At 35.1% G+C, this 53215-nt stretch overlaps 5 protein-coding genes across 7 annotated transcripts; 2 read left to right on the forward strand and 3 right to left on the reverse strand.

Annotated features, from left to right (window-relative positions):
* Nucleotides 1-3162: 3162 nt before the first annotated feature.
* LOC133859814 (uncharacterized) lies at nt 3163-7402 on the reverse strand. The gene is made up of 7 exons (XM_062295354.1): nt 6857-7402; nt 6693-6773; nt 6360-6536; nt 5358-5528; nt 4986-5198; nt 4808-4896; nt 3163-4186 (listed from the first exon to the last, which is right to left on the reverse strand). The coding sequence occupies exons 1-7, from the start codon at nt 6939-6941 to the stop codon at nt 3401-3403; spliced, it is 1602 nt and encodes a 533-aa protein (XP_062151338.1). The 5' UTR covers nt 6942-7402; the 3' UTR covers nt 3163-3400.
* A 2639-nt stretch (nt 7403-10041) lies between these two features.
* Nucleotides 10042-19061, reverse strand: LOC133859816 (potassium transporter 8-like). 3 transcript variants are annotated; one of them, XM_062295359.1, is made up of 9 exons: nt 19046-19061; nt 17998-18139; nt 17413-17899; nt 17265-17318; nt 13453-13713; nt 13310-13362; nt 12354-12477; nt 12004-12258; nt 10042-11223 (listed from the first exon to the last, which is right to left on the reverse strand). In XM_062295359.1, the coding sequence occupies exons 2-9, from the start codon at nt 18034-18036 to the stop codon at nt 10172-10174; spliced, it is 2325 nt and encodes a 774-aa protein (XP_062151343.1). In that variant the 5' UTR covers nt 18037-18139; nt 19046-19061; the 3' UTR covers nt 10042-10171. The 3 variants fall into 3 exon arrangements, with proteins under 3 accessions (XP_062151343.1, XP_062151342.1, XP_062151341.1); XM_062295358.1 differs by lacking the exon at nt 19046-19061 and adding an exon at nt 18309-18766; XM_062295357.1 differs by lacking the exon at nt 19046-19061 and adding an exon at nt 18298-18766.
* Nucleotides 19062-27290: 8229 nt separating this feature from the next.
* On the forward strand, nt 27291-30864 carry LOC133859817 (cyclic nucleotide-gated ion channel 18-like). Its single transcript, XM_062295360.1, has 6 exons — nt 27291-27833; nt 28349-28561; nt 28702-29012; nt 29240-29351; nt 29476-29712; nt 29943-30864. Exons 1-6 carry the CDS (start codon nt 27366-27368, stop codon nt 30720-30722), a joined length of 2121 nt encoding a protein of 706 aa, XP_062151344.1. The 5' UTR covers nt 27291-27365; the 3' UTR covers nt 30723-30864.
* A 3856-nt stretch (nt 30865-34720) lies between these two features.
* Nucleotides 34721-39764, forward strand: LOC133859818 (benzaldehyde dehydrogenase, mitochondrial-like). The gene is made up of 11 exons (XM_062295361.1): nt 34721-34918; nt 35811-35945; nt 36072-36214; nt 36304-36457; nt 36718-36947; nt 37353-37442; nt 37658-37831; nt 38018-38155; nt 38999-39136; nt 39219-39280; nt 39381-39764. The coding sequence occupies exons 1-11, from the start codon at nt 34855-34857 to the stop codon at nt 39652-39654; spliced, it is 1602 nt and encodes a 533-aa protein (XP_062151345.1). The 5' UTR covers nt 34721-34854; the 3' UTR covers nt 39655-39764.
* A 2191-nt stretch (nt 39765-41955) lies between these two features.
* On the reverse strand, nt 41956-43663 carry LOC133861466 (UDP-glycosyltransferase 90A1-like). Its single transcript, XM_062297261.1, has one exon. The coding sequence runs from the start codon at nt 43614-43616 to the stop codon at nt 42213-42215; it is 1404 nt and encodes a 467-aa protein (XP_062153245.1). The 5' UTR covers nt 43617-43663; the 3' UTR covers nt 41956-42212.
* Between the last annotated feature and the right edge of the window lie 9552 nt (nt 43664-53215).

Raw genomic sequence — 53215 nt, forward strand, 5'->3', positions numbered from 1 at the left:
AATGGCCAAACGGAAGTGGTAAACTGCACACTTGAGATGTACCTGAGGTGTTTTACAAGTAATCAACCAAAAGAATGGGGTAAGTGGCTAGCATGGGCAGAGTACGTTATAACACAAGCTGGCACTCAACCATTAAAACCACTCCATTTGTTCCGGTTTATGGAAGGGATCCACCCTCCATTCTTACTTACATTCCTGGAACAGCAAAGGTCGAATCAGTGGAGAGGGCGTTAGTGGCAAGAGACCAAGTGCTCAAGAAATTGAAGGACAACATTAAGTTGGCTCAAGGAAGAATGAAAAAGCTGTATGATAATAAGCATAAGGAGGAGGAGTTAGATGAAGGAGAATGGGTATTTTTGAAGCTTCAACCTTATCGACAGATTTCGGTGTATATGTGTAAGAATGCTAAGCTGTCAGCAAGGTATTTTGGGCCTTTTAAAATAATTCAGAAGGTTAGTCCAATGGCCTACAAACTGGACCTGCCTCAAGAGTCAAGGATTCATCCTGTGTTTCATATTAGCCTACTAAAGAGAAAGTTAGGAGGTGATAAAATTGTGCTACCCCAGCTGCCAACAATGAATGAAGAGGCCCGTATGACTCCTAAACCACACCACTTGCTAGGTACACGGCAAAGAAATAAAAGAACTGAGCTACTCATTCAGTGGGAAGGCCTACAAGCAACACATGCAACATGGGAGGATGAAGAAGCGTTGAAGGCACAGTTTCTTTGTTTTTCCCTTGAGGACAAGGGAAATGTTAATATGGGGGAATGACATAATCCTAACCTATCGGGATTATATCTATCTATTTTATCTAAGTAAGTCTATTTATAAGTGGTAGAGTTAAATAAGAGTCTTATCTCTATAGTGGGAGAAGATGAGTAGTAGTCTTTATTTATTGTTATCTTGTATTGCTATAGGTTTCTATTTAAATAGCGACAGGTTATCTAGCTTAATTTATGAGATAACTCTATCTAGAATAGAGTTATACTCCTATGGGGAGTCTGCTATCTGTTTTGTTATTTAAATGAAAGATTATGGAATAAAGAGTATGTTGAATTTTGTTAAGTAAAATACAGTCTCACTGTGTTTTTGGGAGTTCCTGGCTCACTCGAAACAGCCAACATATCCATTCATGTGTTTTGTATTAATTGGTTTACATCAGAACGACCCACAAACAGAGCATAAATCTGTCTCAAAACACCTTAGTTGAAATAATTGTTTATTTAAGAGGAAATTTGAATTACTTGTAAAGGGTGAATTAATAGACCTGAAATAAATTATTATGTAATGGAGTGGATCATTGTAATGTAATCCAATATCTCTTGAATAAAGTCTTTAATTGTAACTGCATCTACTAAATAGAATTTTATTTTTGAAAGGTACTAAATATAAATTTTTTTTTTTTTTAACAGAAACTTCAAACTTTTATTCATCAAAAAACAATCCCAAACAAAATTAGGATCTGAGGATTAATTCCCTAGTTACAATATGAGTGATACTCCGTGGAGTATCCTATAACCAAGTCTCATTTACATTACCAAAAGCTGCCTCACATGCAAGTGCATGGATAGCTCCATTTTTACTTCTATGGACATAAACAAAGCTGGACTTTCTGCACTGTAGCCTTACTAAGGCAATGCTCTCTATAAAATGTCCAATTCTGAAAAGGTGTGGGGGCGGTGAGTCTATCTCCTTAATTACCGCCCGTGCATCATCCTCAAAAATCACATCAAAAAAGCCTGCTTCTAAGCTAAATTGCACCGCATACAACGCTGCCATTGAATGAAGTAATGTGCACGTGCCATGGGAATCTTTGATTTTCTTTTTTTTAAGTAAATAGTTTTCAAATTTTCATATAATTTTTTTTTTATCAAGAAGGAAAAGAAACATCACACAACTAATTCTAACGATAATAGATTTCTTTTTTCTTTTCCTGATGGATATGTATGTCTATATAAAACTGATTTTGCATATTTTCTAGAAAAAAAAAAAAAAAAAGTGTGAATTTTTCAATCCAAAAAAGAGAAATATATTATCATATAAGATATAAATGAATAAAGTAAGATTTTATTCCATTTCACTTCAAATAGAGATGATTCTATTCCGCTTTGATGTCAATTACTTAGTTATTAGTTAGAGGCCGGAAATAGATGTAGAAAATATATATAAGCTTAGCATGCAATTCATTTGTAATTGGGGTCAATCGATCAATTGTAGATGTCTATGTTGTTTTGTCTTTTATCAAATCAGGTTTAAAATACATCAAATCATTCCTCAGTGATTTTCACCGTTAGAAAATATTCTCTCGGTAGATTTTTTTTTTTTTTTTTTTTTTTTTTTTTTTTTAAGAAATGTTGATAAATTGTTTAACGGTTAACAATGACACATAGGTTGATGGCGAGGTCAAATCCAATAAAATTTGACACGTGTATATGTCGTCATGTCAACACCAATTAACTTTGTCATATTATTTAAAAAATATCACATTAGAAAAAAAAAAATGAAAAAATGAAAAGAAAATATTAAGAGAGAGAAAGGTAGTTGGGGGTGGCCAATTTTTTTCTTCTTTTTTCTCTCCTCTCATTTTTTTTCCTTGGTTTTCTTTTTATGGTTTTTATTTTTTATGTGGCATTTTTGAAATGATATGGCAAAGTTAATTGGTGCTAACTCATGAACGACATGTATATGTGTCAAACTTTTATTAGATATGAAATGACCATTAGCTTACGTACCATTACTAATCGTTAAAAAATATAATATACACCTCTGATCAGCAATCCATGAAGTCGTTGGGAAATTACAACCTCAAAATTCTTCTTTCTGATTTGGTAACAAGAAGACTTTAAGAAGCTACTCCATGAGTCCCATGTTGGTGCAAAATTTTCTGAAAATTGAAAAATGCTCCGAGGTGCAATTGATGTGCACTAGGTTACAGCAAATTCACCTCCAAGATACAATAGGGCCCAAAATTATTCTAATGTTTGACCACGTTATGCATAAACAGAGTCAAACCAAAACACCCTTAAAACTTTTCTATTCTAGCAAGATAGTGTAATATTTCTGCAAAATCAAAACTTAATGATCATTAACAATATTATTCCTAAGGACATAATCTTGAGAAAAAAAAAAAAAACCCATTTTTTTAGATAAAAACTATATATATAATTTTGAAAACTTTCTAACACTTCATAAAACTAGCTCGATATTCTTGATTTTTAGTAAAACAAAAATACAGATGAATATTACATTCTTGTACTTCCTTTTACCGAGATGAAACCTTGGAGAACTAACATTACCCCTAAGAGAGTAAATATGAAAAACGAGCACGCCTCCCCTTACATGGATTTTTAACCATTCCACCTTCATACCTCTCACACATTAAGTTCACAATCCCTTTGCTAATATGTAGGAGTAGATGATGGATAGCCCTGAGAATAACCCATGTAATTGAGTCGGGATCGAATATTATGGTTATTATAGATAGAATCTCCATAGTCAACAGCCTTTATTACCACTGCTTCTCGCCGTCCGTCGTGTTCTTGAACAGCCCCAAAGACTATCTCATTTGTTTCGCAGTTTTTCTCATAGTAAGTTTGCGGGCCGGATGAAAAATGCCTGTGATGATGCTGCTGTTGCTGCTGCTGCTGCATATGTTGCTGTTGTTGCTGATGCTTCATATGTTGCTGTTGTAGCTGATGCTGCATATGTTGCTGTTGTAGCTGATGCTGCATATGCTGCTGCTGCTGATGCTGCTGGCGATAATCACCATCCCATCCATTTTGGTAAACCTGACTTTGCTTGATATGGTGGCTCTTTTCCAGGTCCTTGGCCATAAAAGGGTAGGTTTTCTTTGGTGTAGATGTTCTAGTTTCTATTGTTGGTGGCTCATCTTCATCTGGTATCACAAAGCTCTCTTGCATGGGCCACAGATTTGACTGCGTGGTCAGTTGTTCGTATTGCTGATGATAGAGGAGGGGCTTTCTTCTAGAGCCTGAAAATAATCCCCCAAATATTTCAGCTACCGAAGTGCTGGTGTTGAGGACCAGCTTTCCAAGTGAACCAAAGAATCCCTCTTCTGCTCTCTCAGGTTCATCTTCAGTTGGAATCAAGGGGGGCCTGACTGATTTAGGAGGCTTCTGATATGGTGCCACTGGTGAACCTTTCTTTATAGGAGTTCTTGAATCCTGCAATAAAAAAAATATGAAAATTGTCCTGGTCATATCATGAAGGGAATCAGTGTAGGAGAAATTCCAGCTTGATACCACCATAGTGAATAATTTAAGTTTTAGTTGTCATGTTCAACAAGAATATTTTCGTTTTTTAGGTTTTTACAAGAACTATATTAAATTAACTAGGGAAATTTAAAATAATTTTCGCTTTTTTTGGCATGGGGAGTAGCAGATTTAAAAACAGAGGCACATGTTGACATTTAAAATGTTCAGAAAACACTTCAGAATATGACAAAAAGAGAAAGTATTCTATTTGCAACATCCAAGATGCATGGATGAATCGTGAATGAAGGTTTATTTATATATAATATATCTTGGACACATGCTCCATTTGGTGATCGAGAAGACAGTAAAAGAAAAGAAAAATGTGAATTCATACAACGACCATTCTAAGCCATTTAGTAGTAGATTGTAAATTGGTTGTTCTTTCTTTATTCTTTTGGGGACCAGACCAGAGCCTGATTAAAAACTTGTAATTTGAAATTCAGACGTGATAAAGATGCCTATGGAGACAACTCTCCAGTCGCAAACAAATTGAATTACTAGAGATATAAATACATATCCGGGATAACTTACATCTTTGGATGACAACATTGCTCGCACCCTTCGCTGCAGCAATGCCAGCATGTAACCGAAAAATCCAGCTGCAACAAGCACTGCCATCCCTGCAATGTTTAAAAAAATAAAAATATATAAATCTCCACGATCTTGAAAGAAAAAGGACAGATGAAAGTTCTGAGTCTTTCCTTATTACCTAAATTGAAACTACCATCATACTGGGAAGAACAGTCATCATCATTGAGTTGGATCTCTCGAATTGCCTGGTTTCCTCTGTCTATAACCAAAAGAGAGCAGCTAGCTCCAACATAAACCACATCAAAATCGTCTGAAAATTTTGCTTCTTCACTTGGACCATCAACATGACCTCCTCCTCGGCCCCATTTTCCACCTGCAATTGTTGTAACCCCTGCAAAAAGAGAAAGTTAAATCATATTAATGCAGGTCCTACTCTAAATTAGTAAGTCCCTTGGATGCCAAAATTTCATGCACCTTGTCCGAGGAGAGGGGTTGTAGAAACAAATTTCATTCTTTAACCACCGAAATCCCTTAAATATCCGTACATTACCTGAATCAGAGATCTTCCTGATAGCCATGTTCAACGTGTCTGCAATGTAAATGTTTCCTCGGTCATCCACTGTAAGCCCTTTTGGGTGGTTCACTCTTGCCTCTCTTGGCTTCCCATCTACATACCCAGAATAACCTTCAGGTGATCCAGCAACCAGCTTGGGCCGGCTATCTGCAATTCATTCATTCATTTTGAGCATGTAAAAGAACAATGGGTTCGGCTAAAAGAATCCGTTGAGCACCCAGAAGACAGAAGAAACTTGATGAGATTTGAAAACTGTAGTAGTATTTTGAGATCAATTTTCCACAAGGAAAGGGAAATGGATAAGTCTTAGTGTAGCTTGTTTGCGTATTTAAATGAAAAAAGGAACCCAAACGAACTGAAACTACCATTTCATTTGCATCTGATCAAATTTTGAGTAACATCTCATGAAACAACTTGAAAAGCAAAAGTGCAATTGGTCATAACCAAACAAAAAATTGAGTTAATCGTCCTCAAGAAGCTCAAAGGTAACTCGTCAACATAAATGGAGTTGGTTAAAAAGATAAAGGACAACTAGATAAGTAAACAAGAAGCTTAAGTGCTCCTTAAAGAATGTTGCTCTCAAAAGAAAAGATAACATATCTCCAAAAAGATGGAGTTGGTTTGACAGAAACTAAACTAAAAGGCCTATTGTACTTTCAAAAGTGGAGGCTTCAGCTAAACAAAAGCACATCCAGCACTTTAATAACATTTTTCAATAATGTATTTGGATTCTACCAAGACTTGGCAAGGAAACGAATCAGAAAAAGATGTCCTAAGATTGAAGCCAAGTCGGCTTACCAAACAGCAAGCCTATGACTTAGAGACTTGAGATAGGTGTTCGAAGACACATTATGAAAAGCAATATCAAGACCATAATATTCAAGGAAAATAAAAATTTGATCGAACTAAAAGCACAGATCAAAAACAATATGATTTCAGATCATATTTCCTAAACTGTAAGAGCAAAAAATAACTTACAACGAGACAATGGGGTTGAGATCTTGTAGATATTGCTGTTTTCAGAGTCCAAAACCAGAAGCTCCCCACTTGGAGAAACGTCGACAGAGTATGGTTCAATCCCAAGCTTACTTCCATCGAACACCGTCTCCACCGTATATCCTCCCTCAAATTTCATCATCGAACGGCTAGAAACCGCTGAAAAATCAAACCCCACAAATCCCATCAACATAAAAAAAATTCCATTTTCCTTTCATGAACCTTGATATTGCAAAGAACAATCTCTAGCCCTATATAGACAAACCCCAAAACAGAGCAAAACATAAAAATGTGAGCTCATTGAAATATTTTTACCCGTGTTGGTGATGAATTTCTGTGACCACAGCCACTTAACAAGCGCAGAGACCACATTGGAGACAACCCCACTTACAATTTCTGCAAATGGTTCAAAATGTAAAGAAAATTTAAAACTTTGATAGAATTTGACGCAGAGAATGAAAACAAAATGCTATACTCACTTGCAGGATGTGTGGCTGAAGCTGAAGAAAACCCACCAAAAAGAACCACCAAGATGAGAGCCAAAAGAAGCCAATTTCTCATCATAGCACTCGTTCAAGAGTAGAGCACGAAAGAACGAACAAAATGCTTAAGTGTGAAGGTGTAGTAAGCTTTGCATTTTTGAGAAACCCACTTAAGTAGGAGACCCCACAGACAGTGTTTCCCAACTCCTTTTTACATGTTAATCAGTGGAAAAGCTTTTTGGAAGATGAAGCAGTGAAAGAGACAAGGAGAGCAGGGGCATTGTGTGATCATAAAAATGGTTTTAGTAATTAGTAGTGAACATACGGGAGCTGGGATCAAAGCGAAGAAAAAGAAAGTAAAGGCAAAAGAGAGAGAGACAGGGAATCATATGCTCTCTAAAGTTTTTGTCCTCGTATTTGCATTTATCAACTTGGGTTTTGTTATTGCAAATTCAATTTGGCAGCCCTTGCTTTCTTGGTAACTGGGGTGCCCCGTGCCCTCCTATTGAATATCCACAGTTACGCCACTTTTATTGCATGAAGCTGAAACTGAGGAAATTGTCTTCGGCCTGGGCAGAGCTGTAACTTTAAATGTGGATGCCCACCCTTTCTCTTCTTTCTTTCTTTTTTTTCACACTATTTCTTTTTTTAACCGGTGCATCCAGCCATCCAGGTGTTCTGCAGTTTTGAATCTGTTTAAAGGATGGATTGAGATTCTCGTTGCTTGAAAAATACAAAAATTTAGACAATTTAAGAGATGAGTCACCGGCTTACTCACTCCAGTTAGGTAAGACGGTAAGCCTCACAACCCCCTCTTTTAAGTTGTTCAAATTTTTATATTAGTGAAATAATCTTTGTTCCCTTTAAAAAAAAAAAAGAATTTTTATTTTTGAACTTTGGCCTTTCAAAAAATTATTCAATACAATCCTGCCCCTAAAAGTTAAATGGCTAGTTTGTCCTTGCTTGTACAGAAAGCAAAGTGTAGCCAAATCGGTTTTTTTTTTTTTTTTTTTTTTTTTTTTTTTTTAATTTAATTAAGTGTAGCCAAATTGTTTACCAAGTATAAAGAAAGGTAGCTTTGATTGGTGTCTTCTTATTTACTCCTTAATCTTTATCTTTTTTTTTTTGTTTTAAATGCTTTCTTTGATGTTTTATTTAAGGTACTCTTTTTGTTTCTTTCTCTCAGCTTGACATGTGCTCCTGGTTAGATCTCATATGCCTTATGTAATCAAAGTTGACGTCTATCTGTGTGAGAATGTTTTTCATGTACTTTGTATCTTCTCTTTTTTATTATTATTATTATTTATTTATTTTTTTCACGTACTTTGTATCTTCTTTATTTTTAATTTTATTTTTGTCCCTGTTGAATGGTCCAAAGAATCAACCATTGTCTCAAGAGGTAGAGTAGCAACGTATTGGTTACGATGGCTCAAACAATCATGGCCCATTGGCCCTTTTGAGTATTAGCAATCACTTTGTTATCCCATCATCATCATATGAGTGATTTTTTTACATTCACCACACATATCTCTTTTAATTCTTTTTATATTTTATTTAAAAAAAAAAAAAAAAAAAAAAAAAAAAAAAAAACCCAAAACATATTTGGTGTAGGGTAGGTGTAGAATATGGGTGTAAAAAAAATCATTTCTCATCATCATCATCATTATTTACTTTTATTAATCACGTTTGGATGTGAGTTTTTTTTTTTTTTTTTTTTTTTTTTTTTTTTTTTTTTTTTACAATTTCGAATACCGAAGAAAGAAAATAGTATAAATTATGGGTTGAAAAAAAAATTGGAAAATGAGCCGAGCATGATTTCTCAAAAAAAAAAAAAAAAAATTGAGTTGGGTACGATTCCCAAATATCCCCTCATGTGAAGATTGCCTTAATACCCAAAATAAATAAAGAGCAATCTCATGTGGAAAAAGATCCCTAGTATTTGATGTTTTTGTTTACACCATCGGTGCAAACATAAATTATTAAAATATTCATTAAATTTATATATATTTTTTTAGCATTTTAAGCTTTTATTATAAGTGTTAATTTAATAGGGTTTTGAGTTTGAATCTTGTCTAGATTCATCATATTTCAATTAAATATTTAAAATATTATGCCTCACTTATCAATGGAAAATGTAAATAAGAGGTGATTTATCGTAAACACAAATGAGCTTTTATGAAAGTCGAGCTCACTTTTGTGTCACATTCTATGTGCAAGTGACACTATATATATGTGAAGAATAATACTAAAAACCACATTTTTATCTCACATTTTGAATAAAGCTCTCTTGGAGTAGTATTTGGTCCTAATTCACAAGGGAATTTTCGAAATCTTGATGTGACAGTGTCAATTAGCTTTTAAATTCTCTCTCTCTCTCTCTCTCTCTCTCTCTTAATTAATAAAGGCTTATTAGTTCTATCATGTTAAGGTGAGATAATGTTAGAATAAAAGTGTAACTATTGATTCTTAAGTGATATTTCTTCTTTTTTAAAAATTTAAAGAATAAAACTTTATTTCTATCATATAGTGAATGATTACTACTTAAAAGAAAAAGAAAATTCCTTTAAATTAGGTTGAAAGAAGTCTATTAAACTGATATATGTTCTTAAAACATGTGATTTTCATATATATTTTTCATATTTTTAAAATATATATTCTCATACGCATTTTTTGCAATTTTAAAATCCATGTGTGCTCTAAAAGTATATGTCAAATTAATAAAGAAGATGGAAGGACTTGAAGGAAAACATTGTCCAAAACAAACCCAAAAAACAAAAAGCATCTTTTGGATCAATGACTGACCAAGGGAAGTAGAAACTAAGATCCAGACTAGGATCTTAAAAATAAAATATTATTTGATCTGGAATCCAATATTTTCAGAAACCACACTCTTCTGACTTGCGCTAGAGCTTCTCCCTGTATAGAGAACCACAACATTGAGGCTCGCGCCAACCAAATCCTATTTCAAATGGGAAGAGATAAACTTGAGCAGGCATTCTTTGCTGCATATATGGGAGGAGAAAAACTTCTCACCTATTAAATTTCTTCTTGCTTTTGGGAATTCTTGCATGGATCATTTTTATTTTTTCCCCCCATAAAAAAAAAAGGGGGAAGAGGGAAGAAAATTTTGAGTATCACCATCTGTAAGTCAAACCACAGATTCATAAGCACTTTGTGCCTAGTAGCTCTATAATAAACTCAACATGGATAGGCATTGCAAAGGAAACGAAAAAAAAAAACTTGTATAAATTATTTACAATGACCCAGATGGAGAAAATGCAGAATACAAAGCTATACTGTATAGCCATTTGATTAAACATGGTAGACCATCCCCACCTCTAGAGTAACTGCATAAGGAATGCTCAAAGCAGAAGTTGGTTCCCTAAAGTTTCTCCTCAAGAAATCATAACCAAGATTAATCACAATTTTCTTCATCAAACTGGACCCTTTCTTTGCTCTCACATATGAGTGCCCCATTATAAATGCCATTCCTGCCTCCCTCGCTTCCGTCAGTTCCCGCAACTCCTGCTGAGCATCCATATCAATCCGTGGAGACTCTGGCACAACGAACCTCACTCTCTTCCTAATCCTTTCTGGGGACTTAATCTCCACCAACTCTGAAGTGCCTACCATGTCTGCAAAGTTTCCATCATCTTCACACATTCTTATTCCTTCTAAATTTGATGAGGAAGTCCCAACAACTGTCATAATTTCATCATCCTCCATATCTTCTGTTCCCACTACTAATGCTGGTCTCCCTGACCTGATAAATTCTGCAATACTACAAACAAGATCTTTTTCAAACTCATTGTCATCCTTCTGAACATCACGATAGCCATATCGTGCTATGCATCTATAAAGCCGGTACTCCTTCGGGCCAACTCTTCCCACCAAGAACCTTTCGCAAGGTCTGACATGCGGCACTGGGACAGATTTGATGCAGAGGAAGACCACAACCTGGTGGAAAGCTGGTAGATTGGCGACAAAGTGAGAGAAAATAGCTGGGATCCCAGAAACAAGCTCTGTATGTATGAGTCCAATCCCCTTGACCCGCACAATTCCAAGACTGGGACCAAGACTGAGGAGCCAGTTGATTGACACCTTATTTTGAACATCAAACTCATATTTCTTGAGTGTGCCATAGTGCCAAACATACATAACGGCTAGGAAGATAAATGAGAGGGCAACAGGGACCCAAGCTCCTTCACGGAATTTGATGAGGGATGCTGAAAAGTAAAGCGCTTCAATGGAGCCGAAGAAGAATATAAAGCAAATGGCCAGGAAGACGCTTCTGTGCCAGCATAGGATTATAACCAGAGACATTAGGCAGGTAGTTACCAGCATAACAGTTATAACTGCCAAACCTGTTCATAAGAAAAAGATGATGCTGTAAAAATGATGGGGATTGGAGCTTATAAAACATTTAGGTCATGATTAGAGCTCCTAAAGCACTATAAACTAAAAAAAATTGGCTGATCTTCTTTTGTTTTTGGTAGGTTCAAGAGTTGAGCTTGTCAATCACTAAGAATAAAAATAATTAATATGTTTCCTGGCTGATCCCGTTCTCACATAGAGGCCAGTTTTGACATCAAAAGACAGTGATGAACTTAACAGATTGTTATCTTAAGAATTTTTAGGGTGCGTTTGGGATTGTCATTTCGTAGACAAAAAGAGTGACTTTAAACTAAATCGCAAAAAATGAATCGTTTGGGAATTACATTTTTTAAAAATTGCGATTTGAAAACGAAGAAAATCTGCATTTTCAAGTCGCAAGCAAGGAGATGCTTTTTTGAATAAGCAGAATTTTAAAGGCCAAACTGCGATTTTACCAAACGCTTAACTGCGTTTTTAAAAATCACTTTTTCAAATTACATCTTTTAAAATCTCTATTTTTAAATCGTATTTTTTGAAATCGCAAACCCAAACGGACACTTAAAATGCTTAAGAAATGCACAAGGCCAAATCCAGATGGCTGCCACAGTCAATTTTGTGATAAAATCCATGCGAAGGATCCAAATAAGGAAATAAACCGGAGATGTCGATTAACACCAAGGAAAGAAACAGGAGATGTCGATTAACACAAAGAAACAATCTGGACGTATTTTTGTGTGTGAGCACAAAGTAAACTTTAATAACAGTAGTACCTGCTGCATTGCCCATGCGTTTTGTGTCCCTGAAACCCATGGTAACAGCCAAGCATAATAGCATTAAGGTCCAATTGATCTCTGGAATATATATTTGGCCATGTATTTTAGACGATGTGTGGACAATTTTGACCCTTGGAAAGCAACCCAAAGCAGAGCACTGTTTGATTATAGAGAAAGTTCCAGTGATGATGGCTTGGCTTCCCACAACTGCCGCAAGTATCGCTATTGCCAGAACAGGCCATCTTATTTCCTCTGGACCAATAAGGTCAGTTTTTCAAATCAGTCAATACCAATCCAAAAAATAAACTGGATTAATAATCCTCTAAATACCAATAATATGCACCTACCAGGTACAGAGACATAGAATCCAATCCGATAATGAGTTTCAATATTATGATGCTTAGAAAGATAAGCAGCTTGTCCCATATATGCTAGGATTAATGATGGGTAAACCATACAGGTGAAAGCAATCTGCAAGAATGTGGCTTTCTGTTAAACAAGTAGCTTGAGTTGTGGTGGGCTATGCTAGAGATTATTTGTATAATAATTTACCACGAATAGTGTATGAACATAAACTAGTGAATCAGTCCTAAAGAATGAACACACAAGTCTTTTACTTAATGCATAGACATCTACCAGAGAAGATAATTGTCTATTCAAATTGAGATTTTCTATTAAAGTAAACCTATCCATAGATATTAATCATGCTTGTAAATTAGCATTTGTAATATAATTTTATGGTTTATTAGGAGAGTGCTATGAAAATATTCCAAGATGCATCTGACCAGAGTACAGAATATGAAGCAACAAGAAAAAGGGGTCTGTTTTTCCGTTATTCTTAAGAAAAAGAACAAGGAAAATAAAATATATTATAATTACTCTATATTGCCACTAGGGTGAAAAATTACATTTTCCCTCATTTGGGTACATGACGCATTCTAATTTCTATAGCAACCTTCAGGCATTTAAATAAAAGGGAAGAGTCTAACAGTGTGGATGTATATTTAGGATTAGTAGTGTGGAAGTATGATTAGGATTATTGTACTTTAAACATTTGAACTGAGGTAATGGGATTTTTAGCTGCTGAGGGTAGGATGTCTACGGTAACAAACTGACTATCCGAAACTTCAGTTATTTATTTTTCTGCTTCAATGTCCTCGTTCATATTAAAATTTAATTCAGGTAAATAATGTATCATAGTATCTCATCAGTAGGTATATGACTCTATTAAGCAGATTTGGAAAATTTCATTCGCAGATTTTAGTTATATAATCACCAGCAAACAAAGAATCGGATAATGTACCTTAATTGACAACTGTGAAAAGTGGCCAAGATCAGCAAACATAGCTTCTGAGCCTGAAATGTAGAAAAATTAGTACCAGAGGGACAAACGTTCCTATTGGTTATATGGCAAGAGAACACAGTTCATTGTACATACTCTTGTACCTGTAATACACAAGAGAATTCCACCCAAGGACATCCACCCTCCCCTTTGTGTCTTCTTCAAAAATTTGTACATGTAGTATGGAGAGAGTGCTTGATAAACATTGCGATTCCAATGGAAGATATTATACAAACCAATAGCACTGATGCAAAAAAGCCACATAATGACGACAGGTGCAAAGAGGAACCCTACTCGGTGGGTCCCGTAATGTTGGAGAGCAAACAATAATACCAGTATGATACAAGTAACTGGGACTTCAACATCTGCAGAATCAATGAACTTTGAGGGAACAGAACACTTTGCTCAATTATATGAGAAATCAAATTCTGCTAGCATGACCTGTATCCCTAATCAACCTTCAGACCTTGTGTAGAACATAAGATTATGTGGCTTCTTAAGAATCAAATGGAGATTCAATATGCTTAGAAGTACTTCTGTAGCTGATAAAAGCTTTAATGGTACACAGTCATCTTTGATTTATTTATTTATGTATTTTTAAGGAGACAGCGTAAGTCAAGGGTCAACTGGTTGCAAAAATAGACTACGTTTCTTCTTGAGGTATGCAGTTGAGAGACATCTCATGTGCTTTATCAAGATCATCATACTAGAAAAAAAAATAAAGACACAAATTTAAATGAAGGGCAGTCATGGACTAAAAAGGTACAACTGAAGTTGTAAATCCTCATAACCAAACTCAATGGAGACTTAAAGGGTCTGCACTCAGTGTCTAGTGTTCCTAGGTCCAGTACTTTGGAGCTTACAGGTGCCTCTTTGGCAATATATAGGACCATATGAAGAAAAAAAAGAGAGAACGTTATAGTATGTGTATTTATAATATGAAATTCATATGGAAATGAACATGAACAGAGACATCTGGATTTCTCCTTGTTGGTTTCCTTCAATTCACGAAAATTTGCTTCTCATAGCTTCTCTCAATTTCCCACTATCTTATATTTTAACAATAGTTGCAATGACAGGAAAATAAATATAAGTTGTGTTTCTGTTTTTCTTTCCTGTTTTATTTTTCTTCTTTGTTTCTTTCTGGCTTCTGATAGAATAAAAGCATCCTAAAATGGGGAGGCACAATCATAAAGAAAATCATCAGTTGCACAAAAATTTTACAATGTTTCGGCATCTGAAATGAGAATAAAATCCTAAAATGGGGAGGCACAATCATAAAGAAAATCATCAGTTGCACAAAAATTTTACAATGTTTCGGCATCTGAAATGAGAATAAGGAAATGAAATGCGATGAGTGGTACTGCGGTATGCTAGGCTTTAAGCTAGATGATGCATGGATGTGGAACTGAGAAGTGCAGCCCAGGTGTCCTTGAGCTGTGAGCGAGAAGACAGCAAAGAAGTAGAGAAAAGTAGTCAAAACTGACTTCAGCGCAAACTCCCACCAGCACTGGTGCATTAGTTGGTGAAAACTTCTAAGTTTGCTGATGCATACATTAACCGATAATTTCTTTTTGACATTTTATTTATTTTTTTATTTTTTTTTTGGGGGGGTGGGGTTTGTTGGAAGGTCTGTGGGTAACAGAAACAACACATGGCATCAAAGATGTCTATACAGAGGCAGAAGTTTTAGGTTCAATAAATCATCCACGTATTTCTGAATTAGGGGGTGATGACAAGCTTCTAAGTAAATTGAAATTGACACTCACAATAATTGTAACTCTTGAATTTCCTTCGAAAATTCTCAGGTCCAGAGCAACAAATTTTTAAGCTAGATACATTTAAACATGGCTGTCAGGGTTTTCCCACAATCATAGACATAGTCCATATGGGTAAGTTCTACCAAAGTGGTCATTGTTAATTGAGCAGCCATCTAATGATTGAAACACTTTCCGTCCAAACTCCGTATTACTGCTTGAAAAAAATAAGCTACATGCCAATCTTGATTGCAGATAGTAGGTGGACTTGCTCTGAACCACCAATACACAGATTGTCTATGAATTTCACAACAACATGATGGATGTATATATGTGTGTATCTATTATGATTGCATATATAAATGCCACACAATTGTGCCATCTCCAATTGAACTATCAGTTAATCAAATTTTACACCTGGTCTTAAACTTCAATGGTTAAGAAGCAAGCTTTGAGACCGAGGACAAAGCATCTTGAAGCTTAACAATTTCCATGTGATTTGTGATTGCTCTGCATTAAGATTTTCATTGCTAAATACTTTTTGAAATGTTAATAAAGAACTAACACCTATAAAGAAAAGAGAAATGCTACACACACTCATACTAACACACTCCCTAACGTGGCAGTAAAAATCACCATTGGATCCAAAATTCAATAGTGATCCGTCCAAATTCTAATGGTAATTTTCATTGCCACGTCAGGGAGTGTAAGAGTGTGTGTAGCATTTCTCTAAATAAAAATGAACAAAAGCAGACTGCTCTAATTCTAGTCATTCTAGAATATGTTAGCAAGCACACATTTAAAATTGCCGTGTTAGATTCCTTCAAGCTAAGGTTGTAAAATCTCATTAAATGGCCCCTTCAAAGTGTAGTAACTTTTGTTGAACCACGATAGACAGTGGGGGACACGTTGCCCACAAATTGCAAAACCCAGCAAGTAGAGACAGCAGGAACACTAGCCCACTAGTTGAAGGACAGATAAGCTGATCACATCGATGATAGGAATAAGAGGGACAATGGAAGAACAGCTGGAGATTTAGAAAGTGGAAGTGCAACATATATCTTCAGATATGATCCACAGTGACTGAGGATATGATAAGACCACAGAGGTTGAAGTTGATAAAAGAATGATGATGATGATGATAATTTCATCCTGGTATGTCATGCACTACATTGCTTGGGGTTGCAACTAGTGGGTCAAGGCTTGGTTGACACCATGGTCATGATTATGTATGCCTCATAGGGGACTTTATTGATAGTTCTAACTTTATTTGACCATTCTAATTAATGGTCATAATACCATATAAGCTGAACGCCTCCTCCATTCTATATAATTTTATACTATTTGGAGTCTTATCCAAACTTAGCTACCTTTTTCCTTGCCTCATACGACAGCTTAACTTTTTAAAAAGCAAAACTTTATATCTTAATCTTCTAATTTATGAGGCTAAGCTTCTCTTTTTAGTCACTAACTGCATCTTTATTGATAACTAGGGCGTCATCAACTTGGCCCCACATCATTAATCTAATTAATTTTTTACTAGTTTGATAGTGATTTGACTCTGATTAAAGCAAGTAGTTTGTTTTAATTATCTTTGTAGGGAACCACAATAAACATACTCCTAACTTGTCCACTAATTTCACATCTGTGCATTAGAAAAAAGTAGGAAGAGAAGGTCTTCGACTTTTCAAATGGTATTAAAAGCTATGAATATGTAACAGTAGAATCAAGATATATACCTAACTTTGATTTGCTTCTTTCCACCTCTTCACAGCATATATGTGATATAAATGCTAAAAAAATTCTCCGAAAAAGTTCACCCATGAGAACTTGGTATCACTCGATGCTTACCACTAATTAGAATTCTAATATATATCAATGGACTATTTTCCTGATTACCCAATAATTTCAAATCTGTAGTGCTTCATCTACGCTTCTGAAGTGGAATTATGAAAATAAAATTTTCTATATAGATTGGAAAATGCATTATAAATTCTTGTCATGAAGACTAAAAGAATTATTTGCAACTCAAACAGAAGATCTAGCAGATGGTGGAAAACCTCCTTAGCAACCTTTCTTTCTCAAACAAAATAACCGATTATTGACTATGGAATAATGAAATCTGAAATAACATTTCGACCATCAGATAAGGAACTTACACCGGTGATGCTCTTTTGACATGGAAAGCTCCAGACCCGACACGGCTGAAAACACTACACAATGACCAAAACCAAAAGGAATTCTTAATCAGTGGCATCCCAAGCTTACAACTTAAAACCAAAATTGAAATATCATAGCCTCCAATACCAGATATTGCTGGTGTAAGCACCCCATCCCCAATAACCATACAAGTCCCAATCAAAGCCAGAACAAGCAGTAACCTTTGCAACACTCTATACTTCTCTAATGTCGATTTCAATCTCCACCCAATATTTCTCCTATCAGATTCAATCCCATCTTTCGTGTACTCCGACAGATCCTCATCCGCGACCTGGCAATTGGGCAATGAGCTAAGGCGGGCGTGCCGGCATAGAAGTGAATACAAAGCAAAAGTCCCACCTTCACCATTATCATCAGCTCTAAGCACAATAAACACATACTTGAGTAGTGGCACCAGTGTAAGTGTCCAGAACACAAAAGACAAGACCCCATATATTTCCTCATTACTGTCAGAATGCTGAATATCCTCAGCGAAAGCGCTTTTGTACACATATAAAGGAGAAGTACTTAAATCTCCATAGACAACACCCAAGCTCTGGTAAGCCAATGTTAACACTGTCTTCCATGAATCTTTCTGAAACAAAAAACAAGAAGAAGAACAAGATCAGAAAGGCTGAGATTTCTGAGGAGGGTCTTCAACAGAGCTCGATGACACCGTGCCACATGTCTTACCTTCACTGGACGGCTACGGATCACACCCTCCACATCCATGCTGGGCTGTATGAGAATCACAGTAAGTACATTTTTTGAACAGAGTTGAAGGGAGAGCAAGGACGACCCAGATGGATAAACACCCTCCCCAGTTCAAACAAGCCTAAGAAAAAGAAAAACAACAACAAAAACAAACAAAATCTTAGATAATATATAAAAAAGACTTGTTTTACTCGATAGTGGAGAAAGTGATTCAAGAGTGAAGACCCACCAACGTATTATTTATCACAATAAATAAAAAGAAAGGAAAGAAAAACCGACCCAGTACCCACCAACGTAGACAAATTAAGAACAAACACGAAACACCAACAACGTATACTGAGAAATGGAGTGTTGCAACGGGGAGGGAGTGGTTGGAATTAGAGCCTGCTGCCTGCAGCTATAGGTAATTTAGGTATGTGGGACTGGGGTTGGCGTTGTTCTTGTGGGAATATTCGTGCATTTTGGGCTGTTTGCTTTGTTTTTGTTCAGATTCTAGACGGAATATTTTGGAGGGATTGTGGTTATCTTTCTCCACTTGGCCGCACTGAAAGAGAAAGATTTGGAGAGTGGGGACTGCGCTCTGTAAACGAAGCAGGCACCAACTCATATTCTTTATATCACCTAACCACACTGACTCGACTCATCACTGAAAGTAACTTTTCCTTCCCATAATTCAAACCTCACACGGACGGATTATCCCAAGATTTCACCTCAAAAAGAATCAAATCCTTAAAATCACTTCGCTTATTACTGTTATTCGGTTTAGCAACCAATCAAGTTCTTAGCAAAAAATAAAATAGAAGTCTCGGACAAAACAAAAGGCATAAAAAAACCTAAAAAAAAAAAAACACTTTTCACAGCCATGAGAACGCAGATTTCCTCCGTCTCTTTAAAAGGGATTACCCACATCCTCAGCAAAAGGCAATTAAGGAGAAATCCATATTCTCACCTGCATCTGGATTCCCTTTAGAAAAATGCAACCAAATAAAAAAAATAATCTTTTAGGATTTTTGGTCCTAAAGATTACCTTCATCCAAACGCTACGTTAAGGTAAAAAGATGGAAATACCAATTAGTTTGTGTAAAAACATGATACTATGGTCATGTTTCATATGTAAATAGAGTGTTGATAGGGATATTATATTGTTTTTACTATAAGTCCTTTACAAGTTGGGCGGGTAGTAGTTCTATATCCACCAGTAAAATGAGTGTTGTTTATAGAACTATAACTTTTACTACAAGTTTCATTATAAACTGACTTGTTAGTCTATAATTTACGAAATGAATAAACCAAAAATCTTTGTCAATTTAATTAATTAATTGTTGACTTGTCAACTATACACTATTAATTATTTAACTAATTATGGATTATTGCATTAGTTTGTAAGAAAATTATACTAAAAGTTGTACTATATCAAGTATTTTCCCATTAAAATACAGACTGACCGTCACGATTTACATAACACTTATCATGTTTACAAATTGACTTAACATTTATCGTATCGACTTTTTTTCTCACTTTTTCAGCAACCAACTATACTTCCTATATTACACTTAAATTTAGACTCATCATTTTTACAAATTCAAATCACTACCTTCTTGACATATATATACACTTTCATTAATATGTGTAATTTTTAATTTTTAATTTTTTTTTGTGTATTTTAGAGCAAAAATGATAGTATATAACTTTTATAACCATGATGGTATTTTACTCTGCATGGTAGTGGTTGGTACTTGGTTGTAAGAAGGAACTATATTATAAGATAACATAAGTAGTTCTCGAAAATAATTGGGGCACGACGGCTAATATATAATATTAATAAATAATAATTTTCAAAGAAAGGGACACCATTGAAAATGATTTCGTGATGTAACAACTCATGATGTGTACTAATACCATTGCTCACTCACAAAATTAGGCTTCTTGCCTAATTTCACCCACTCAATCCAACCCTTACTTGTTAAGCTCCTTTAAATCAAAGTATCAAACACTTGATTTGAATAAATCTTTAGGTTGACATTAATAAACAACAACCATGTGCTTCTTATGGCTGCCAATCAATCATACTCCAAGGGGACTCTCTCGCCATCTCTCTACAAGGGATCGAACAACCATAAAGGGGTAGGCGCCCCAATAACAAAATCCAAACGAAAAAGATTATCAAAACGTGACAAAGTAGTAGGCATTGGATCCATTAAAGATTCCAAAAGGACCGCTAATGATCCAGACCTTTCCAATGGTTGAAGACATGCACCGGTAACTCCTTCTCCAAAGATGTATTACCTCTAAAGTTTTTGGAGTGCTAATTGCCGAGCATATCAAGTGGCCAAGCGGCTTAAAAATAATATCTCACAAGGATGAAGTGACAAGGTATAGTATCTATTGAATCAACACTATTGAAAATAATGATAATAATAAGGGATTTGATTCTTACACTACATCATCACAACAACCCCTCACATGAGAGTGGGCCCCAGTGTGTGGGTCTCACTTTCATGTGAGGGGTTGTTGTATTAGTGTTGTAAATCTAACATTTGCTTAATAATAAAGTAATGTTAGAAACTATAATTTTATCACATAACTCTGTCACAATGTTAATGTGGCAGTTATAACCAATTAATCTTTTATTTTTTTTTTTGTTTTAATAATAATTGATCTAAAGGTTTGTTGGAATTGTCATGTTAGCATTGTATAATAAAAACGCAGTTTTTAACATTACTATAAAAAAAGAAAAAAAAAATCCAAAGACTACTAGAACATGTCACTTCAACTTTGTAGAATATTTCATATTTGTAGGCCGTAGCATTTCTAAAAATATATAAAACTCCTCCCGAATAAGAGAATAAGGAATATAATATTGAACTCAAATTTTTGCTTCGATGCTATGTTAAATCATTGCTTATTCTAAAATTTGAAGTCAAATTATTTAATCATTTAATTAATATTTTAACAAAAACATATACGGATTCTTTTGATTTATTCGTTGGTTTTGAAATTTTTTATGCTAACCGAGGGCATCTGGAACAGCAAGAGAATTCGATCAGACAAAGGGGTGTTCTAGAATTAGTTTAGGAATTGAGAGAATAATATAAAGATGGATTTCACTACATTAAATCCTAGAAGAACTAAATTTTCTAGAGAAATGGGTCAAAGGTGTGTATATTCTCTTAAGCACAACTTCTATACAACTAAAAAGTATTGAGTACAGGTGAAACCATTGAATCAATCCAACAGATTTGCATAAAAATATGTTCCCCTTTTATTTCACTATTTATTCTTAAGAGTAAATCCCACAAGAATATGATACCTTTTCTTTTAAATTGGGTTAAAAAAAAATTTATCTAACCCAATTATTAAATTGACATTTGTTATTAGATCAACTGATTTTCACATGTAATTTTAAAATATATATATATTACATATTCTTAAAATATATGTCAATATAATAGATTAAATTAGAAAGAAATTATTCCAATCAATTTGAAAGAGAATTTTGTTGAAAAAACATATATAGTCTTTAGCTTGTCATGATATTTAAGAGCCATGCATGTTAAACTTCATCCGAATCATATTGCAATTGCAACTAGCCTAAGGTTCCATGTACTTGGTAGGAAATAAGAGAAAATGAGAGGATGGAAAAGCTGCCAACTTTCCAGTTGGGTGTGTTTGGCAGGAAGGACAGAAAAATGGAACGATGAAAAGTATAGGCTTCTTTCCTTAGTTTGTTAGAAGGGTGATGAATAGGGTTTTGTTTGGGTTTGTAAATTTAAAAATAGCAATTTTAAATGTGTAATTTGAAAAAAATGATTTTTAAAAACGCAGTTAAGTGTTTGGCAAAATCGAAGTTTAGCCTTTAAAATAATAAGTTTAGCCTTTAAAATTATGCGTTTTTAAAATAAATCCACTTACCTGCGATTTGAAAATGTAATTTTTCACATTTTCAAATAGTAATTTTTTAAAAATGTAATTTTCAAAAAGTTTATTTTTTGCGATTTGGTTGAAAATCGCATTTTTTGTCTACAAATCATAATCTCAAACACACTCTAAACATTATATTCTTGAATTAATTAAGAGATTATAAATAGGGGCAAATTTATCAAATCACATGAGTGTTATTTATCACCATCTATATTCCCTTCTCTCTTTTCTCTCCCCCCTCACTTTCTTCTGTACCAAATGTCCAAATGGGCTAAATTAAGACCTTTCAACTGTTCAAAGTGCACCAAAAAAATGATGGCAATAAAAGTGAGACTTGGGCAGGGACCCTTTAAGAATCATTTCACTTCCTTTGTTGAAATAGATATTCTACTCATTTCAAACACGTGATTGGTCTTCCTAGGTTATCTTATCATCTCTTTGTGGGCGTCTATCCTAGGCAATCAACTACAAACAAATTAACTTGATTTCTTTCCTTCCTTTTTAAAAATAATAATAATAATAATAATAATAATAATAATAAAAAAAAAACTACAAACAAATTAACCCCTAGCAAGGTATATAAATGTTTCGAACTCAAGTTAGAACAAATGAGTTCAAACTCTGCGTATTGGTTTAATTGTTTATTGTTATGATGATAAGTTAGGTGTAATTTTAGTCACATATATATAAATTTTTAAACAATTTCCTTTTTTCAAGCCAATTTTAAAGAGTAAGTTATACCTAAGCAAGTTTGTATCATTTGATATTAAAGTCACCATCACATCGGGTATAGAATCGGACCCAGCTCGTTAAGTATGTAATCGAATAGTTACAGTTTTGTGGTTGAGTCCTAGGAGGGGCGACCCATAGGCTGAATTAAAATGTCTTGGTATTATGTATAGTATTAAGCTATCGAATACCGATAAGTGAGTGAAATTGCAAAAAGAAAAGAAATGGCTATCATCAGGCCAGTATCGATAAAATGAGCCCGTTGTGGACATCAACTACGTAGCATATACAACCATGTGCAATCATAATAATGTGTATATAAGTTTTTGAACACTCATCTTGTAAGCCGGTTTTTAGTTGTAAGTTTTATCTAAAGCTTGTATCATTTACCATTAAGTAATTAATAGAGTAAGTTTATGGGTTAAATTTTCTACGATCAATCAATTCTAAAGCTTTTAACGTTTAATTAGGCACATGAAAGCCTCGTTACCTTGTAGCTCCGAAATAATTATTTTGGCCTAAACCCTTGCGCAGTAATTAAATAAAGAGAAAAGTACACATTATCCCCTTAAACTATCACCTCATTGTCAATGTACCCCCCAAACTATCAACTGTGTCAATGTCCCTCCCTAAATTACCAAAAAATGTCAATGTCGATCTAATGACAAAAATGTCCTTCATAAAATTATTAAAATAAAATAAAACTAAAAAAAAAATATTAAAAAAATATAAAATAATTTATTCCAAAAAATTAAAAAAAAAAATTAAAACTGTTTTTAATATTTTTAAAAAAGAAAAATAATAATTTTCAGTTTTTATTTTTTTTCGTTTTTTTTTTCTTCTAAAAAAATTGTTCTTTTTTTTTTCTTTTTTCTTTTTAATAAAAACTGGTTTTTTTTTAAAAAAAATAAAATAAATTTCAGTTATTTTTTGTTTTTTCATTTTTTTTCTTTAAAAAAAAAAAGTGTTCTTTTTCGTTTTTTAATTTAATAAAAACTGGTTTATCTTTTTCTTTTTTTTCATTTGTTTATAAATTTAAGTTATTTTTTGTTTGCTTTTTTTAAAAATAAAAAATAAAAAAATTGTTCTTTTTCATTTTTTATTTAATTTTTTAAAAATACTTTTTTTTAGTTTTAGTTTTAATTTTTTGAATTTCTGAGGACATTTTTGTCTTATTCAAAAAAAATTAAGGTCATTTTTATCTTTTTGTTGGTCTTAGGGGGACATTGACATTTTTTAATAGTTTAAGGAGGGATATTGTCACAAATGGTAGTTTGGATGGTACATTGATAATTGAGTGATAGTTTGAGGGGGTAAGTGTACTATTCCCTTAAATAAATGAGTGATGAATAGGCCAGGACAAGAGAGGATGAATACGAAGCAAAAGATAATAATAAATACATTTATAGCATTACACATTAAGATAAGATGTAGGGAATGGGACAGAAGCTATTAACAATCAGGATGTGAAGAAGAGTGGTGCCAAGTGAGAAGATGCCAAAGAAGCTACGGCCAATCGGCCTCCCTCACGTTGTTTTCCGAAAGGGTCACCACTTCCACTAATTAGCTAATGTCATTGCCCTACATCCACCTTTTTCTTTTCTTCTTTCACTTTTATTTTATTTTATTTTTTTTTTTCTTTTGGAATTTAGTTTGGTACATCTCGTAATTATCTAATTGATTATCAAATTCTTCATTATATCTTTGAAAATATTTGACAATTAAACATTGAATGAACTACTTGCAAAAATTCAGCAATATTTCCCACGCCAAATATCAAACAAGAGAGACGAAGAACAAATAGGAGAGATACTGCCCGGACCCTCTCCAGTTATGATTAACATCCTTTGTTAGCATTTTTCACCAAATTAAAAGGAAAATATGTGCAGGTGATTTTTTTGACAAAAAGTTACCCAAAATGCTTTCATTTTTTAGGTTGTTTTGTCAAAATTGCTTCTAAAACTTTAAAATAATAATAATAATAACAATTGTTCAACCACTCCCGACCCATGAAGGCCTCAAGGGGGTACGGTGGCTGAACCGCCCCTCAATTCTTTTTTCAAGTTTCTTTTTTTAATAATTTATAGGGACATTTTAAAAAATTTAAAATTCACGTGTGGGTTATGTGCTAACAGTACGTTAGTGTAACTTGTAATAAAACGGTAGTTAGAAGGTGTTAATCATCCCTTTCTTAAAGCTTGGTAAGTGTAAGTTTAGAGGGCCAAGTATATATATATATTAAAGCTTAAAAAGAGTCAAGAGAGTTGTTACCGAGGAAGCTGTACTATAAATATATTAGACTTTAATATTTTAGCATAAATATATATATATATATTTATATGATTAGGTCAATTCTATGTCTTCATCCAAGTGTTAAATCAATCAAAATCTAAAATATCACCGATTTGAAATAACAAATACTTTATTAATCTCCAGTTACATGAATCTAGCCCGACTTGTGACGCACCCCGTCAATAATAATATGTTTAAAGGAGGAAAATAAATAAATAAAATATGCGAAGAAGTGAGACATGAATCGAGATCCTCTGTTAAGTTTATATATATATATATATATATATATATATATATATATATATATATATATATATATATATAATTGAAGGTTCTTATGACAGACTGGAGAGGTGGTGACTCTTGAGAAAGAGAGAGAGAGATGGGTGCAACAATGTGCATCACACACACATATATATATATATATATATATATATATATATATATATATATATATATATAGGTAGGGCTACGAATATATATGGATCTCCAAAAGCATCTGTAAATGACGCAAAAAGGTCAGTGCATTATCAAATTATACAAATGATAAGCTGACCCAAGCCAACTACGCAATTACGATACAAATTTCAGATTCTCCCTACCCCACCAAGGTTATGCAACTCCTTTCGAGCCGACGGGCTACTCGTATACAATTTGTGTTCGTCTGTCGGATTTATATTTCAGTCCAAAGTGTCATGTGTCGAATTTAAGTCGTGTCGAGCCATGAATATAAAATTATATAGGTCAATCATAACACGACCCATTTAATTAAACAAGTTAGACCCTTTAATCATAATTTTTAATTTCATATTTAGTTCATGTCGAGTTCGCTGGTCGTATTAAGACATATGTATAAGATTCTATAAGTCAATTATAATCTAACCAATTTAATTAAACGAGTCAATTTCTTCAATCTTAAATGTGTCGGGTTAAAGTTATGTTGAGGCATAAATATAAAACTATATATAAATCAATTATAAGTCAAATTTTTTAACTCTAACCCGCTAAATTCACATTAAAAAAAAAAAAAAAACAATTAACCACCATACATACACCACGATGAGGCTTTCTTAGAGTAATTGAATTTATATGTTATTCGGATAGTATAATAAGAAGAAATCACATTCCTCGAAAGCACCCGCATTCCTTGGGGTTTCCCCGTAAAACATGACACAATAATTCGAGGATCGTGCCTACCGTGATTCGATCTGACATCATGGATTGAGATTTCGCAACTTCCATTTTGGCCCAATTCACATTTTTTTTTTTTTTTTTTTTTAATTACTAGTATGGATCTTGTTTATGTTTTAATTAATTATTAATTTTTTATTTTTTGTGATTTCAAAACCTCCATAACATAGTCCTTATCATGTACCAAAAGTCCAGTTGTCTACTAATGGAACTCTGATTGAGTTCAAGATGAAATGATGAATCATGCATGTCGGCATCAGACAAGTTGTACCAGTTTATGTATCCTGTTCAAATTCTTGTCATTATTCATTTTCTACATGCCATAACGTGTATTGGTGTTTGGAACTATTCAAAGCAAACTTCTGGAAAGGAAGAGTAACGAAACATGCAAAAAGTAATAGTGATTGAAACCTAGGGATGAGTATTAGTCGGCTAACATTCAATTTTCGGCTTATCCTACCTTAAAATTTTGTTATCTGAATTACGTACGACTCGATCAGCTATACATAAAGGACAAGTGTGAGTCGAGATTTACATTGTGAAATTGCGTACAATTTGACAATGAATGGTTAGGGACAATCCCGTGTTGATAAATGAAATTTAATCATTGAATTAAATAAATAAAACTGTATGTGTTCTTACATATGTATCCACATTTTTTCATTTCCTTGTTACCTCTCAATAAAAGTATCAAATATATTCACCCAAAAAAAAAAAAAAAAAAAAAGCATGCCAATCATCCGATGCCATGGGCAAGGCCTTAAGAAAGTTAAGCCCAAGCACAGTCACCGTTCTCAAAAAAGAAAGATTTAAAGTAAGGCCCAAGCCTTAACCCATTAAGGTTTTGGACTCTTATCTCTCGGAGCAAACCAATCAAGTTTGTACGCGAGATAAACTCAGATCCGTCTAAATTTTCCTGCCAGCCAAACAGATTCGAAATTACCAAATTAGCCCCTCTTCCCGCGCTAGCTGTCTCATCCCTTCTCCACCACGACTTGCCCCAAGCAAGCGCAAGCTCCTCGCCGCGTTCCTCGGTTTCCCGCCAAAATCCCAACGGTCTCATAACTAACCCTTTGACGGCCATTTTCCTCTCTTTCTCTCTCCCTCTCTCTCCAACTCTCTGATCGCCATTTTCTTGATCTCTGCTTCTTCTCTATCTCTCTCGCTTTCTCGTCGCCGCGGAATCCGAGAACCCCCGGGCTCCGCCATGGAAGATGAATAGGATAATCTCGACGTCAAGCTCCAAGCTCCGCCACTTCCGGCGACAAGCCACCGCCAAGACCGAGGACGACGACGACCGGCACCGTTCCCGCCACATCCTATGGCGCTACCAAATCCTAGACCCGGACAGCGACATCGTCACCCACTGGAACCACGTCTTCCTCATTGCCTCCCTCATCGCGCTCTTCATCGACCCTCTCTACTTCTACCTCCCCTCCACCGGCGGCCCCGCCTGCCTCTCCGCCGACAACAGGTTGGTGATTGCCGTCACGCTCCTACGCTCTGTCACCGATCTTTTTTACATGTTGCATATGATCATGAAGTTCCGGACCGCGTTTGTTGCGCCCACGTCTAGGGTTTTCGGGCGGGGCGAGCTGGTTATGGACGGTAGGGAGATCGCTATGCGGTACTTGAAATCGGATTTCATTGTCGACTTCGCTGCGATGCTTCCCGTACCACAGGCATGTCCGACTTTAATTCTGTCCTCTTATAATAAACAATAAATTAATTTTCATTCAAGCAATTTGTGTGAATTTGAAGAAAGGGCTAGGATTGGCTAAATGTGTACGTTTGGTGAATGCGTCATATCGCTTGTTTTAGGTCTCCATGTAGAAAAAGAACAAACTGAAAGAATCATTCAAGCTTGTAGTGAATTATGAGTAGAACTAGCTAATTAAGCTACATTTCATGAAAGAATCGGTCTCGAAATGCTGACAGAGGGGCAACGTACAATTGAAGTATAATTGTCCGGAAGTTTGAGAAGGTTTTGCATGTAATTTTCCTTCCTAGTGTTCTAGAATATGAATAATGTCTCAAAAGAAACAACGTTCTTTCTGAATATATAAAATTTGTTTAATCGTGCACTATTTGGCTGCTGTGGCATGTCATACATTACTAGAATATTGTGTCCAATTATTAAGCTGTTCCTCTTATCTTTCGGATCGGAGTTGAAAATTTGTAACCTTTTGCCTTGCAGATTGTCATCGGGTTTTTAACTCCAGCATCGATAAACTCCAGTCCTGATCCCACCAACAACGCTCTGGCTCTTTTTATTCTTATGCAATATGTTCCTAGGCTGTTTCTCATCTTCCCTTTGAATCAGAGTATTATAAAAACTACTGGGGTTGTTGCCAAGACTGCTTGGGCAGGAGCTGCATACAATCTCCTTCTTTACATACTGGCCAGTCATGTAAGCATCGAGGCCCCTCCTATCTATGCTTTGCTATTTTGCTCTCCTTTTCAGTCGCTAAAACTCAATAGTCATTGCCAGAATAATGATTAAGTGGTAATATGTCAGTATCATCATTTAATTACTTACTATTGATGCAGGTATTAGGAGCTATCTGGTATGTATCGGCCATAGGCCGGCAGTTCTCCTGCTGGAAAGCTGAGTGTGCCAAGGAGAATGCTGCAGGAGTTCTGTTTTGCCTCCCTAGATATTTAGAATGTAATAGTATTGGACAAGCTGATCGACAATACTGGCTGAACATCACTAACGTTATTGCCAATTGTGATGCAAAGAACGAAGACATCAGTTTTAAGTTTGGAATATTTGCAGATGCTTTTACTAACGAAGTTATTTCCTCACGTTTCATTGAGAAGTACTTATATTGTCTTTGGTGGGGTTTAAGAAATCTAAGGTATGAGTTAGGTACTTAGAAAAAAAGTTGATACTGATCATTCTTAATTAACCTTTTGTTGTGTTCAGATTATTTAGTTGATCTCAGTATTGGATAATTACATCTCATTTGGTACATTAGCAGAACTGGGCAGGCATTCATGGGATACTGGTTGTAGTGATGCAGAATTTGCTTTCATGATTTGGTGATAACATAATGCGAGAATGAAATACCCTTTCTCTATGCAGTTCTTACGGACAGACTTTGGAGACGACCACATTTCTTGGCGAGACATTATTTTGCATTTTTATATGCGTTCTCGGTTTAGTTCTGTCCGCATTTTTTATTGGCAACATGCAGGTATATATATATGTTGTATGCTACGTATAGTACGTCAATTTTCTACACTTAATTAGTCTATAAATGTTCTTGGCGAGACATTATTTTGCATTTTATGTGCATTCTTGGCTTTCCCTTGTTGAAGACTTATTTGCAATCAATGACGGTAAGACTTGAAGAATGGAGGATTAGGAAAAGAGATACTGAGCAGTGGATGAGGCACCGCCAGTTACCTCTGGATTTGCAAGAACGGGTTCTTCGGTTTGGTCAATACAAATGGCTCGCCACAAGAGGAGTTAAAGAAGAAACTATATTGCTTTCATTCCCTTTGGACCTCCGTCGTGAAATTCAACGCCATTTATGTCTTGCCCTTGTTCGTCGTGTATGTCTATCTTGCCCTTTCCATTTTATGTTCATCTATCTTTGCAAATGGTGATGCATAATTTCCTGTGGATGACGCGCTTGAAACTGATATGAATGTCATAACAATTGGTCCATTTGCTTATTATTTGATAGGGAAAATATAATTCTGCATTCTTGGTTCCAATTTCATGCTGATATAATGGGATTTAGATGGTTGGCAAGCATTTGTAATCCTTTTTGATTATGCAGGTCCCATTCTTCTCACAAATGGATGACCAACTTCTTGATGCCATATGTGAACGCCTTGTCTCATCCTTGAGCACACAAGGCACATATATTGTTCGAGAGGGTGATCCAGTAAAGGACATGCTGTTTATCATTAGAGGACAACTGGAGAGCTCCACAACTAATGGAGGAAGGTCCGGGTTCTTCAACTCCATCACCCTCAGACCTGGTGACTTCTGCGGTGAGGAATTACTGACATGGGCGTTAATGCCAAACTCGAGCCTGAACCTTCCTTCTTCAACCCGAACCGTTACAGCCCTAACTGAAGTCGAAGCTTTCGCACTTCGAGCTGAGGATCTTAAATTTGTTTCTAGCCAGTTCAAGCGCCTTCACAGCAAGAAACTTCAGGACGCCTTCAGGTACTATTCCCATCAATGGAGGACATGGGGTGCTTGCTTTATACAAGCTGCTTGGAGAAGATATTGGAAGAAGAAGCTGGCAAAGGACTTGACCAGGCAAGAGAGCTTCTACTATATGTCAAGCCCTGACCGAGATAGCAACTTCAATGATGAGCAGGCAGATGGGAATTTTGAGGATGAGAGACCAGTAAGGGACAATCCAAACAATGCCCAGCATCTTGGGGCCACATTAATCCTGGCCTCCAAGTTTGCTGCAAATACAAGAAGAGGGGCTAAGGCTAACCAGAAAGTTCTGGTGGGTGACCCTGCTTCTACAAGCTTAAAGATGCCCCAGTTGTTTAAGCCAGATGAACCTGATTTCTCTGTAGATCGAGAGGATATTTAGTAGTTAGTCCCAGAACCAATCAAAAACTTGGACAAATGAGCTAATTATGATAGAATAGTTAGGAATTTTTATAAAGCTTGTGTAAACTATATACCTGTAGACTAGAACAGGACCATTCTCATTTCTTCAGTGTCTCATTATATATCCACTTGCAAATATTAAGAGAGAAATATTTTAAAAAAATAAAATAAAAAAAATTGTGGAAGTAATTAAGTGGTACATAATTAGGTTGGGGCTATTTTAGAAAATTTGGTCAATAGCCAAACGACTATTGGAGAACACTCAGAACAGTTGGGACAAGAATTTTCAGCAACGAGAGCTGAAATGGAATTACTAATGATTTTCTTTTTCTTTAATTAATACTAATTTGCCAAAGCATTAATTAAATGATTAAGTATTTCTTTTCTTATAAACTTAAGTGTTTGAGATAAAAATAAATGCTACTCAGAGTCACTCCCTCACTCCATGTGGACAAAACTCCTTGATATAGCAATGAAAATCATTATTAAATTTTTGATTCAATGATAATTTTACTGTTACGTTTGGGAGTGAGAATGTGTGTAGCGTTTTCCTTGAGATAAATAATTTTTTAACATGGTATCAAAACGGAAGTCTTAATTTAAACTTTGTCATTGCAATTTATTCTCCAATTTAGCTAAAATAGGGAAAATGCTTAAGGTGCTACAACTTTTGCTATATAATTTACATACAAATTGATGTGGCATTTCATAATTGTTGAATAATTAGAGTAAAAGAACTTATAGTAAAAGTTATAGTGTCTTTAAGAATATTTAATGACTAAATTTATCATTTTCTATCTACTTATCTTATTTTCTTATGTAAAAAGAGGATTTATGTTTTACTTCCACTATTTCTACAATCCTATAAAGATGTGGGTTTGTTTTTTTGGAATAAAAAAAAATGTAAAATCTTCCTAAAGTTTCACAGAATTTCAAATATTTACTGGGTTTAAAAAGTGACCGATCGAAAGCTCATTGTGGTAAGCAAAATACACAAATATATGTCATTAGATCAAACTTTTATCCAAAATTTTGACGAAAACCATCATAGTCAAATGCTGCGTCAGCACTTATCATATTGTGATTACTTATAATATAAAATATAAAACAAGTCCCACCTCTTTACTGATTGGTCTTGTACCCCCATTATCGCCTACATTAATCTTCGGCTGCTCCTACTCTCAAAGCGGATGGCTTTGAATATTTCAAGATGTTTTAACTTTCGCACACCAAGTTGCAAAATGAGACATCACTTTCCATTGATTGTTTGGAATCTTTTTTACTCTTTACACTTTTCTTTCTTCTATCAGAAGACCCACTTGGTAATTCACCCTCTTCCCTTTCATTGAATGGATTAAAAAAAATATATATATATTCAGTCGAGACAAAGAAGCCAACTAGATGCCATATTTTCTAACCATGCCTCTTGACTTGATTTCACCTTTATATGCTGACAAGAAAAAAATCCCATCCAAGAACTATGGTAGTTTGCTGTTAGGGCAACTCTAATCATTGTACAAACAAAATGGTTTCCCTTCCCAAATGCTTGGTAATGTTTGATATGATTTTATTTTCTATTTTTAAGCAATTTAAAACCCAAAATAATCTTCAAAATTTAAAAATTATTTTTACCTTTATGTCACGTGACAAAAATATTAATAAAATGATTACGTTTGTCATATATTTCTTATCGACTTAAATTTTGAAAACAAGTAATAATTTAACATAATATATATATATATATATATATATATATATATATATATATATATATATATATATATGAAGTTAAGGTCTTGAGTATAAACATTGACCTTACAATTCATTTTTTATTTTAATTAAATATTTAACATGTTGAATATCATTTATTGAGAGAGAGTTTATGCTCACACATATGAGTGTGAGTGTTAAAAATATTAGTCAAATGATTAATTTATCAAATTTTTTACTAATTTAAGTTTTTGGAACAAGTTATGATTTATTGATTAATAATTTTTTGAAATTTTTTTATTTAATTTGAAAAGTGTTATGATTTGACAATTTTTGCAATTGGCACGTAAATAATTTGCAAATATTTTTTACTTCTGTCAAATTGTCAATTGTATTTTCCTTTTGTCATTAATTATTTTGACGAAGTGTAATGGGAAATTTTGAAAAAAAGTCCTTTATCAGGGCATCAGGGGCAGGGCGGCTCACCAGTCACATCATCCTTCTCAGCGTGTTGATAGGCAAAATAACCCTACAGAGTATTTGTTCATATGTGACTTGTTTGGTGAGAAAAAGGAAATTGGTAATGAAATTTGTGAAAGCGATACAGAAGTAAAAAAAATTTGTATAGAGAAATAAAAAAATTTTATTTTATAGTGAATTTTTTTATTTAAATAATAATAAAAAATATTAATGTAATATAAAGTTAAAATATTTTAAATTAATTATTTTTAAGATAAGTAAAAAAGAGAAAATAAAATTTTAATTCTCTTGCCTAACAAGCTTACGAGCCGCCCTTTTAAAGGACTTTTTCAAAATTTCCCATTACTCTCTAATTTCTATTAAACTCATTTGATTGGACCGACCGACCGACTCAGCACGTACGGGCGTACCATTGAACAAAAGTAGAATGCGTAATTGGATATCCATTTGCTGTGCAATAAATCAGGATAAAAGTAAATAATCACATATAAGAACAAAATAAAAAATAAAATTAAGTATGCTTATGAACCAAAAAAGTTATAAAAAGAATATTTTTTTTTTTTGAAACATTATAAAAAGAAAATTAATCCAAAAAAAAAAAGAAAAAAAGAAGATGAAATACAAAAAAATAAGAAAGTACAGTTGTGTGCTCTGAAATCTAAATCACGTGATGCTTGGTTTCATTTCTTCATGATAATCAATTATATTAATCATGATGATTGGTGGCAGGGATATCATCATGTTTCACGGCATATATACGGCAGACCCAAGCTTGTAAAAATGAAAGGGCCAAATCAAAAACAAAAAATTTTAAAAGGGTTAAACTAAAAAAATTAAAAAATTAGGGAGTAAAATTTTTAATTTTTTTTTTTTTTGTGAAAAAAAAAAATTTTAGGGATAAATTTTGGGGCTTGGGGGGCCCTGGCCCCTTAGCCCCAATGTAGGACCGCCCCTATATATATATATATATATATATATATATATATATATATATATATATATATATATATATATATATATATATATATGCCGGTTAACCGTCGCTACCAGCCCCGATAGCCACCCCCAACAAACCCTCCCACTGTGACTTTTTCATTTTTATTTTTATTTTTCTTCTTTTATGAATATTGCTGTCATCATCTAAACCAACAATCTGTTAATTTACTTAAAGATCAAAATATATTAAATAAAATTTGTCCGAGAGTGTAATATATGTCTACCTGTGTAAGGGATTACAGGCGTATACGCAAATGCTATTATTTGTAATTTGTCTCTCACTATTAAGCAATTTGTAATGTCTCTTTAACTTTTAATTAAAATAATGTCTCATCCAAACTACCTATAAAAATTGCAATGTGCTTCCTTTAAAATTTAACTCATAAAAAGACAAAATTACCTATAAAAATCTCTTAAAAAATAAAAGACACCAACCGTGAGTGGGTCTGGTGAAGACCCACGATTGCTGCCACCGTAGGTCACCATTTTTTTATTTTATTTTTTTGGTATTCTTTTTCTATTTTTTAAAAGGGTATTTTTATATTTTTTTTGTACATAGTGGATACATTTTGTAATTTTGTAGTAGTTTAAACGAGACACTGCTTAAGTTAAAAAGCTTAAAAAAAAAGGAAAAAAAAAGAAAAAAAGAAAAAAGGGACTGCATTAATAATCTTTTGTCAAGTTCTTACGTGTTTTTTAAAACTGGTTTTCTTATGGGATGTCTATAGTATACACGTGTCAGCTTTCACTTCAAATACGTACACCCCATGACTCTGAGTGAAGTGTGACACTGACGAGTAGCTATCCTCTATATCTATGCTTGTAGGAAGACGGAGCACCTTGAGATGATCGAAATCTAGTGAAGTCAGAGAGTGAAAGGAGAAAACAGAGAATTCCTAGAAAACTTCAAAGAGTTTGTAGTACTCATGGCCACTCAAAAGCTCTCCTCTCTGCTCTCTGTTTCCTCTTCTACTTCTCTACGCTCTTTGGGTAACTCCACTACCTTCCACTTCTAACTATAAACATGTTTAACTACGTATTTATGCGCTTATGGAATCCAGATATTTTGTTTTTGTTTTTGTTTTTGGGGGGTTGAAGATTGGACCTTGCTTCATGTTTTGAGTTGTATAATTCAATTTATTCATGTTCTGGTTTTTCTCTTCTCGTTTTCCATGGCTACAAGTCTCTTGGGTTTCAATGATCTTATAAGTTTGTCTGATATGATATGGTAGAGGTTCTATTCACATTTTTGGGTGAAGGGGTCTGGCATCAAGAATCAGATAAATGATATTCATTGATCATTTGCATCTCAGTCCGATGAGTGCACCAGCGAGGAGTGGTTTCATTGTAGTTAGTTATAGGCTTTAAGGTTAAAATCAAAGCAAATACAAGAGAAAGGTCTACAGTACCAGATAGAAGGAATCGGGAAATTCAACTTTGTTTTATTTCTGTAAATGTCGAATTAACTCAAAGTTAGTTTTTGAGATCATTCTGTGTTTCAATTTCTGTTCATTTAAATAGAACCTGCTAAAATATATAATGGGACACCATTTCAACCCAAAAAATTAAGTCATTTTCTGATTACAAGTTCCATTGGTTTTTTAAAGTATAGCAATTGCTCTGAAACTTCTGATCGTATGCAGGCATAATGATTTTCTGAGAACCCGTTAATAAATTCCTAGTCATAGTGTCAGATTTTTAAACCACTCCTATTTCCCTTCTTGATGTATCATTACAAACAACAAGATATCCCGATTTTCAACTCAAAATCCCTTTACTTAAGCTAATAGGTGTTTGAGTGCATGCATTTTTGCTATCAGTGAAATTTCATATCTTTGGAGGCATAGTGAATGCAAGTTGACTAAAGGACGTAAATTTGCAGGTCGTTGTTTTAGCTGGGGAAGAGGCATCAGTAGGTTTAGTACCTCTGTTGCAATTGAGGAACCAATAACTCCACCTGTTCAAATAGATCATACTCAACTTCTCATAAATGGACAATTTGTTGATGCTGTGTCAGGTTGGCCTCATTCTATGATTTTTCCAAGAACACAAAATTTTCAATTTTTTAGGACTATATGTAATGTTATATCATACTAATAAACTGTGAGACAAAAGTTAAATGGGAGAACTTTTCTGGCTTTAGGAAAAACTTTTCCAACCCTGGATCCCAGGACAGGAGAGGTGATTACCCATGTTTCTGAAGGTGACTCTGAAGATGTAAACCGCGCTGTCTCGGCTGCTCGCAAGGCATTTGATGAGGGACCATGGCCAAAGATGACTCCTTATGTAAAATTATGCATTTCATTTTCCTTTCTCTTGATTGTCCAATTTATAACCTATATGTTCTTTCATCACTTTTTTTTTGGTATGTCCAGGAAAGATCACGTATAATATTTCGCTTTGCTGATTTACTGGAAAAGCACAGTGATGAAGTTGCAGCACTGGAAACTTGGGATAATGGGAAGCCTTATGAACAGTCTGCAAATGTTGAAATCCCAATGGTCATACGCATATTTCGATATTATGCTGGTATGTTGACAGATGAATATCTTATAGAGAAATGCTATATGTACTTTCAAATGCTTATTTCTTAATATGGCAGTGAAAATTACTATTAGATTTTGGACAGATTAAGCTATATATGATATATTAACGGTGATTTTCACTGCCACACCAAGAGAGTAAGCACTTGGAAGTATATGTAGCATTTCTATATCTTATAAGTTCCTCTTCCATACTTATTACGTAGGTGGGATGCCATTTATGGCTTCACTCTCTATACTTCTCAGGTTGGGCAGATAAGATTCATGGACTCACAGTTCAAGCTGATGGGCCTTACCATGTCCAGACCCTGCATGAACCCATTGGTGTCGCAGGGCAGATTGTTCCATGGAATTTTCCTCTTCTGATTTATGCTTGGAAGGTTGGGCCTGCTTTAGCATGCGGTAACACAATAATACTGAAGACTTCAGAGCAAACACCTTTGTCTGCTATTTTTGTGTCAAAGCTACTTCTTGAGGTAGGCTTATGATATCTACCTATCCATGTGTGCACAGAGTGTATAAGTGCATATGTAGTGTGTTAAGTTGTTCATGTTATGATATCCAAATCCAAGTTATGGATATACTGCCTGCATGTCAGTATAATACCATGGCTGGTTATAGGATATATCCTGTTTCTATTCTCTGTTTGTTGGATTCTACCATTTCAGTTGATGGAGTTGCTTAAGATTTTGAATTCATATCCAGATATGATCCAAACATGTAAATTGACACCACAAATTTCTAGGGATTATATTTATGCACATAGGCGAACTTCTCTTCCGTGCGGAAATCTTTTTAATCATGATAGTATTAAAGAAAAAGGACCCTTCCGGGAGGGATTAGATTTGTGATGATCTTAAATCTTGCATTTGACTTGACAGGCTGGACTTCCTCCTGGTGTTTTAAATTTGATCTCTGGCTTCGGTCCAGTTGTTGGTGCGGCTATTTGCAGTCATATGGATGTTGACAAGGTATTTTACTAGCTAAAGTTCCAACTTTTTCAAAAGAGATCTCTGTAGTAATAAATATGGGGAGATTCAGAATTATGGATTTCTTCATTTAAAAAATGCCTCTTCTTTTACAGCTCTATGATTATATCAAAACGCCCTGTGAGTTATAGCCCTATTGTTTATGTCCAAAACAATTGTATTTACACAGCTAAAACTGTGAAGTGCTCTCTTTGCAGCTTTCTTTCACGGGGTCAACCAACACTGGTAAGATCGTACTTGAGCTGGCTTCAAAAAGCAATCTGAAGCCAGTGACTTTGGAGCTTGGAGGAAAATCTCCTATCATTGTGTGTGAGGATGCTGACATTGATCTGGCTGTTGAGCACTCACACTCTGCTGTGTTCTTCAATCAGGTTTGTTTATTCAAATCATATTCATAATAAGCACATCTTCTTCAATGTTTTTGTATTAACCCGTTTAATCGCCATTTATCTCAAAAGCTTAAGTTGATAGGAAAATGTAAATTAAATCATTTAATCAATACTTTAACATAACCTGAATGTTCGTTACAAAGTTTGTGGTGTGCCTGTTATCTGCAGGGCCAGTGTTGCTGTGCAGGATCTCGCACTTTTGTGCATGAACGTGTATATGATGAATTTGTAGAGAAAGCAAAAGCACGAGCTTTGAAACGTGTAGTTGGAGATCCTTTCAAGAAGGGGGTTGAACAAGGTCCTCAGGTAACACTCCCCCCTCCAAGCTAAAATATGACAAACTCAAATCTTTTGATTCATGCTTGTGCATATTAAGTTTGTCAACAGATCTACCCACTGTTAAACAATTTTCAAACTTAGTGTGTGTGTGTGTGTATATATATATATAGTTTGTGGTTTGGGAATGTTTTAAATGGAAGGTTTTAAAGAGCTTTGAAAAGAGAGTCTGGAAAAATAGAAAGTCAAGTTGGCATTTATAAGGCCCGACTCACACCAAGTTATTGCATTAAAGCAAGTAATGTTTGGGTGTATGCACGAATACGCACTCGTGTGCGTGGCTGTAGGGCGCTAGTTGCTCCTTGATGGAGCACTTGCTTATAATTTTAATCTAATGGTCAAGAGTAAGTATCTGCTAATATCTTATGGTCAAATTTTAATGATTGTTAGATTAGTAGTTCAACAATGTTAATTGCGAAATTTGTTGGTGAACAAACATTAAAACTGCTGATTTAACACTATGAAGAGTCTACTGTAGACCGGATTTAGAAAACATAAAATTCACTTTTCTGTCTCAAAACCTTTTGTATTCTTAATATTCAAGTCTCTCTGTCTTACTATAATAGAAACTCTTAAGGTGTCCTGGTTTGGTTTCGTTTTGTGCAAAACGCAACCAAACTACAGGAGATTTCTGAACTCCATTATATCATAGAAAAATATTTGTTGTAACCCAGCGAATACCAATTCTTAGGGGCAAATAATTCCTTAAGGAACTCAGTAACACATCTTATAAGGAGCATTTCATTTGCTGTTTTATCTTTTTGTTCTTTACACCCACTTGCTTATGAAAGTTGTGGAATACTATTATTATAGATCGATGCTGTGCAATTTAAAAGGATCCTCGAGTACATTAGGTCAGGCATTGATAGTGGTGCTACTCTTGAATCTGGAGGTGAAAGTGTTGGCCCCAAGGGCTATTATATTCAGCCCACTGTCTTCTCAAATGTTCAGGTATCAGTTCTACCAACCTTTAATAAGAAAGATTACATGCATACATACGTAGTAATGCAGTTTAAACCCTTATTTCAAACAGGATGACATGTTGATCGCGAAGGATGAGATCTTTGGCCCAGTTCAGTCCATCTTAAAATTCCAGTACGCTATTAATCACTCATAAATATGACTTATACACTGTTTCAATAATCATCTCCCCTTTCACCTACTTTGTTTAATACTTTGTATTTACAAATAATAGGAGTCTTGATGAGGTGATTCGAAGGGCGAACACAACTCAATATGGGCTGGCTGCCGGAGTTTTTACGAAGAACGTTAACACCGCCAACACCTTGACTCGTGCATTGCGAGCTGGGACAATCTGGATTAACTGCTATTTAGTTTTTGATGCTGCAATACCTTTTGGTGGGTACAAGATGAGTGGGCATGGAAGAGTGAAGGGGATTTACAGCCTCAGTAACTATTTGCAAGTTAAGGCTGTTGTTACTCCTTTGGAGAATCCAGCATGGTTGTAATTTCTAGATATGAGTGAAGAATTATAGTATTATCATACTTTGCTTACAGCTTGTATGTTATGTGACAAGTTTTGATAATCCAGGTCAGGCTCTTCATTGTTAAAATTCAATTCATCTTACACATGCCATGAAAATGGCTGGAGTTTATCTCAACCCCCCCTAAAAGTTCCAACCTGGTTCCGCCCCAGCCTTCTTGAAGGAAAAAAAACATTAGTGGCTTAATTAGTTCTTAGGAATCTCAAAAGTCACCAGCAAGAGTTTGTTTCCTTATAGTTAGTTCAAATCGTAGGTATTAATTTTACTTTTTTTAGTGTTGTATAGAGTTTGATCCAACACATAAGAATTAAAATTTGTATGTGTTGTCCAGCATAGACTCAGTCATAGTCAAACAACTATATCTTTTGATTTCGATATCATATGAAGCCAAGTTTGATGACGATAGAAAGTTAATTTAAAGGGCTACAACTTTGTATTTCACGAATATTTTTCAAATCCAATGATTACCAAGTAAAAATAAACTATTAATAAAAGTCTGAAAATTTGGACAGAATAACTCATTAAAATCTCATTTAAAAGTGGCTCAAACAGAGTAATTAGAAGTTTCAAAATTTCAATTTTTGGGAGTCTCGATAACAAGAGCAATCATAAACCATTTGAGCGGAAGTCTTCCGTACATAAAATTAAGAGCTTGGATTTGATGAGAAAGGTTGGCGTTTGGATTATAGAATTTTTCAAGGAGTGGACAATGGTGTGGAATTAATGTGTTATATTTGGTGTGTATGGGTGGGTAGGTGGAATGGTACAGTAGAGGTAGAAAATCTTGGATTGTGTTTGAAGGAGCAGTATGGTTCTCGCAATCTCTGTTTTGTAGGTAGAGTGATTTTTGTGCTACATAATCTTTGAATTGGGCTCAATTGATCCTATTGTCCAATCTGTTTTCCCCAGATTGGGAATCATTATGGCCGATACTGGCCATATCCTACTGTCATCATTATATAATTTTTTATGATTAATGAAATTACATGAGTGTTAAGAATTGTGCCGACTAAGCTTTACGACCCACTAGGGGAGTCCAGTTACGGCCCAAACAATCAAAAGGCATGGATGAAAGCTAATAGACCCATGTATGTGCATATAATCACTCTCCATCCCGTTGATATTTCGGGAAGAAAAATGATTATTGTTCAATTCTTAACACAATTTTTATATAGCTCTAATAATTCTTTTTCAAACTAACTATTGAATCAGTTTTCCTATTCGTGAGTCCTAAATATCGAATAATAGATCTTAAAAATAATTATGAGAGTTGTACGAAAGTTGTAAACGTATTATATCTCTTTCGAGATGGTGTAAACGGCTCAATCCCTGACATCAAGGGATTGAATTGGATCCAACTACAAGCTCTTAAACTCCTATAAAAGGAGGAAGTCTAGTAGTAAAAAGGGTTCACAAATCTCTCTTCCAATACACTTTTATTAAATTATATCCTTAATTCTTCTTTATAAAAAGACTAACTTGAGCATCAAAGCTATTTCTACCGACCATCGTGACGAGTTTTAATTCTTATCTCTTTTGCAGGTTCCTACCACTCAATCAAGAAGTGATTCCCATGACTGAAAATTATACCAACATAAAGCACGAATAAATAACTGTTCTCTTAATTTGTGGCAATTCATAATCATCTTCTTACGGATTGTCAAATCCTAGATGATCAAACGTGTCACTAACTCCTGGTATGCCTCTTTTATGAGAAGTGTTATACTTATCAAAAAAAAAAAAAAAAATCTTCTTAAAAGTTGATTCTCAAATGATGTGCCAACCACAAATGAGATCTACTATTTTGAAAAATGTGTCACTATCTTATAAAATTATGACGCATCATTTGAGAACTGCTTTTCTGAATAAAAATTTAGAAAGTGCCTGCACCGTTTGGTAAATGGTTGTATTGTAAAATTTTTATTTGAATAGTAAGAAAAAGTGATTAATGTGATATAGAATAGAAAAAAGTTTGAAATTGTTTTATAGAAAAGTAAAAAGGTTTTGTTTTGTAATATGTTTTTTTTATTTGAATAGCAATAAAAAAATAATTGATGTGATATAAAAAGTGAGGAGAAAAAGTAGAAGATACAATGTTTTATAGTTGACTTTTAAAAATAAATAAAAAAAGAAAAAGAAAAAGAAAAGAAAGAAAAGAAAAGAAAAGAAAAGAAGTAGAAGTAGAAGTAGAAGTAGAAGTAGAAGTAGAAGAAGAAGAAGAAGAAGAAGAAAGGGAGAAAAAAGGGTTGCCAAACGATGCACATTTTACAAGTAGATTCTCATATAATTCTAGATGTCCCAAATACACGGCCCAATCCCACATGGGAAACATTGGACAGTTCAGGAAATCCACAATTTGGCCTTGTGGGGTTTAAGAACAGGAATTTGTGTTCGGAGAAATTAAGAACAAAATCAAGGGTAGGATTCCTAGGTGCCGGTAGTTACATACTAATTAAGCTTAATTATTAAAGAAAACAAAGAAGTTGACTTCTATAGCCCACCGCGGTGGCCAGCGGAGAGAGTTACACAAGGCCTGTCGTAATGTGTAGCTCATCAATGAGTAAGTCCATCGTGCGGGAGGACGATCCACCGTCGTCCACAGCCTTCTTGGCCATCACGGCAAACTCCTTCACCTTCTTCCTCACCTCCTTCCCCATCTCTCCCTCCATCAACTCCTTCACCATTTTCTCTAACCCCTCCCACTTCACAAACCCTCTCACTGAACCATCAACGGTCTCAACCCTCAGCCCCACCTTTATCTCCTCCGCCACCATTCTCGCATTCAAAGGTTGCTCTGCCAGCATGGGCCACGCCAGGATTGGCACTCCGGCACATATGCTCTCCAAAACAGAATTCCACCCACAGTGGCTTAGAAACCCCTGCACGCACTCATGCATCAAAATCCCCCTTTGGTCAACCCACTCTCTCACTACAATTCCTCTGTCTTTCACTCTCTCTTCAAACTCCTCCGAAATCTCCGACTCGCTTTTTCTTATCACCCACAAGAAATTGACATTGGATTCTTCCAACCCAGTTGCTATTTCTTTGAGTTGTGCAGGGGAAATCTCCGCCTGAGATCCAAAGGCTACGTAAAGAACAGAGTTGCCCTGCTCCAGCTTCTTGTCCAGCCACTGCACCCATGCGGGCTTACTGTGGGGTTCCTTTGGGGGGTCAGCCAGGCAAAGAGGCCCCACAGACCAAGCCTTGGGTAAACCCTCACGGTTCCAATAATCAACAAACAAGGGCTCGAGCTCATTAAAACTGTTGAATATAATACCGTAGCTACTGGTCTCTGATATTACAACATTCATAATGAACTCAGAATCCTGACCCTTTGGCTCCGGGTCCCTAAATTGCCGTTCAAAGTCATTTTTAGTGAGTTTGATCCATGGAAAAGCGGGCACTGTTATCAACTCATCGTCTGACTCGGGTCCAAAGAGAAGCCGATTCCGAACCACATCCCAGGACAAAGCCCTGGAGTAATAGCTCATCCCATGGAATGCAAACCGCGGGATGTTGAACGTGGAGGCAGACTCTAGAGTCCACCAGAGGAACCAATCGGAGACCACGAAGCTGACACGTGGAAGAGCCTCCAGCTCTCGTTCGAAATCGGGCTGCATGAGCTTGGTGGCGATTGCGAATGAATGGAACAGGGACATTGAGGGCAGTTTGTCGGTGCTCTCGATGCCAGCTGGGACGTCACTGTCAGCTACGTTTTGAGGGAAGGGAAGGTCGACAATGGAGGCAGAAGTGTCAGCAAGGGACTGAGCGATGAACGGACGGTTTGCCGGGGTGGTGAAGACGGTGACAGCGTGGCGGCGGAGGAGGAGGAGGTGGGCTAGGTGGAGGATTGGGACGGTATGGCCTTTGGACATGAAGGGAAAGAGAACCACATGGTGAGCTTGCGTATCAGAGTTGGAACTCATGTTTCTTTCTTCTTCTTCTTCTTTCTCTCGCGACGAGTGAATAAGAGTGTTCTTTGGTAAATTTTCTGGCTTAGCAAACGCTCTTATATATGGGCCGGGCCATCCATGTTGATGTCGGAGTCTGCTTCGTACCGAAAGTTGGAAATATATAAATTGAATATATTTGAGAAAAATAAAAGTAAAACTCTGCTCCGTTTGTTTCGATATAAAATATTTTTCAACGTAAAATATTTTTTAACAAAATTATTTTTCAAAAAAAATATTTTCAGCGTTTGGCTCATACGAAAAAATACCAATGGCGAAAAATCACTAGTGATGAGATTTCGTCACTGACTGGCACGATTTCGACCACTTTCACCAGATTCCAGCCAGAATCTGGCACAACAACCAGATTCTGGCTGTAATGGCCAGTTTCACTGGAATCCAGCGACAGTGCTAAACGTTGCAGGAATCCAGTGGCAGTCGCCGACTCCAGAATTCGGTGATCGGATACCAAAATTCGAAGACCTTTAGCACTAAATTCGGGCTACCAAGAAACTTCAATGCCCGGTAATGAATTCACACCAACGTGCCTGCAAGAATTAAAAGTTTAAATCCATAAAATGATTTACGATTTTTGAAAAAACCAGTTTTTAAACTTGTCAATTTAATTGATTAGTATATTAACTTCTCAAGCATATACTTTTAATTATTTCGCTTATTATAAACACTAAAGTAAATTTATATAAAAATTATAATAAAAATGATAGAGTATTCCAAACATTTTGCTACATATATTACCTTGAAAACATTTGGTCAAACTAGACAGCTATTCAAAAAGATAAAGGTACTTGAATGAGTTGCCGTGTTTGATTTTGGGCATTTATGGTCTAATGTTCTCTACTATTGTTTTTACTTTTATTAGTAACCATATTTAGTAATTGATATACAATTATCGTATAATTTGATTATATAGCAGTAACAATTTTTAAATTAACATTTGTAAAAGTAATAGAAATTAATAAATAATTTTTACTATCAAATCATTTTATATTATATGACAGTCATAATGCCAAACACAATTATTCTTGCTTTATATATGAGTCTTGTCTAGGGGTGTACAAACAATTATAACCGGTGGTTACTTGCTAAAACCACTAACCGCCTAGGCAGTTATTGAAATACACCAACCGCATCCGCTAACCGCTTAGACGGAGGTGATTATTTTTATAACCGCTAGTTAGCGGTTATTGACTGAATAATCGGCGGTTATATAACCATTTTTTAGTTGGGCTGTGGGCTGGTTTTGAACCGGGTTTGAACCATTTTTGGGCCAATTTTTGCCACTTTTGGGCCAGTTTTGGCCACTATTGTGCCGATTTTAATGCAGTTTAATCATATCAATTTCACATATTCTACAATTCTTGACACATACATCTAGAAACTGATAAAATGGTTAATTTTTTAAACTTCTAGCAAATGGGTCTCTCAGAGGTCCATTTAATCATATCAAGTTCACATTAATAGAAAAGAACAAATCGTCAAAAGAAACACATACGGAAATCATTAAAACAATGAAGATAGAAACTTCATTATACCACAAAATAAGGACAAAACGGGAAAAAAAAAAACACAAACTTTCACTATTCTCATACTGAGGAATGGGAGACGAAAATCTAAAGACCACGGGAAGGAGAAAAAAAATCATTTATATGGCAAAAAAAAATAATGTCACAAAGAAAATGGTATGGGTTTGGAACCTACAAGTTTGGTGACAGGAGCGCACAGGAAAGAGGCCAAGAGTACATGACATTAAAAAAATTGAGAAATAGTGGAGATTCGAGAGAAGCTAACAGTGTAGCTACTAGCTAGCAGCGGCGGAGATGAGATGGTAGGAGGCTGAAGAGGTCTAAACGACACTGAAAGAGTGGAGGGAGAGTAGAGGAAGAGGCTCGGGAGCTAGGCGTCGTGGGTGAACGGCGGAAATGTGAGAGGGTGAGGAGAAATGTTGAAATGATCAACCCTAACCTTAAAATATGCTTATATATGTATAGCAAAACGACACCCATTGTTCCAGGTTTTTTATTTTATATTATATATAGGGAAAACTTCAATTTACCCCCATGAAGTTGTCACCAATTTGCAATTCTACCACCAATGTTTCAATTTTGTTAATTGCACCCCATTAAGTTTCAGAAATTTTCAATTTAAGGAATCCGTCCAAATCAACCGTTTGACTTAACGAAATTCAGCCTTTGTGCCGCGCACGTGCCCTTTTTGACAAAATTGCCCTCTTTAAAACGGCATCGTTTTGGACATATGGAAACCAAAATTGCCCTCTTCAAAACGGTGCCATTTTGTAAGTCTTTTCCAAGCTCCAAAACAACACCGTTTTGAAGACAAACGCTCAAACAAAGACAGCCTCGCCGAGGAAGACGAACTCGACGGAGATGGACTAGCAGCGTGCGGGTTGTCTGTGACAAAGACGGGCTGCACGACGGATGCCAGCGCGGAGGCCTCCTGGTGTCGGCCAAACTCCAAAGTGACCTTCTCCAAGCTTCAAAACGGCACCGTTTTGAAGACGAGCCCTAAAACAAAACCTAGATCTCGTCGGGGAAGACGGCCTCGACGGATGCTAGCGCAGCAGCCTCCTGTCATTGAAGGACACAACTTCACCCTAGCTCAACCACCTCGGCCTCCAGCGACAATTCCGCGTCGTTGAACGACTCGGCCGAAATCGACGAAACAAAGTATTGTCGATTTTGGCCAACGCCGGGAGGCCTCCGAGCCAGCATCCGCTGCGTAGTCCATCTCCGTCAAGGATGACCCGCTTGCCGCTCGCCGCCAACCAATCGAAGCCGTCTTCCCCGACGACGCCGTCTTTGTTTTAGGGCATGATGTTTTGCCTCAAAACAGTGTCGTTTTGTTTTCAGAAATTTTAGTTTTGGTGTTTCACAAAACGATGCCGTTTTGTAGAGGGCATTCTCGTCCATTTTTATCCCTAACAAGCACGTGAACAGCACATGAGCTGAATTTCGTTAAATGAGACGGTTGATTTGGACAGATTCCTTAAATTGAAAATTTCTAAAACTTAATAGGGTGCAATTAACAAAATTGAAACATTGGTGGTAGAATTACAAATTGGTGACAACTTCATGGGGGTAAATTGAAGTTTTCCCTTATATATAAGCAGTTAGTAGTTATTAACTGTTTTTTTAAACCCTATAACTACTAACCGTCTCTGTGTAGACGGTAAATAATCGCTTTTAAAAGCGGTTAACGGTTTTAAAGCGGTTATAACTACTTTGTTTGTACATTACTAGTTTAATCAAGTTTAGTCGATGTTAAGCTATTTGGAGGGAGAAAGAATAAAATATTTATCAAATTTGATTTGATTTGATTTATTTATTTTTTAAAAAATTTATATTGTGACCTGAGTGACTTGATTGAGTTGCCATCTCGTCACGTGGGTGGAGCGCGCCCCATTTTATTTGGTGCTAAAGCGAACAGTCGAACGCGAGGAACATGGTTCCTCGTGAATAATGTTGGGACAATTTAAATAATAAGATTAAATACGTTTCATCAACTGTGATTTAATTTTTTTTTTCTTTTTTCTGTGGTTCATTTTGTATCGCAAATGGTATTTTAGTTTTGATGAAAAATGGAGATAATACTTTCGTTCAAACTTCCATCTAAAAATTGACGGAAGTCCATTTTTGACACGTGTCCTATGCATTAAACTTACTTTTTTTTAAAAAAAAAATAAAAAAATAAAAGGAAATTTGCTGAGAAAATGAAGGTGGTCAAAACCACCCCCATTTGGCCTAGGGTGGGCTCGAGTGGTACATAGGGGGTGGTTCAGCCACCCGCACAAAGCTAAAGAGCAAAAAAAAAGGTTTAGGGGTTTCGGCCGTTCGGCCTTTGGGGGTCATAGGGGTGGTCGAACCACCCCCATGGCCCATGAGGGTAGTTTGGCCACCCCCGCAAGGTCAAATTGAACAAATAAAAAAAATAAAATAAAATAAAATTAGGGAGTGTGTCTCTTGGGGGTGGCCGAGCCACCCTTGAGGCTTTTGGGGTCGTTTCGGCCGCCCCATTTTCTCTTTGAGAGTGGCCGAACCACTCCCTTTGGGCCATGGTGGTGGTTCGACCACCTCTATTTTGCCCAAAGGAGGTGGCTCGAGCCTCCCCTTTCAATTTTTATTTTTATTATTATTATTATTATTTAATATTTTTAGTTTTTTAATTTTTTTAATGCATAGGACACGTGTTAACACCTCTAAGGTGTTGACGTGGACTAACGTCAAATTTTAGACGGAAGTATCATATTCGTTTTTCGCCATAACCAAAGACCATCTGCAATACGAAATTAATCATAGAGAACAAAAAATTAAGTCGTTAAACCACGCGAGGCAAAAACGTATTTAACCCTAAATAATAAGAGAAAAGTACACATATTCATTTTAAACTACTATTTAATTGACAATATGCCTATCAAACTGTCAATTGTGTTAATGTTTCCCCCTAAACTACCAAACAATATCAATATCCCCCCAATGATAAAAATACCCTTCATAAAATTATAAAACTTATTAAAATTATATAAAAAGAAAACAAAAAATATATATTTAAAAAAAAAATTAAAAACCAAAGTTTTTCATTTTTTTTTTAATTTTATATAATTTTGAGTTTGGGCCCCTTGGATTTTTATTTTTCTCCTTTTAAAATATATATATATATATATATATATATATATATATATATATATATATATATATATATATATATATATATATATATATATTTCAATATTTCAAAAAAAAATCCATTTTTTTATAATAATATTTTTTTTCCCGAATTTATAAGGATATATTTGTCTTATTGAAATTTTTTTAGGGTTATTTTTGTCTTTTTGTTGGCTTTAGGGGGACATTGAAATTTTTTGATAGTTTAAGGGGAACGTTGATACAATTTGTAGTTTGATGGGCACATTGACAATGGAATGGTACTTTGAAGGAATATGTATACTTTTTCCAAATAATAAATAGCACCAACAATGTAATTCACGAATCCTACCATTCTAGTTTTTTCTTTTGTTAGTAAGTGTTCTCCAACCAGATCAATAATTTTGGCATATTCCCTTTACATTCATCTATTTACCTTCGAGCTATGCCATTCATCTCCTCCTTGGCTATTGCTGCTGTTTGCTGGTTGTGCTTTTACTTTGAATAAGAGTTTTATTTTCTTTAAATTTGTCTTCATGGGCGATCTATGGAATAAATGTTAGTTAGGTGTGAGAGATTACCTCTCACGGCCTAAATAGTTCGGTGTGAGAGGTTATCTCTCACAGCCGGTTTAAATAATTTTTTAAGATATTTGGCTACCATTGTCTTACATTTATTCTCCTTAAAGCAAATATACTCTTTAACTGTTTTTGTACATGAGTTAGCATAAAATGAAAGCCATAGATAACATTTTATTGTAAGAATTTTGTTTGTACCTATATCTATATAACCTCATAACATGTGGCTATGATTTTGCAAAGCTTTATACTTTGTGATCTAGGGTTATTTTTGTCTTTTTGTTTGCTTTAGGGGGACATTGAAATTTTTTGGTAGTTTAAGGGGAACGTTGACACAATTGATAGTTTAATAGGCATATTGACAATGGATTGGTAGTTTGAAGGAATATGTGTACTTTTTTCAAATAATAAATAGCACCAACAATGTAATTAATAAATACACGAATCTTACAATTATTGTTTTTCTTTTGTTTGTAGGTGTTCTCCGACCAGATTAACAATTTTGGCATATCCGCTTTGCATTCGTCTATCTACCTCCGAGCTATGCCGTTCATCTCCTCCCTGACCATTGCTGCTGTTTGTTGGTTATGTTTTTGCTTTGAATAAGAGTTTTTTTTTATTATTATTTATTTAAATCTGCATTCATAGGCGATCTATGGAATAAATGTTTTTTAGGTGTGAGAGATTATTTCTCACGGCCTGGATAGTTCGGTGTGAGAGGTTATCTCTCACGGCCTGTTTAAATAATTTTTTAGGATATTTGGTTAATTTGGCTACCCTTGTCTTAGATCTAGTCTCCTCAGAGCATATCTGCTCTTTAATTCTTTTTGTATACGGGTTAGCAAAAGATGAAAGTCATAGATAACATTTTATTGCAAGATTTTGTTTTTATCTATGTCTATATAACTTCAAAACATGTGACTATGACTTTGCAGAGCTTTATACTCATGATTTTTTATAAATAAAATACTCAAATATTTCGTTATAAATAAATAAAAATTCAACCTCGCGAGTTGCGCCTTCCACCATGGACATTTTATAGGGAAATGATTGTTGCACAAAATGGGCACGACACCCCCTCACATGAGGGTGAGCCCCACACACTGGGCCCCACCCTCATGTGAGGGGGTGTTATGCCCACGTAGTAAATCTAGCATTTTCCCATTTTATAAAAGTTGAATTGACTTTGATGGATTTATATGACATAACAAATTAAAATTGAAAAAGAAACACCAGGTTACATACATAATTAAGAAATATTAAATATGATATCATCCTTAATTGTATAGGATCTTTTAAGTATGTATAGTTTAGTAGGTAAACTAAATTATACTCCATATCTTAAGATTTTAAAAATAGTAATACTATATATCACCCTCTTCCCTCAAAAGCCTACGTAACACCTTAACATGTGAAACTAAATCGTTCAAAATACAAAGTTCGAACGCGAATAACTTCTAAATAAAGGGCAATGCCCACGTATCTTTGACAACATTTTCAAAATATTCAATTAATATGTTAATTCTCAATTTATTATTATAGGGAAAAATACACATATTTCTCTCAAACTATCATTCAATTTTCAATGTCCTCTCAAACTACCAATCGTGTTAATGTCTCCCTTCAAACTATCAAAAAATGTCAATGTTCCCCTAATGACAAAAATACACTTAATAAAATTATTAAAATTTTAAAAAAAAATTAAAAAATTAAAAAAAAAACTGGTTTAATTTTTTTTTCATTTGTTTTTTTTTGTAAGTTTTTTTTTTCAAAAAAAAAAAAATCTTTTAACTTTTTTTTTTTTGATTTTTTAATTTTTTTTCGAATTTGTAAGGACATTTTTGTTCTATTCAGAAAAAAAATTAAGGTCATTTTTGTCTTTTTGGTAGTCATAGGAGAACATTGACTTTTTTTGGTAGTTTGAGGGGGGACATTAACATAATTGATAGTTAAAGGAGGACACTGACAATTGAATAGTAATTTAAATGAGAATATGTGTACTTTTCCATTGTTATATGAAGCCTTTTTACAAAGCTCTAATGTAGGGATTTAGGACAGTACAATAATATTGTCCTATTACATTGCAATTTGGCAATCTAAATGGGGATTTGATTATTGTACAACATCAATACAACAACTGTACAACAATCCCTCACATGAGGGTGGTCCCAGTATGTGGGACCCACCCTCATGTGAGGGATTGTTGTACAGTTGTTATATTGATGTTGTAAATCTAACATTTTCCATCTAAATGAGAGTTTGTTTAAACCCCATTTACTTGAGAAAGTAATTGGACCACATCTGTTTGAACTTTGAACCGTCCGAACAAATAAATGGAGGTCATTGCCTTATTCCACGGATCGGGTCCAAGCTAGGTAGATGCCAAGCCAAGAGAGGAGCTAAAATCAAAAGACGTATGGTTTTTGGCCATTTTTCTTTCTTAGGAACGCACGTTAGTCAAACCAATTGGTAGCCTACAAAATAGTGGCTGCTTTTAGGTGCACAAGGTTTCAGACCCATGCTTCTTTACATAATTAAAAGTCGATGGTCCAGATTTCATACCGCTATGTTTGACTTTAAAAAAAAAAAAAAAAAATCACACCCGCTTAAATAAGGTGTATTAAATCGCTAAATATCTCAAAAGCTTAAGTTGATAAAATATTTTAAATTTAAAAATATAAGATTCGAACTTAAAACTTTTATTTTGAAATCATATAAAATATCTTATAAAAAATGTTTAAACTACTAGAAAAATTGTGACTTTAGTTATCAATTAATATTTTAAAAGATGTATCATGTGCAAACATGATCTCACTTGGTGTGTAGTTGTTCTCCATGTCCATTTGGTACCATCCATATAGATTTCATATTACAAGTTGCATGACTCCATGCCAAAAGGCTAAAATTATAGTGGCCATCGCCCTCTTAACGGGTTCAATTTCAATTAGAATCAATATAATTCAAGAAAAATCCAACAACAAATACATCAAAACCTGGTGGCCACAAGGGCTTAGAGCATTCCCAGTAGATTATGTAAATTTCAATCTATTTTACATGATCAAACTTGCTTTTTGCTAGTTTACATAACAACTTTTAAAACTATCCTCCATCAAATGATCTAAATTTATATCTATTTTATTAAAATAATCATTTTTAATATTTTTTTTATTATTTTTGTTAAAAACTCATGCCCACTCCTCTCCACAAACCCGAAATCACCTCTGCCATTTCATCAAACAAATGCAGAATTATCACATACACCAGAATTATCACAGAGAAAACACAGAGATTCTTCTTCTTCTTCTTCTTCTGCTTTTTTAAGCACTGTTTGCTCTGGCTTCGGAAAATCAATATCAACCGACCGGATCAAAATCAAAATCAACCCACCGGAAATCAAAATCAACCCACCGGAAATCAAAATCAAAATCAAACCCACTAGAAATCAAAATCAAATTCAACCCACCGGAAAATCAAAATCAAAATCAAACCCACCGGAAATCAAAATCAAAATCAAAATCAACCCACGGTGAATCTTCTCTGTCGGCGGCCCATGGTTTCCACCGAAATACCAGAAACTTCCCATGGTTTTCACCGACCCGCCGCTGGGGTTCCGTCGGTTCCTCTAGCCAGCACTGTTGAGATCTCCAACCCCCGAGCCAGTAACGACGAACGACGAGCTCGCTAGATCGCTCCAGCTCCGGCCGACTCTGAAGCTCCAGACGGACAAGGATGTGTACCAGCTCGGCAATCCGGTAGTTGTCACTATCGAGATCTCCAACTCCCAAGCCAGCGACGACGAGCTCGCCTATAATTCCTGGAGAGACTACCGGCAAGAGGAAGAAAGTGACGAGAAAGAGGAATAAAGTGAAAGAAAGAAGAGAAATAATCATATAAAATTGATAGATGTGTGAACAGTGCGACGCCACATGTGGAGTCGCACTGTTCACAAAATGTTCAGTGAATCTATTATAGCGTGAGGATGGAGAAGCTGATGGAGGGATATTTTTGTGGTTTGGTTATGTATTGTAGATTTACAGTGGCTTTACATAAGCTACTGGGACTGCTCTTAGAGGTAACTATATTATGCATGTATCCATGTGAATCATACACCATATAAGACTATATATGTTATCCCGAACCGAAACACTCGAGAAACATGGAAACTTTCAAAAGGCAGTGCTTGAGAAAGTTGTCTCCAAGTTTGGTCTTTTGTGTTCAATTATTATTTTACTTTTATTTTGGTCTTGCATGGCTGCCTCTCCATTCTTTTTTGTCTTTTTTCTCTACAAAGAAAAGGTATCGACCGATCATTTGAACC

Source organism: Alnus glutinosa, chromosome 2, assembly GCF_958979055.1.
Source record: "Alnus glutinosa chromosome 2, dhAlnGlut1.1, whole genome shotgun sequence".
NCBI lineage: Eukaryota > Viridiplantae > Streptophyta > Magnoliopsida > Fagales > Betulaceae > Alnus > Alnus glutinosa.

Excerpts from the sequence above, each read along its gene's own strand:
- LOC133859814 (XM_062295354.1), bottom strand. The coding sequence starts at position 6,941 with ATGATGAGAAATTGGCTTCTTTTGGCTCTCATCTTGGTGGTTCTTTTT. Across the intron at positions 6,774-6,856 it reads TTCAGCCACACATCCTGCAA|AAATTGTAAGTGGGGTTGTC; the intron begins GTGAGTATAGCA and ends AACCATTTGCAG. Across the intron at positions 4,187-4,807 it reads CAATGTTGTCATCCAAAGAT|GATTCAAGAACTCCTATAAA; the intron begins GTAAGTTATCCC and ends TTTTTATTGCAG.
- LOC133859816 (XM_062295359.1), bottom strand. The coding sequence starts at position 18,036 with ATGGATGTGGAGGGTGTGATCCGTAGCCGTCCAGTGAAG. Across the intron at positions 17,319-17,412 it reads GCTTACACCAGCAATATCTG|TGTTTTCAGCCGTGTCGGGT; the intron begins GTATTGGAGGCT and ends GTCATTGTGTAG. Across the intron at positions 13,363-13,452 it reads AATTCTCTTGTGTATTACAG|GCTCAGAAGCTATGTTTGCT; the intron begins GTACAAGAGTAT and ends TCTACATTTCAG.
- LOC133859817 (XM_062295360.1), top strand. The coding sequence starts at position 27,366 with ATGAATAGGATAATCTCGACGTCAAGCTCCAAGCTCCGCCACTTCCGG. Across the intron at positions 29,352-29,475 it reads TTTTTATTGGCAACATGCAG|ACTTATTTGCAATCAATGAC; the intron begins GTATATATATAT and ends CCCTTGTTGAAG. Across the intron at positions 29,713-29,942 it reads GTCTTGCCCTTGTTCGTCGT|GTCCCATTCTTCTCACAAAT; the intron begins GTATGTCTATCT and ends TTGATTATGCAG.
- LOC133859818 (XM_062295361.1), top strand. The coding sequence starts at position 34,855 with ATGGCCACTCAAAAGCTCTCCTCTCTGCTCTCTGTTTCCTCTTCTACT. Across the intron at positions 37,443-37,657 it reads GTCATATGGATGTTGACAAG|CTTTCTTTCACGGGGTCAAC; the intron begins GTATTTTACTAG and ends CTCTCTTTGCAG. Across the intron at positions 38,156-38,998 it reads GGGTTGAACAAGGTCCTCAG|ATCGATGCTGTGCAATTTAA; the intron begins GTAACACTCCCC and ends CTATTATTATAG.
- LOC133861466 (XM_062297261.1), bottom strand. The coding sequence starts at position 43,616 with ATGAGTTCCAACTCTGATACGCAAGCTCACCATGTGGTTCTCTTTCCC.